This window comes from Citrus sinensis, chromosome 6 (genome assembly GCF_022201045.2).
Source record: "Citrus sinensis cultivar Valencia sweet orange chromosome 6, DVS_A1.0, whole genome shotgun sequence".
NCBI lineage: Eukaryota > Viridiplantae > Streptophyta > Magnoliopsida > Sapindales > Rutaceae > Citrus > Citrus sinensis.
Window position 1 is genome coordinate 8,635,651 of NC_068561.1, and position 72,089 is coordinate 8,707,739.

Below are 72,089 nucleotides of genomic sequence, written 5' to 3' on the forward strand. Positions count from 1 at the left end.
CTCTGGTTCTGTCGGAGATGCTTTATTTTCAGTATCAGAAGAACTATCTTCAACAATAGGTGTGGCAGTTGAAGTACTTGGATCTTCAGTTTTGGTGGCCATTAATATGCTTGTAATGACAGCATATTCACATTCAGAGTTAGTGGAGGTTCCGACTGAATTGGTGTAGGTGGAAGAGGATGGGTTGGACTCTGATGTGTTTGACTCATAGACTGTTTCTGACTCAGAGGAGTCAGAAGATGTGTTTTAGACAGTATGATAATGATACTGATCCATTGGGCCTTTGTCTTTTTTGGGAGGCTCAGGAGTGGGTTTTTGTGAATCTTCTAGTGGTACTGGAAAGGAAGTTGAAGAAGAAGTGGCCTTTGGCTTTGGTTCTCAAATCTTGACTTTAGATCTTGATTTTTTAGGTGAAGATGGTTTGGGTTAAGGAGTTGGTTAAAGGTGTGAGAATCCAAAGAACTGATTGTAAACAGGTTGTTGAGGTCTGGATGGTGTATAGAAAGGTGCATAAGTCTCGAAGATTGGAGGAGGTACTGTTGAGGTTTATGTTTGAGTAAAAAGGGAAGGTCGAGTCTTTTCAGTATCAATTCTTGTTAATTCAACTTTGAGCTTTCTGATCTCGGCTTCTTTTTTATTAAATTCTGGACCCCAAATGTGGTTGTTGATCATTCGTCTGAGATCGACATCTAGTTCAGAGATCCGGTCTTGTAGATGTATATACATCTGATCAAGACGATTGCTGATTGAATCAACTTTAGTTTCAGTCTGAGAGACTTGATTGGCAACACGATCAATTTTCTTACCGAGTCGTTGAAGAGTTTGATTCTGAGCACTAGCATTTTTGGTTTGCCAGTTTAAAATAGCTTCATACTGTTTTAGCTCTTCAGGTTGCCCAGAGGAAGTAACTGGGGATTGAACAAAAGGTTTTGAGATAACTCGGGTTTGTGTGCCTGTCTGTTTTTCAAGTGGAGGAAATGATTCCTCATAAGATTGACTTGAAAACATAAGGCATGATCTGATTAGATGGACAGAAGGTTTGGGATCTGGTGGAGGTTGTGGAGGGAAGGATTTGCAAGATGGTTTTGGATAAGAAGAATTTTTTCTTCTTCTTTTTCTTTCTCCGCATAACTTCCAATTCTTCATCAACATTCGTATTATCCAAGCAAGGAAAATCGGGATTGCACATATGGGCGTCAGGAACATCCCATAAAAAGTTTTATTTAGATATACTGGATACCCTTCTGATGAGAAATCATGAATGGGAAGTTTCTTTTCTTGACCAGTTTGAACTGCTGTAATCATAGTAGTGTAAGAAAGCTGAGGAGTGTCTGAAACAGGCTTGGTTTCAGGTGTTTGAAAAGATAGTTTGACTTGACAATTTTGCCGTCTTTCAAACGTAGCTTCTGTTGTTTGGACTAGTTCAGAATTTTGGTGGAAGTGCTCATAATTGGTTAACCATTCAAGAGGCATGAGTTTGAGCAATTCTTGTTTCTGGATTTGTTTGGGAATTTGGATGATGGTTGGAATTGTGTCTGTGTCAGTTAATATCATTAAGGCATTGGATGTAGTGTGTGGTGTGGGAAGGTCTAGTGCATGATTCTGTAATCGATACACTATTTGGTGATGGAGGGTTGCAATCTTTGATGTGGGTGTTTGTTGGAGCTGGATCTGGACTTTGAGGGTCGTTGGAAGATTGGGATCCTCTAGAGAGAGGTTGAAATTTCGGTAAAAGGTTAATAAGACACTGCCAGCATGAAATGTGGTCAGGACGGTTCCTACAACAGCATGTTGGTACTGTTTGAAACTGGTGTCTAGGAGAGCAATTCTGGCTGTAACAAGTAAACCTTTTCTGCTATGGAGGGTGAGAATCAATCTTACACCGCCAAGATGGAGGTGTGTGTACCCTTCTCGCTTCCAATTTGTGACGAGATCCGAGGGTATTTCCAAAGTGACATACTGTTCGCTCTGAAAAGCTTGTAAAGCACACTTATGCAGTCTAGAAGACTGAATATATTCTTTTGGTAATGGTCTTTTGGTGGAGGTCAAGGTCCGAATACTTCTGGTAAAAAAAGTTTTTTGTTTATAGAGATTGTAAGGACTCATGATGGGAAACTGAGATTCATTGATTTGGGCATACTCGGGGATATAGGAATATTCAACAAGATTTTCAATTTGAGAGGTCAGATGTTTAGAACATGATTTTGGAAGAGATAGAGTAGAGGAAAGAGAAATATGAGAAGAGGACGATGAAGGAGTTGAAGATGTTTCCATTTTTGAGTAATCTTCTTCTAAGAAATCAAATAAGATTATTTGCGACTACTAATGATACCACCTCTGCGAAAAACACATGGCTCTGGAATGGTTAACCAATTATGAGCACTTCAAACTCAACGAAGACATAAATCCCACAAAAGCATCCCATCCGGCTATGTCTCCTTCCGACCTCTTACTTGCTAAGCAAGAATGTTCTCAGTTGCTCCAGTAAGGTCTTATTGAACCTATTGATTCAGATTGGGCTTGTCAAGCCTTCTATGTTGAAAAACGATCTGAATTAGTTCGTGGTAAAAAGAGGTTAGTTATTGATTACCAGCCATTTAATTCTTTTCTTAAAGATGATGAGTTCCCCCTTCCAAAAATCCAGACCTTATTTGTCCATCTTCAAGGGGCTCGTATCTTCTCTAAGTTTGATCTTAAAGCTGGTTTTTGGCAACTTGCTATTTCACCAGTTGACCGTCCCAAAATGCCTTCTGCATCCTAGATGCCCATTATCAGTGGATTGTTATGCCTTTTGGTCTCAAGGTTGCTCCTTCATTATTTCAAAAGGCCATGACAAAAATCTTCAGTCCTATTCTCCATCATGCCTTAGTTTATATTGATGATATCCTATTATTTTCCTCTGACCATGAGAGCCACCAGAAGCTCCTTTTGGATTTCTTTCACATTGTGCAGGAACACGGAATCATGCTTTCTGAAAAGAAAAGCAGCATAGCAAAGGAATCAATTGACTTTCTCGACATGGTGATTAAAGATGGCCATTATCAACCTGGCCCACATATTGCAACTGAATTATTAAAGTTTTCGGACACACATCTCAACAAAAAGGAGATCCAACAGTTCCTTGGGATTGTTAATTATGTCCGTGATTTCATCCCTAAAGTTGCAGTCCACACAAGCCAGCTGTCCAGCATGCTCAGAAAACAGTGCCCTCTATGGGGACCAGCATAGACAACAACTATCCAACAACTAAAGATGATAGCCCAGCCACCTCCTCCTCTCCACATTCCCACAACTGGCCAACGAATCTTACAGACTGATGTCAATGATGATTACTGGAGTGCCATCATTCTTGAAGAGATAAATGGTGTACGTCACTTCTGTGCACCTACAAGCGGACAATTCAAAGACTCTGAAAAGAACTACTATGTGATCTATAAAGAGATTTTGGCGGTCAAGTATGGAATCAAAAAGTTTGAATTTCATTTAATCAGCCACAAATTCCTTATCAACATGGACAACTCCTCTTTTCCTCAAATCTTTGACTTCAAATATAAATGGCTCCCCGACAAACAACTGCTTAGCCTTAATAACTGGTTTGCTAAATATGATTTTACTATCCAACACATAAAAGGCAAACAGAACCTCATCCCAAACTTTCTTACTCGTCCGGCTATAAATAAACCCTCACTTATTTCCTCCATTCATACCACCCCAGTTATAGCCATGAACCATCAACTTCCTTTCAAAGCTCTTAACCAGAGAACCTTCCCCATGAACTTTACTTTTCATTCAGCCTACCAGCTCCAAGACTTTGCAAAGAAATTCTTTTAACGGTATTTCTTTAATGTTCAAACCAAAAAACCTTATTGTTTTCCTTCTCTCTGTATGGAAAACTTGTTTCTCACAGGTCTTACCCTCTCTTCCTTAACCATCTGCGAAGTTGAGTTATAGTACATGTGGTGTCTCACTACCCTGTATGCTACAAAACTGGTCTCCCCTATCCAACCAGTCCTCCGCCATCTCACTACTCCTGAATTCTCTCCAGACCTTCTGTGGACTCTCCTTGAATGGTATTTACCACTCACGTGGTGGCGTAAACAACTCAAAAATCTGTGTACTTTTCACGGATTAGACAAAATGCCAGAACAAGAAGCAGACATGTTCACTGCAGTCTACATCGTTCATAGACCTTACTTCCAGCACCTAGAAACAACAGACTTCTTGACACAAGATATGGCCTATGAATGGAGAACTTGTCCTCATCTTTACACCTTCATTCATGATCCATCTGTCACCTCTATTCTCAAGTCATACCTTCTGAAACTTAACAATGTTCAGCCATCCGCCACAAACATTCACCACACCTCTATTGGACCATCTCACACCTTGGAAATAATCTCAAAAGAACAAACCTGTACTCTAGGTTCCAGTTCAAGTCCTCGAGGAATCCTTGTTATGGAACAACGTCCTAATTACACTAACGTCTTATTCCAAGACGCTCAGGACCCATGGGAAGATTTTCAGTCCCTTCTCCATACTGAAAATTCCCACTACATTGTCACAGAACCAGACCCTCCTGCTCCATCAGCCCCAAAAGGAATGACTATCGCTGATGAAGAAGCCTATTTGCAGGCTGAAACTTATCTTGATCAACGATAGATCAGGCGTGCCAAACGCCATTATGAAAAAGCAACTGGTGATGTGTCTCCATCCCGTTACCCATCCACTCCATGATTGCAGACACACATGGGAATCTTTTGCTTTTGCTCCTAAAGCTTGTCTTTTACTTTTCCTTTTTAGTTTTGGCGTGGTGTGCTTTAATCATTATGGTTTTGTAAAAGATAAGGGTCCCACTTTATCTCTCCTCCCTCGAGATCTCTATATAAGGATCTCTCTTTCCTTTTGTAAGGCAGGAGTTAATCAGAAATAAAATTAAGTTTTTCTTCATGATGTCTCTCTAAACCTTTCTCTCTTCTAGGAATCGAAAAAATTATTTGAGTTAATAATGATACGCTCACCTCTAATTTTCTAAATTGAGTATGCTCTGCACTTGCCTTAAGCCTAAAGATCATGTGCATCAGAAAGGTCATGTTTTATCCTCCAAAATCGATTTTTTAAAATGAAATTGTTTTCTCACAACGTTCACCCTCTTTGAAGGCCAAGAGTGCCGTGTTTTTGGGTGGTATCGTGAAAAACTGTTTTCAAATATGATTTTCGATTTTTGGTATTTTGACGGATAAGTGTATATCGGCTGGAAACCAGAACTTGCGGGCTATTGGCCCTAAAGATAGACTTTGTTCTGTTATAGATCTGGTGTAACAACGCCACGTACAACTACCGACTAGTATCAAAGCCTTTGCCCGAGAGGGGGCAACAATGGCCCAAGGGTGTGTGGAGCGTAAGTGCACAAATGGTGCCAATCCCACATCATCTGCAAGCGAGGTCCTGGTATTGCTTATAAGCTCTGGGCAGTCCTCACCCTTTGAGAGCTCTTTTGGGGCTGAGTTAGGCCCAGGCCCAACGTGGGCGAGAGGTGCTAGTTAGTTTCAGCATACAGATTTTTGTTCTCTCTATTATGACTGTGGAGGATGGTGTAGGTTTATGTAGAGAGTCGAATATGGATGAGGTTAGGCATGTGGTCTTTTCTATTAATCATGATGGTGCTATTGGTCTGGATGGGTTTTTTAGAAGATTTAACCAGTCCTGGTTGGATATTATTTGCGGTGATTTATTGGATGTTGTTGTTCAGCCATGCCCAGGAATTATAAGAGTACATTACTGGTTCTTCTTCCTAAGAAGCCTTCACTGGCTTCTTGGGTTGATTTATGTCCGATTAACCTTTGTAATGTGACAAAGTGGCTTCTTTTCTGCCTCATATTATTTCTCCTACTTATAGTGGTTTTGTTCCTGACCGGAGTGATCCATGATAACATGCTTTTAGTTTAGGAGCTAGTACATGATCTTAATTGCCACAATCAAGGGAATAATGTAGTGTTGAAGGTTGATATGGCTAAGGCTTATGATCGTATATCTTGGTCTTTCATCATTCAGATGTTGTGATGTTTTGGGTTCTCTGAGCGGTGGGTATCTCTGATTTGACGTGCTATCTACGGCCCTTGGTTCTCAAATTTAGTGAATGGGATCAATTATGGGTATTTTCAATCCCAATGTGGTCTTCGGTAGGGTGACTCTCTTTCCCCATGTTTGTTTATTATTGCTACTGAGTTTTTATCTCGGGGTTGGATTATTTTTACTCCCAATATCCCGCTGTTCGATATTATTCAGCTGCACATGTTTCTATCTCCCATTTGAGTTTTGCAAATGATATTTTTATTTTTACAAATAGGATACGGTCAAGCCTTTAGTGGCTTATAGATTTATTACATCACTATGAGACGATCACGGGGCAACTGAATAATCAGGCCAAGAGCAGTTTCTATATTAGGAGTTTGGCTTCGGCTTCTCGCCAGGCTACTGTCCACTCTGTCACTGGTTTCCAACAGCGTTAACTTTCGATTACTTACCTTGGGTGCCCGGTCTTCACAAGGTTCCTCGAGCTCTCTTATTTTGACGATATGGTCCAGAAAGTCAAGGATAGAATCTCTGGTTGGGCTAATCGGTTGCTATCTTCTGATGGGAAATTGGTGCTTATATGCCATGTGTTGTCCTCTATGCCGTTCCATATATTTGCCCAAAGACCACATCCAAAAGAATATATCCAGTCATCCAGATTGGATCAGTGTTCCCTTCAGGCTACCACAGCTGAACACTATGTCACTCTGGAAATTCTCCCGGAGTTGATTTCCAACTGGCAAAGAGAAGGTTATACTCATCTCCATATTGGAAGAGTCAGATTAATCCTAACCTTACATGGAAGGAAAGGATTACCAGTCACAGCCAGAATTGCTATGCTGGATACTAGGTTCACATATTACCAAGAAGCCGTTATTGGTACTGTCTTAACCACTCTTCATGCTGGAAGTGTTTTACTCACTTTCTATCCCAATTTCAACCTATCTCTTCAAGACATGAATCTCTCCACTGCCTTGAAAGTCCAAGTGCAAACTCAAGGTGCCGAACAAATCTTTTCTGCAAAAATTACAACTCTTCACCATCAATTGGTCTATCAGCTCCAGAACATGCCCTAGACCTTCCATCACCGAGTGAATGATAAGCTCTTATCCCACATCGCTGGCAAGCCAAAGCTCCCGGTCGCTTATAAGCGCTGGGCAGTCCTCACCCTTTGAGAGCTCTTTTGGGGCAGAGTTAGGTCCGGTCCAAGTTGGTATCAGAGCCAAGGCCTGAGGGCGAGGGTAGAGTGAATGATAAGCTCTTATCCCACATCGCTGGCACGCCAAATCTCCTGGTCGCTTATAAGCGCTGGGCAGTCCCCACCCTTTGAGAGCTCTTTTGGGGTAGAGTTAGGCCCGGCCCAAGTTGGTATCAGAGCTAAGGCCCGAAGGCGAGGATAGAGTGAATGATAAGCTCTTATCCCACATCGCTGGCAAGCCAAAGCTCCCGGTCGCTTATAAGCGCTGGGTAGTCCTCACCCTTTGAGAGCTCTTTTGGGGCAGAGTTAGGCCCGGCCCAAGTTGGTATCAAAGCCAAGGCCCGAGGGCGAGGGTAGAGTGAATGATAAGCTCTTATCCCACATCGCTGGCAAGCCAAAGCTCCTGGTCTCTTATAAGCGTTGGGCAGTCCTCACCCTTTGAGAGCTATTTTTGAGTGAATGATAAGCTCTTATCCCACATTGCTAGCAAGCCAAAGCTCCTGGTCGCTTATAAGCACTGGGCAGTCCTCACCCTTTGAGAGCTCTTTTGGGGCTGAGTTAAGCCCGACCCAAGTTGGTATCAGAGCCAAGGCTCGAGAGCGAGGGTAGAGTGAATGATAAGCTCTTATCCCGCATCGCTGGCAAGCCAAAGCTCCTGGTCGCTTATAAGCGCTGGGCAGTCCTCACCCTTTGAGAGCTCTTTTGGGGCTGAGTTAGGCTCGGCCCAAGCTCTGATACCACAAATACAGCGAGAATACGTGGCGTTGTTACACCAGAACTATAACAGTTAAGACTGTTCTTTGGACCAGTAGTCCGCAAGTTCGGGTTTCCAGCCAATATACCTCTGAGATCAAAAAAATTTAAAACATTTTTATCTCAGGTTATATAACCCAAAACATACTTTCCTTTAGTCTAAAACAGGGTACCAAACCAGATAAGAAATTATCAAAAGTTTTCTGATGCACAGGATCCTTGCAAGAGGCAAATGCAGAGCATACTTCCTTAAGTTTCAAAATGAACAGATGTAAGTTTTCTTCTTATTTTAAATACTGTAGAACTTCATTGACAGAGAGAAAAGAGAAATTAGAAATTCATGAGTATAGAAGGCTAGAGATTTTATTAATGTTGTGCTCTACTTCCAACGAGGAGAAGATGAGCTTATATAGAAAAGGATAGGACAGGGCCCTTAAGTTTCAAAATGAACAGATCGTATGTCTTGGTCTTTCATCATTCAAATGTTGTGATATTTTGGGTTCTCTGAGTGGTGGGTATCTCTTATTTGACGTGCTATCTACGGCCCTTGGTTCTCTAATTTAGTGAATGGGATCAATTATGGGTATTTTCAATCCTAAGGGGGTCTTCGGTAGAGTGACTCTCTTTTCCCATGTTTGTTTATTTTTGCTACTGAGTTGTTATCTCGGGGTTTGGATTATTTTTACTCCAAATATCCCTCTGTTCGATATTATTCTGCTGCACATGTTTCTATCTCCCATTTGAGTTTTGCAAATGATATTTTTATTTTTGCAAATAGGATACGGTCAAGCCTTTAGTGGCTTATGGATTTATTACATCACTATGAGACGATCACGGGGCAACTGAATAATCAGGCCAAGAGCAGTTTCTATATTAGGAGTTTGGCTTCGGCTTCTCGCCAGGCTACTGTCCACTCTGTCACTAGTTTCCAACAGCGTCAACTTCCGATTACTTACCTTGGGTGCTCGGTCTTCACAAGGTGCCTCGAGCTCTCTCATTTTGACGATATGGTCCAGAAAGTCAGGGATAGAATCTCTGGTTGGGCTAATCGGTTGCTATCTTTTGATGGGAAACTAGTGCTTATATGCCATGTGCTGTCCTCTATGTCATTCCATATATTTGCCAAAAGACCACATCCAAAAGAATATATCCAGTCATTCAGATTGGATCAGTGTTCCCTTCAGGCTACCAACGCTGAACAATATGTCACTCTTGAAATTCTCCCGGAGTTGATTTCCAACTGGCAAAGAGAAGGTTATACTCATCTCCATATTGAAGGAGTCAGATTAATCCTAACCTTACATGGAAGGAAATGATTACCAGTCACAGCCAGAATTGCTATGCTGGATACTAGGTTCACACATTACCAAGATGTTGTTATTGGTACTGTCTTAACCACTCTTCATGCTGGAAGTGTTTTACTCACTTTCTATCCCAATTTCAACCTATCTCTTCAAGACACTAATCTCTCTATTGCCTTGAAAGTCCAAGTGCAAATTCAAGGCGCCGAACAAATCGTTTTTGCAAAAATTACAACTCTTCACCATCAATTGGTCTATCAGCTCCAGAACCATGCCCTAGACCTTCCATCACCAAGTGAATAATAAGCTCTTATCCCACATCACTGGCAAGCCAAAGCTCCTGGTCGCTTATAAGCGTTGGGCAGTCCTCACCCTTTAAGAGCTCTTTTAGGGCAGAGTTAGGTCCGGCCCAAGTTGGTATCAGAGCCAAGGCCCGAGGGCGAGGGTAGAGTGAATGATAAGCTCTTATCCCACATCGCTGGCAAGCCAAAGCTCCTGGTCGCTTATAAGCGCTGGGCAGTCCCCACCCTTTGAGAGCTCTTTTGGGGCAGAGTTAGGCCCAGCCCAAGTTGGTATCAGAGCCAAGGCCCGAGGGCGAGGATAAAGTGAATGATAAGCTCTTATCCCACATCGCTGGCAAGCCAAAGCTCCTGGTCGCTTATAAGCGCTGGGCAGTCCTCACCCTTTGAGAGCTATTTTTGAGTGAATGATAAGCTCTTATCCCACATTGCTAGCAAGCCAAAGCTCCTGGTCGCTTATAAGCACTGGGCAGTCCTCACCCTTTGAGAGCTCTTTTGGGGCTGAGTTAAGCCCGACCCAAGTTGGTATCAGAGCCAAGGCTCGAGAGCGAGGGTAGAGTGAATGATAAGCTCTTATCCCGCATCGCTGGCAAGCTAAAGCTCCTGGTCGCTTATAAGCGCTGGGCAGTCCTCACCCTTTGAGAGCTCTTTTGGGGCTGAGTTAGGCTCGGCCCAAGCTCTGATACCACAAATACAGCGAGAATACGTGGCGTTGTTACACCAGAACTATAACAGTTAAGACTGTTCTTTGGACCAGTAGTCCGCAAGTTCGGGTTTCCAGCCGATATACCTCTGAGATCAAAAAACTTTAAAATATTTTTATCTCAGGTTATATAACCCAAAACATACTTTCCTTTAGTCTAAAACAGGGTACCAAACCAGATAAGAAATTATCAAAAGTTTTCTGATGCACAGGATCCTTGCAAGAGGCAAGTGCAGAGCATACTTCCTTAAGTTTCAAAATGAACAAATGTAAGTTTTCTTCTTATTTTAAATACTGTAGAGCTTCATTGACAGAGAGAAAAGAGAAATGAGAAATTCATGAGTATAGAAGGCTAGAGATGTTATTAATATTGTGCTCTACTTCCAACGAGGAGAAGATGAGCTTATATAGAAAAGGATAGGACAGGGCCCCTATCACTTTACAAACGACAAGTTTTAAAAGCAAAGCAATAAAAATAAACTAAAGCATGACTCATGCTTTAATTATTACAAGCCAACTTTGAAAAAGCAAAAGTAATAAAGACAAATTAAAGCATGAAAAGCATGACAAGCATGACTCATGCTTTAATTATTACAAGCCAACTTTGAAAAAAGCAAAAGATGCCAAATTGCATGAATCACGGAGATGAGAGATTCATGTAATCTTCATCTGATGAGATGTCAATCGCATTGTTATCTTTTGAAAAGAAAACTTTGAGTGATAGACGTGGAGTTTCTGGTGGATGTTGATGATCTGGTCGACGTGGTGGCCAAGGGCAAAATATTTTGCGCCAAGAACAAGACGGGTGTTCCTTGGATCCAGTTGGTGCGCTAGAACTGGCTTTATTTGTTGGATCGTCTGGGGTAGGTGCTGGTGGTGTTTGTTGGAGGTTCTGAAGGTGTTGACTTAAGGGTAAAAATGCTTCCCATGGGTCTTGTGCATCCACTTTGGTATCAGAGCCTTCATTTCCTTTCTCAAAATGGTATGATCAAAGTTTGCTTCTTTTTTTCTTCGACCCTTCCACGACAGAGAGAATTTTCTACTAATGGCATCCACTTCCTCCAATGCTGCTTCTATTTCTTCTGTCATTACCTCCGTTTCCCTTTCTTCCACCCTCTCCTTACCCAAATCTTGTTCCAAACACACTGCTAGTAAGATCGAAAATTTAGTTGAATATTCTTATATCCCTGAATCTGCTCAGATCAATGAATATTCTTTTCCTCTTCTTAGTCCTTATCACCTCTATAAACGACCACACTTCTTTACTCGCAGTCTCCGAACCCTTATTTCCACCAAAAGACCACATCCAAAAGAATATATCCAATCATCCAAATTGGATCAGTGTTCCCTCCAGGCTACCACAGCTGAACAATATGTCACTTTGGAAATTCCCCCTGGAGTTTATTTCCAACTGGCAAAGAGAAGGTTATACTCATCTCCATATCGGAGGAGTCAGATTAATCCTAACCTTACCTGGAAGGAAAGGATTACCAGTCACAGCCAGAATTGTTATGCTGGATACTAGGTTCACACATTACCAAGATGTTGTTATTGGTACTGTCTTAACCACTCTTCATGCTGGAAGTGTTTTACTCACTTTCTATCCCAATTTCAACCTTTCTCTTTAAGACACTAATCTCTCTACTGCCTTGAAAGTCCAAGTGCAAATTCAAGGTGCCGAACAAATCTCTTCTGCAAAAATTGCAACTCTTCACCATCAATTGGTCTATCGGCTCCAGAACCATGCCTTAGACCTTCCATCACCTGAGCACCACTCTGACGCCCTCATGGTGTTAGCAGAATCAGATCAGATACCAACCATAATTCAAATTCCAAGACAGATCCCTAGACATGAACTCATAAAACTCATGCCCTTGGAATGGATTTCAAACTATGAGAAGTTCCACACCAATACTTCTCCTATCCAAACAACAGAAAGTATGTTTGAATAAAGATTTGATGGAACTGTCCGAATGACTTTTCGACCTCCACCAACAGCACCAGAGGAGCCTCCACGGCTCTTATTCACTTATTCAGCTATGGTTACAGCTGTTCAGACCGCTCAAGAAAAGCTGCTGACACGACTCAAAAGTGTATTGCTCTCAAGTATAAGAGTGTCTAGTTATAATATAACCCGGTGAGACCGGGTCGAACCACATGGAGTTTTAAATCTAGTAAAACTAAGAAAATTAATAACGGGGTAAAGAAATTATTTGAAATTGATTTAAAAATAAGCTAAGTTTTAGGATCCACTCTCTGTATTCAAATTATAATTTTATTACTCTCTCATTTATATTTTGCCTCACTTTTATCAATTAATTATTATATCATTTAATTCTATGTGTGTGGATAAATATAGAATAAAATACCTAATGTGCCACATTATATTAATGTGTCGACATTATGTCAAAATATCATAAAATTCAGTGAGATTTATAAATTAACATAATATAAAAATAATTAGAAAAGAATTAAATAACCTTAAAAACTCATTTGAGAAAATAATAATAATAAATAGTTTGAAACATTGAGCTTCACCCTTCATCTCAGCTTAATAAAATTAGCTACTCATATTTAAAGAAAACACAATACTCTTTTTATTTGATAAACTTTTTGAAATATATTACAAAGAAAATTGATACAAATGGAAACAAAAAAAGAAAAGAAAAGAAAAGAAACAAAGAAAGAAAGAAATTCTTCAGCTGCACTCTATTCTCTCTCGGCTTAAGCTCTCAAAATAGCTCTCAAAATTGGCTCTTTGAAAAAGGATCCCCCGCTTGGCGTGCCACCCTTTGCCTTTTATAGGCAAAGTAAATCATCTTCTTTTATTTTATTTTATTAATATTAATATTTTATTTATTTTTTATATTATATATATATATTGAATTGTGTGATGGCCAGGAGGCGTGATGGCCTCCTGACCATCACCAACATGTTTTTGTTCTTTTGTTCTTTTTTTATTTTATTTATTATTTATTATTACATCTCTTCAATTTTGTTCCAGTAGTTCGTCTTTGTTCCCGCTTTCAATTTCAATTCTATCTTTATTCCTGAAAAATATTTACAAGATAAAAATTAACAAATTACGAATTAATTTAACATAAAATATATTTGGGGAGTATTAAAATAATTTAGAAATAATGAACGCATTAATCGACACAATAAGTGAAAAACTAATAATTTTATCCTTATTAAATGTACACTTTTTAGTGTTAATCACACCCCCCAACCAGCTTATTGCTAGGCCCTAGCAATTTAAGCGATAAAAATTTAGAGAAATTTCAAAACCAAATTGAAAATATTTTTTTTTTTGAAAAATTGTGTTTACTTCTTCCATCAAATTAATGACTATAATCAAATAAAAGTATAAGCATTATCTTCAGACTACAGAAAATCACACCCGCACAAAATAATTTAGTAAAATCCTGTAAAATGATCAATTATCAGAGCAACATTAATCAAGCCACTTTTAAGAATGATACATCAAACCCCAAAATCTCACGATTAAGAGTGACTCTCTCAAAAGAATATATACCCCAAATTAATTCGTCACTCAAAAAAAAATGGTAAATCTGAAATAATAAAACAATATCACATGCTCTCACCAAGATGAAAAAAATAATGCCCACGGCTTAGAAATAAAATGATCTCAAGTCCAATGAATTACTAGCAAATTTTATTTTTATTTTTATGCATCACCACATCTTTTAGTCCATATTACCAGCTTTTACTTCAGACTATAGTTCCCAAAAATCGAGAAGGACTTTTAGTAGAACGTAACGTAGGCTAGAGTTATGACTAACAAAAAAGGTAATAGGAAAAACAAAAATATATGTTTGAAAAATAGGGGACTTTGTGGAGATTATAAGGTGCTTTTTTTTTTGCTTGGATTTTTTTTTTTATTAATTGATATATACATAACATTTTTTTTATAGCACCATTATTAGGAATACATAATCATCCTTATTTTCAAACATAATTGGGTGATGGAAAACATAAAATATAAGGTGATACTCCTCATTGGAGTAGGAAAAGATGATAGGTTACCAAAGAAAAAGTTTTTTTTTTTTTAAAGGCTCAAAGGGGTTAACTATGGATTCTTTATAATAGGGTTGGCTAGAAAGGCTTAAACGGATCAAAGATGGCCTTTTGTCGTCTTTTAGGGTTCCATATGATCTTTCATATCCACTAGTTCAATGGACTTTTAGATGCGGCTGCACAATTTTTTTTTTTTAAATATTGAGATCTTGTACAAAAAATTGTGACGTTGTATAGGCAAACAAGGTTACTCTCCAAGGATAATAGGCTCAAAAACTCGCTTGGTCTTTTCATAACATGTACATTCCTCCAAATGGCTTAATCAATTTCACTCATTCAATTTCTCAATTTACGTTTCAACATGCAAAGGGAAAAACATAGTATAACATAACTCAAGGCCAAAGATAATACGAATACCAAAATTTGAAAATCATCATGTTATCCAATGTTAAAATATCACACCGAAAAATAATTTTTTTTTTTTTAAGAAAACACTAAAAAATTGGAACTAATTGCAGAAACTTAAGTAGATGATTAAGAGAAAAAGAGAAAAAGACTGAAAACAAAAAGTTAGAAACATTTCTTTTTTGGAAGAAAACACAAAAGTTAAGAAGATGCGTTTCTAGAGACACTACATTCTATATTTTGCCATCTTCGACTCAAACTTTTATCCAAAGTTAGTCTTTACAACAAAAATTAGTAAAAACATCACTAGGACTAAGACATTCCACAATTATCAACTATTCCCTCCCCCCAACCTGAAGGAGACATTGTCTTCAATGTCTAAAGAAATGAGTAGAGTTTAGAAGATATCATCTGGCCACTGCTGGAAATATTTACAGACGGAGAGTTAAATCTAATTTACACTTTTTACGAGAGTTAGTGCCATCATCATCCGTTGCCCAATCCAACGCCAAAGTCATGGGATCTGACTCTGGTTTGTAAGCTTGCAAAAGATCAAGTAACTCATTAGCAGTAGGAGCCCAAATGAAGAGTTTTTTCACTGAGGATGTAATGAAATAATTTTTTATTGCATGATTAAGAAATGTTATTAATCCATCATAAAAGTTATTAACATTTAACAAACCGATGGGTTTTTTATGGACATTCAAATGGGCCCAAGAAGCAAATGTAATTAGCGACTCCAAAGTTACAAGGTCTCCTGGCAAGAAAATAAAAGCGTCAGCATGATTCAACATTTCAAATATTCTTTCTTGCATACCTGAGACAACTAACTCTTCTCTAGTTGGTGAGTCTGGTAGACATCCTAAAGGTTTTAAGGCTTTTGGAATGATGCCTAGCACTTGGCTACCTCGAACGAAAGCAACTTCAGAGACAAGCTTTGACAACCCTCGGTCACCTCCTCCACATACAAGATGTAGTTTCCTCTCTGCTATAACACGACCAAGATCTATGGCTGCCTGAACGAACTCCTTATACTTTCCATAACGAAATCCAAAAAGCACACAAATGTTTTTAAGTTGACTACTTGAAGTTGGTGCCATTAGAACAATTCTAAAAAGAAACAATTTGTGAGTGCTTGAAAAGAAGTTCCTATTTAAGGATCTTGGTGACGGACATAATGATATACATCTGTAAATAGGGTGATGTGTTTGTCAAATGACGCATGAAGCTTTTAGCTTAATAATTCAAAGACAACCAGTGAAAAGAAAAAGTAAACAGTGATTAGATAAAATAAAGAAAAAAAAACACAATAATAATAATAATGCAAAAGATAAAATAACAGTAAAATAAAAGGATATTTACTGGTAGTTGTGATTGTGGCTCACATCTTCCTCTGGTTTTACGTCCAGTAACGGCTTGAACGCCCTCTATGGGTCGAGGATAGGCTTCCCATCCAGTTTTCTTATAAACTGGCAAACAGGGTCTTTTAGAGTCAGATTCTTAAGACTAAACTGTGCACTTTCCTTTTGGAACAGCTTCCATAAATTTTGAATTTCACGTTCAACATATCCGCTCGGATGCGTCTCAAGAGATCGTAAGATATCATCCAACGATTCTTTACTCATGCCATCCTTAACGAATTTGATTTTATCTTCACGATTTATAGAAACCATTCCTAAAGCTTTACAACGTGGATTTTTGCAAGCGAGTCTTACACAGTGAGAACATTCAGAGCCAAGTCGCTTAGCTCTTTTTTTCTTAGCAAATCTACTTTTACAAAAACCAGGCATGTAGGAAATGAATGGATCAGAAAACTCACTTGACAATCGGACCTTTACTTCAATTAACCAGCAAATGTCAGCAGGAATCCCATTGATCATTAACAAACGCAGTCGTTCACAACAAGCTTTGTAAATCTTCTTAAAAGCATTTTGAGGGAGAGAGGGAAAATGTTGGTGCAAATTTTATTGTATTACTTTCATGCTTGACATTGAGGTTTCAGTTATTGTGGGAAACTGAGAATACCGACTTAAAAAGTCATGGAGTACCGTTATCCGCCATTTATACGGGAGAGTGAATCAAAACAAATCAAATCTGCAAAATCAAATCAAAAGTGAAAAAGAACAATAAAACAAAAACACACAAGGAATAAAACTCACCTTCGTCCTTTTATTGAATCCAGATCTAATTGTAGATTATAAATACCATCCTCTATTTCCTTGAGTTGTCTTTCTAGGTCTTTCACGTGAGATACTAACTCTGGTGGTTGCAGATCCCAAATGGGATGTAATTTACAAAATCGGAGCAATTTTCTCAGGTGAAATTTTACATGAAAAAGCGTTTTAAGATGATTGAAAAAGAAATTTCTCATGGAGGTACTCATGACAAGTATAAAAATTTAGTGAGCTAAATCACAATTGCCAAACAACACACAATTAAAACAATGCAATGCACTCCATTCAAGACATAGGGAAAAGGAAAAAGAAAGAAAAAAAATCAAATAATTCAAACGATAAAGTAACAGTAAATCAAATTCACAAAACGTTAAAATGAAAAGGCCTAATCAAAATTTTGGTGGGTCACTCAAATTGATTTCGGTATCTGTTTCACGTGGTTGGTATTCCAGATATTGTTTCAATCTTTGACCATTAACTTTAAATGCGATACATCTCTTGATAATCTAGAAAGGCTAATGACACATGCAATGCTAACAATGCATGCTAAAGAAATTAATGATGCATAAAACACTGAATGAAATTGCAGAAATAAAGCAAACTAAAAATTAAATAAGCAAAAATGCGAAATAAAAATAAACAAACTGAAAATAAATAAAATAAATAACTTAGGCGGTGAAACCAGCCATAAACAAAGAAATTAAAAGAAACAATTTAAGCGGTATTTTAAAACCAACCATATAATAAAACATAAAATTAAATAAATTAATGCACAAAAATAAATAAACTGAAATTAAAATGCTAGGTGGTAGAACCGACCATATAAATAAATTAGCAAAGTGAAATTAAAATGCTAGGCGGTAGAACCGACCATTTAAACAAAAAATACATAAATTAACAAAATTTAAATATCAGTTAGGCAGTAAAACCGACCATTTAAAATAAATGCGGAAAGTAAATTGCAAAAATTTAAAGAAATAAATTTGATTTGGGGACTGATTTGCAAAGGTTTCTGGGCTAAGATGAAGTTTCTCACAAATTTTATGGATAATGTTAAGGTTTGAAAAGAAGAGGGGTGCTAACTGAAGTTTTACAAAAAGAGAATAAAATAGAATCACGGAAAGATGGTAAAGACAAAACAAAAAAAATAAAAATAAAGTAAAGACAAACTAATACTAAATTTAGAAAACTCCCCGGCAACGGCGCCAAAAACTTGACACGACTCAAAAGTGTATTACTCTCAAGTATAAGAGTGTCTAGTTATAATATAACCCGGTGAGACCGGGGTCGAACCACAGGGAGTTTTAAATCTAGTAAAACTAAGAAAATTCAGCCATGGTTACAGCTGTTCAGACCGCTCAAGAAAAGCTGCCAATTACAGGATTCAATTCAGAAGGATATCATGTCTACCCTGCCAAACTTAAGGGCCACTTTCTTTGGGATTCACCAGGATCAGGAAATTGTGACCCAGATTGTCCCTGTTGGGATGATTGGGAAGACGATGATGTTGACCTGCAGTGAAGAAGAAAACCAAAAAAGAAAAAACCTAAAGCTCCGTGCTCACACAATCAACCTAAACCACCTCATCATCCTCCACCACCACCAGCTCCTTTACCCATCTACCAAAAAGAACTCAGATGGATTGCAAAAAATTGCAAGACTGAAGTTCTTCCACACATCTAGAATTCCAACCCACCCATACAGCCTATGGCTTGTATGATGTTTTCATCCACCTCCCAAGATTATTCCTCCAATTTCCCTGTCCTCGAAACCCAGACCGATCCACAACGAAAGGTCATAACCAAACCCTTTATTCCTTCAGCCATAACTTCTACAAATCATTTAGAAGACCCCAAACCTTTTGAGGTTGTTCTCAACTGGCAAACCCAAAATGCCAGAGCTCAAAATGAAACCTTGGTTGATATCCATAAGAAGGTTAACCATATCAGTTTACGAACTGATCATATCGAGTCTAAGATGGACTCTATCACTTCCCAGATGCAGCAAATTTACCAAAATCTTCAATCCAGAATCTTTCAACTGGATTCAGAATTACGAACCATGCTGAGTCATAGATACTATGGCCCAAAATTTTATCAAAGAGAAAAGGAAATCAGAAAATTGAAAGCAAAACTTGAACAGATTGAGGCAGAAAGGCAAAGGCCCACATTATTTACCACCTCTCCACCATTACCTCCCATCAGCCTAGTCTTCCATCCTTTTGCACCTATGCTTTCTCCCATAAAACCACAAGACCCATCTAAATTATTTGGCATGACACATACTTTATTTAGAAATCATCCTCTGCCAAAACCAACTAGATCTAAACCTCATCCTCGACCAAGACCAGAAAACCCACAGTTTCAATCACCTTTGTCAATCCCATAACAGCAACCACCTATTTATACCCCACTTCCTCCTCAACCAACACCAACTCAGGCCAAAGATAAATCCCCAATGCAACAATATAGTGCCCAAATGATCCCAGATCCATCCGATACAGACCAAACCTCTTATTCAAATCTAGCCGTTTCAGAAGATCCATCTGAATCTAAAATAGAATCTTCCATTTCATCTAGTGATACTGAAAAATCTTATGCTGATATCACTAGAATCCTTATGGCCCAACCTGAAGAAACCAAGCTTGCTCAATCCTCAAGAACTGACCCATTCTTTGAAATACCCTCAGATATTGAGGAAGATCCCCCAGAAACATCCTCAGCTCTGAATCGGCCTGCTCAACCCCAAAATGATCATAAACCTTCAAATGGTCCATGGTTCACTTTTGATGATATCCCTGCAGCTAAATGGAGAGACAAATTATCCGAAATGGCTGCTTGGACAGATCTCCAAATGTTAAGAGCAAATGCTACTCCAGCTTTAGTCCTTAGAGAACTTGCTACCCATTTTATGAGATCTTTAAGAGATTGGTTTGATACTTTAGGAGACTACAGACAATTACAGTTTGTGCAACTACCTAATGTCTCAACTGCTCTTTCTGTCATTCACGAACAATTCATTAGCAAATCAGCCGCAGTCTTGAAGCTGCAAGAAGAGACTACCTCAATATGAAATGCTGCTCCTTCAACTCTAAAGATCTTGATTTCCATTACAAACGGATGTCAATCCTGTTTTATAAGCTCAATGGGTTCAATGATCCGACTCTTAAACATGTATTTCTGGCATCATTACCTGAAGAATTGCAACCAGACATACAGAGGCAGCTTACGAGTCTCAATCTCACCATTGACAACATTTCCTTAGGAAGGATTTTCCAGATCGCCAAAGGATGTTTGGAAAAATTATGTGAACAGAAACAATTCTTCAAAGAACTGTTACAAGACAAAGAGCCTTTCCGGAGTGTTTGCAAAAAGCCTTACTTACAGATCAAATGTAAGAAAAAGAAAGATTGTGATTGCAACACCAAAAAGAAGAAGCATTTCCGAAAGTTCAATACTCCAGAATCGTTTTTGAGATCAAAATCCAGGCAAAAATCATACAAGTTTTTCAGGAAAAAAATCTAGTTCTTTCAGAGACCAAAAAAGGAGAAAGTCAAGCCGATGCTTCATTTGCAAAAATAAAGGCCATTATGCTAAGGATTGCCCCAACAAAAAAGAAAAAGCAATAAAGACAAACTAAAGCATGACTCATGCTTTAATTATTACTAGCCAACTTTGAAAAACCAAAAGTAATAAAGACAAACTCAATGATTTTGTACATCATTTACTGAAGAATGAAGCATTGAAGAAGACTTATAAGCATCAGTATTATCCGGTGCCTGATGAAAGTAGGTGGCCTCCTGAATTGCATTATAACATGCTTCCACCTATAATCATTAGAACTACTGGCAGGCCTCAAACAAAGAAGAGAAGAGAGGCGGATGAAAACAGGGCATTCAAGAGGAGTTCCAGTGTTAGGTGTAGTAATTTCGAAGAGTGGGGGCATAATGTGAGAACATGCAAAGTTGATAAGGGTTCAAAAAAATGAGAAAGATGAAAATTTTAAAGTCAACACATGTTACTTTGTGTAATTATAAGTTTTGAAGTTCTCTTTATATAAATTTCAGACTTATATATCTGCTTAATAATCTTATGATTTGTTTACACTACAGCTCAAGGGAAATGGATCAGGGATCAATAGTGAAAGCGGACAGAACTCAGGAGCCCAAAATCAACATGAGGCAGCAGTTGTCATTGAATTTAGAACATAAGAATTTGTCCATGATAATGGTTTGAATTTACTGATTCAGCAACTCACTTTTCTTAATTTATTTGTTTATAAACTATTTCATACTTGCTAATACAAATTTTTATTATTGAAGGACAATTGACCCAATCATAGAGAGCTTGTAGATGATAAATCCCACAGCAACAGCTTTGGTGGTAAGAAATATTTTTGTATAGTAATGACAGAGCCCAGACTAATCCCATACTACAAATTTTTTGGAGGGATGAGATGATACTTCACCTTACCTGTATAAGCTTTAAATTGTATAGATGTTGTATCATCTTTTACTCAACCATATAGATAAGTTTAAGTCTTTTTGTTCTTTTTTTGTGAACTGTGTGATAGTGAAAATCCTCACACCATTAACAAAGCATTTAAGTTAAGTCAAAACTTAACAAACTACTGAAAGTTGATTTTTGTAAATATGGGCTGTTGTTGATGTTGTATTGGCTGATTGTTTCACAACCATTAGTGACAGTTAGCACTTGTGTTGTTGCTGGATTTTATTAATTTTGAAATATCATATTACTATATTTGGTTGCTTGATGTTTTTAACTTCAATTTTATTTGTTGATGGATTGGTTACAGGTGATATTAAAATATCACATGATTGGATGTGTGAATGTTCTTTGACAGATGCTTAGAAACTGTTATTGTTTATTTTGTAGTTACAATTTATTTTTTGCTCGAACACATTTGGATGCTGATAATAGGTTAGCTCAGTTAGTTATGATTTTTTTTAAATATATGAGTGGCATGATTGACTTTGTGTTTCATTGCAAATTGGAGTTATAAATATATTTCACTTAGAAAACACTATTGCATTTGAGTTATAAAGCAGCAAAAAAAATTTTAATCATCATTGGAACATTTAGTTTAGAAAGCATTAGACTTGGTGACACACTACATAAGGTACATGACAACATTGAAAAGAAAGAATAACACATTGAATACAACCATAACCTTAGCAACAGTTGCAACCTTCGTAGGTTTCCGTGATTTCTCCACTCTGATCTTCACTGTCTTCACGTCATTTTCAATTCTAGATAGTACCGCATAGCATACATCTGTTGACACGCATCCTTCAAATAAAGCTCCACTGCCCACCACTTAAAATATCCACAACTATTTTTTTTGGCACAACGATAGTAAAGCATATGTGGATTGTCATCGGATTCCGAAATCTTCAAATCGGCTCTCATATAACATTTGCATATCTTATTTGAGAACCTAATGAGCTTGCCATTGATTGTATTCCTCCAAGCTGGCTCATAAAATGTGTTTGATCGAACAGAATTGTTTGAACTTTGTGACTCCATTGATGTGCAAGAATGTTCCAGCTTTGAATAATGCTTGGGAAATGTTGAGTTTTTTAATTGATTGTTGAATATATCAGAGATAGTTGATAAGGAGATGAAGTGATATTGGTAGTTTTGGGTTGGTGCCTTTAAAGTGAAATGAAAGCTAATTTTTCTCTTCAGTTTGAGTTGAAAGTGTATGCTGCTTATTTAGCTTGTTTATGGCAAGTTATATAGCCACTGATATTGGCAATATAACCGTTAAAAGGCAACGGTAATAATGTCAGTAACATTGCAGTTCAATTTCAAGTATTAACTTCAATATTTATCCTTTCCAATAGTTAAAAAAAAATTGAAAATGTTTGTTTTATTCATCCAAGTCATTTTAGAAAGTCAAAAGGGTGATTTGGTATTTTTATTGACCATTTTGGCGCCAAAACATACATGCTATTATTGACGCACAATTCCTTAATTTGTGTACATAAATATTTTTTCCCACGATAGAGGTATTTTCGTCATTTTATCAATCAATAAACGGTCAAACAAACAGGTTACTAACGTCAAGGGAGGTGGCTGATAATATGCGAATACAATCTCTCAAATTGAGAATACGCTAAATCTCAGGGGAGGTTCTGATAATTACCCTTATCAACAGTTGGATAAAATCTAACGGTCAATTGGGTAAAAGACAAAAAATGAGACTGTGAAATGATGGCTGCAACGTAATCCTTACTACATATACATCACATACCCAAATCTACGTAAAATCCAGATATTGGTATGGTCAACTTTAATCCAAGACCTACAAAAATTAAAATATAAATTCCATTAACGAATAGATAGTAATAGTGGCCAATTCCGCAGCAATTCAAATGATAATTTATAATTTCTATATTTACTTGCTTTGTCGTCCTTTTCTCATTAATTTCCCTTGGAGTCATAATAGGAAACTGTTGTTCTACTGTTCTAGTGCAAGAGTATATGATTAAATGATATTAAAACTACATAGATAGATTTAAATTAATATTTCATAATCTCAAATATCCCCAATAATACGTTTTTCACTAAGAATACATTTTTCATTTTCATGTATACTCAAATGCACAATACATTTTCCATAATACAACTTCTATTGTAAAACTAATTTAGGATCATTTCTCCATTAATTTCCATCGCCCCATACGTCTCTGAAAAAACAAATTAAAAATAGTAGCAAACTAAAACCCAAAATAGCAATAAATTAACATAAATAATAGCAAATTAACACAGAAACAGCCAAAAATTGCAAGATATCAAAACCCAAAAATAGCAAATAAATAACTAAATAAATAAACCCAAAATATCATAAAATTAACCCAAAATAGAAGGGAATTAACCCAGAAACAGCAGAAAAAAAACTCAAAACCAACAGGAAATCAAGCCCAAAAATGGCGAAAATTAACCCAGAAACAACAGGAAAAAAAGACAAAAAATAGCAACTGAACAGAAACACAGCAAAAAATTATCCTAGAAGCAACAGCAAAACAGCAAAACAGCAAAAAATAGCAACGAAAGTAGCAGCAAATCAATCTCGAAAAAGAAGCAAATCAACATAAAGAATTGCAGCAAACCCAAAAATAGCAAGAAACAAAGCCAAAGAACAGAATGTAGTAAAAAATATAAACAAAAAAAATTGCCCAAAAATAACAACAAATCAAGCCCCAAAATAGAATTGCAGCAAACACAAAAATAGCAGGAAACAAAGCCAAAAAAGCATAATGTAGTAAAAAAATATGAACAAAAAATTTGCCCAAAAACAGCATAAAATTTAGGCAGAAACAGATGTAAATTTAATCCGCAGCAAAATAACCCAGAAACTGCTGAAAATCAAGCCAAAAAGCAACAAAAAAATTATGGAGAAACAACAACAAATCAAAAACAAAACTGCACGTATGACTTAGAATTTTTCTAAAAAACGTGTCTGTGGCTTGGCTTGTACAAAAGATATTTTACATAAACTACGTGTGATGAATCTCAAAATTTTCAACTCCATATAACACAATATAAGAGCAAACAAATTTATTATAGATCCCGTAAGCTTAAATTATAATTCATAAAATTGCAACAAGGCATTGTAACACCAACACAAAACTAGATATCAGGAGTGAATTTTAATGATCTCCAACTAAACTTGACTCTAGTTCAAATAGTTCAAAGAACATTCTGATTGAATAGATATGCAAGAATGAATATTAATTTTACCAGCAGGGCATTTACAAGACCACAAGTATACAGTTTGAAGAATTGAGACTTAGACTTCCACACAACCTAAATATTGTTGGATAAAAATGACAGAGAAAATAAAATTATCATACTAAAATAACAAATGTAATTTTTTTGTCTGAGAACCCAATTACGCTAAGTTACACCCATCACGCATATCCAGATAAGGCTCCACCATTAGAAAAGTAGTTGTGAACAATGCTCTTTGGGAAACTACAGGATCTTACACATTTAATTTCTGTAAAGGATTCCCTAAACATTACCAACTAGGCATTTACACTACCACAACAGGCATGCAGTTTGAAGAAATGAGAGTTAGACTTCCACAATGTAAATATTGTTGGACAACGGTAGAACCATCTCCAAGATTTACGAAGGACAACATATAATTAACAATAGCAAGAGTGTTTGGATGAATCTAAACCTTACAATTAGAAATGACATGTTAACGTTAGAATAAAAGGAATTTATAAATTATTTTAGTAGTGCATTAAACTCAAGATGCAATACCTCTCTGACTTCATCTTCTGTGCTTCTACCATATGCATCTTCACCACTCGGTTGATTAAATGAGTGACACACCGGCTGAACTGGTTGTTTCGAACGATGGGCTACCTGTCCTTGCCTTTCTCTTACGAATTTAAGTAGAATCTAACCAACGAAGAACTTAACTTTGAAATCGACGAGGAAGGACCGGTCATCGGAGATGAAATAGAGGTGGCGACCTCCCAAGCAGTATCGATTTGTTGAAACTCAACGAGACACTGATTCACTGCCATACAGTTACATAGTCCATCCGCATCAAAAGACCCTTGGTTTGTAGAAAATTCGGTGGCGGATTTTGCAGAGGATGGTCTTGGAGGAGATGAAACTCCTCTTGCTTACCGTTTTGGGTCTTCTTTTTTATTTTTTTTTTCAGACAATTGCAAATATTTGTAATTCATTTACTAAGATCCACTACAAAGTCCTCAGATCTCCAATACCCACTTCTTTAGGGAGATCTTTCACTTAACCAATCACAGTAAAATGTCTCTATTTAAAGTTTAGGAAAGGCACAACCGCACAAGGGAACATTAAACATAACCAACCACAGGAAAACCCAGTTTTCAATTAAATGTTTAAAATTCAACAAAGATAATAAAACATGTTTCACTCCTTCAGGGATTGCATCCCTTTTCAATCAATCTTTTCTCCATGCATATTTCAACCTGAATATGTTATTCAACACATAAAAGCTTCCTTAAAGTGTTGGCATCATATGGAATATCTGGCTGAAGTTGAGAGGGTGTTGCTCATCGGTGAGTTGGAGATTTCAGGAGACAAAACAAGCATGCCGCCAGCGGTACCAGAGGGCTAGTAATTGACGGTGGTGATGGAGTGCTGGGACTGTTGGAATTTAAAAGGGAATGCTAGTGAGCTTAGCGACGAGCCTGCCTCTCTTTTCAAATTTTGCATTTGGTCGAGACTCGCATGAACACGAGAGAGAGAGAGAGAGAGAGGCGTCCTCTTCATTTAGGATTTCTCTATAATGCTCTAATTTTTTTTACAGCATCAATAATGTTTTAATTGTATATTATTAGATTAAATTTAATGGTATATAATATTTGTGTTAAAGAAAAAAAAAGAAAAATAATATTAAACAGATTATTAACCGTTGAAGGATGGAAAAATTTTGTAAAATAACTGTGACCACCCTTAGAGTTTGAAGCAACTTCACTTAAATAACATATTTTATTTAAAATTACTTTTCAACTCTCCTTTAAATTTGTATTGTGATAATATTTTTAAATAAATTTTCCAAAATCTATTACCATTAAGTATAAAATATAATATGAAGTAGGTTATTTAAAACAAATCAAATAAATAAATTACAATTGCAAAATTTATATATGATATAACACTAATAAATAACACTACTAAGTACGTATAATTAAATAAACATCATACTTACATCAGTAAACACATTGGTAAGATTGCTTGTAACCTAAAAACTACTTGATCACTCATGTTTTAATAAAATTTAAAATCGCATATTAACATGCTCATTATTTTATATAATACTAATTACCATTGTGATCATGAAGTATATGTTATTTTTAACACTCATCTAATGTACCTATTTTCTGAATTTTTTGGTTACCTTATAATTAATATTCTTACATGATAGGAATTTTAAGTTTTACAAGCCTATATATTTTCATTTTATTTTCAAATATCACTTTGTTAATTTCATAAAAGTTAAATATAATATATATTCTTCATGAGCTTTAGGTATGAATCATAAAAGATTATTTTATTGACATCCTTTGATTGTAATAATAAAATTTATATAGCTATATATTTTTTTTTCATTGGTGAATAAAATATTTCTCATTTGTTGTGACTCATAGTATTACTAATAAAACATATATAAAATATTTTATTACAATGCCTTCTATTATCATTATTGTTTAGGTATTAATGGTTTGTAATTAAATTCATACGATACAAATTATTATAATACTTTATGTAATATCTTTATATAAAGTATTATTGAAATAACATTACTTGATAATTACATTTATTTTAATGCTATTAAATATATTTCTAATACTAAATGTAAAAATTAATACATAATAGTTTTAATTCCAAAATTATTTGTATTTCTTTCATTTTTTGATGATTTAAAATATTTATCAATTGATTAGATAAAATAATTTAAAATACGAAGAAATATCACAACTTGCAGATTACTTGTTAGATAATTACTTATGCATTAAAATTAATTAAGAGTGAAGATTTTAATATTAAATCCAATAATCCCATTATAGATTGAGGGATTTTTATCCATTATAATATAAATTTTCTTTTATCAATTAATTAAAAAATAAAAAATATATTGACACGACCCGTCCCGCACCCCCAGGGCGAATTTATCTAAACTCGTATAATCGAATCGATAATAATTATGATCCCCAAACCTACAATTTACAAAACATACTCCCAAAATAATTCAATATTCATCCATCCTTCGTAACCAACTTCTCAAGTCAACATACCAAATATCACCCAAATCATTCTAATATTAAAATATAATGGTTATCCTTAATTACAAAATACAACAAATAAATACAATTCGCAATATCCCAAATATCAAAATATTAAATCTATGACTCCTAGTACCATCACGTGGCCACAATTTCAAATCTAAGTATCGTTGTTGGGTCGACTGATGTACCTGCAAATCTCCTGTGGGAGGGAAAAATATAATAAAAACGGGGTAAGTATAAAACTCAGTGAGCTCAGTGAGTGGATAGTAGTTTTTGAAAAATAAATTTATTTAAAATGATTTAATCTTTCTCAAATCAATTTCATCAAAATATCATAAGAACTTATATAAACATATTCAATTCAAATCATGCACTGAAATAACTATATTGCATAAATCTACATAAAATCAATAAAATCATAATACTTATAATATCAAATACTGAATACCAAAAACTATCACCAAACAACTACCCAGGGGAATGATCTCATCATATCTGGACCTCGACGGACGGGCAATCACGAAACCATCATGCCCCGGAGCTACAATGGATAGATGGGGAAATCTCATCTCATATCTCATGTATCTCAACATTTGTATCTCTGTAATCATCATACTGCATGCATAAGCCCCCAAAAGGCAAAAGCGTCCAAACACAAGGCCCAAAGCCTCTATGTGTGTTCAAACGAGCCCCAAAGGCCTCTATTTCATCTCATCTGTATCTCTATATTCATCTCGTATTATCTATATCTCTGTATCTGGAGGGGAATGGTACTGTCCAATGATTTTCCAAACAACTTTTTTATACACATGTTCATAAACATATAATCACATATGAAATCTCATTTTCTTTTTATTTAACATATCTCAAATCCATTGAATTCTAATATCATGCATTTACTCAAAAACGACAATAAAATCATTAATCAAACTCATTCTTGATAACAATAAATATCAGCACGTAAATAAAAATCAATTTTCTAGAAAATCATTAAATCAAAGCATCAAAAACTTATTATCAAACCATGTTGTACTATATGGTAAAATCAGAATATACTATGAAAATAGGTTTTGTTTATTTCACTCACAGTGACCAAGTTCAGACTCGGTATCAACAACGTTCATGGGTTGATTCTCGTTCGCAGATCCTCCTAATTAAAGAAACGACACAATCATTCTCCGTAGATTTGAAATACAACTAATTTTACATAATAATTCTCAAACAATATCTATCCACAATAAACTATTCCCGCATGCACAAAATTACCAAAATACTCCTACATGTCAAAATTACCAAAATGCCCCCAACATCATTATTTTACCAAATTATCCTCAGAATCTTCCATTACTAAATTGTCCTCAATTCAGATCACAAAATTACCACAATGTCAGAAATTATGAAATTACCCTCGGAATCTCAAATTACCTCATTGCCCTAACCTAAAATTACCAAATTATCCACTGATTCCACAAATTACAAATTCACCCTAAAGTTTTATGAATTTATCGAATTGCCCATGTCAGTCAACGGTGACCGGCCTTTAGTCAACGACGACGGGAAGCTTAGGTCTGATAGTTCAGACCTCCGTGAGTCCAACGGTGCTGGCGGTGACCTCCCACGTGCGGCGATGGCGGCGGATCGTGCTCCCAAAGCCGCGAGCTTTCCAAGTGGCTGATCGTCGACAATCCGGCCGTTTCAGGTGACAAGGTTGGTCAGAAAATAATGCTGGTGATGTGAGGAGTAGAACCCAGCTAGAGGCGTGCCCAAACACCGGCGAAATAGACGGCGATGATGATGGGCTTTTGCCGCGTCTTTTCGAGCTTCGATCGTCGACGTTCTTGCCGTTTTCTTGCGATGATGACAACGGGAATATAACCGGCGTCGCTCAAGCTTTATATCGGTACTAAGCTCGGCCGGTGAGGTGGCTGAAATCACGAGATCCGTCCAGGTCAAGGTCGCAGGTCGGGTCGGATTCGCGGGTCAAACCGAATCAATCTTTCTCTCTCCTTCTCTCTCACATGTCCCTCTTTCTTTCCTCTTTTGGAAATCTGCTTCCCCCTTTCCATTTATAGAAACCAACTTCTTTTTTTTTTTTTTTGCACTTAGTCTTAATACAAATTAAGCTAATACCGGACTCGTGACGAAAATAAAATCTGACTACCCAAGCTTTTAATTGCGCTCAATTTATCTTGATTTAATGTTGTGACAATTTTAAAATTAATATCAAAGAGGAAAAATTAAATCATACATTTAATTAGGAAAAATCAAAGTGCATATGTTACAATCCTCCCCCCTTATAAAAATTTCTTTCTCGAAATTTACACATCTGATGAGAACAGGTGAAGGTATTGGGCTCGCATTAAGTCTTCGCGTTCCCAAGTAGCTTCTTCCTTGTTGTGATTCCTCCATAACACTTTTACTAACGGAATAGTTTTTTAACGCAAAACTTGGTGCTTCTGTTGTAGTATTTCCACGGGCTCCTCTTCATAAGTCAAGTCTTCTTTCAGCTCAATTGGTTGTCTCGATAACACGTGACTAGGATCATACACGTACTTCGGGAGCATCGAGACATGAAATACATCGTGGATTCTGGATAACTCAGGTGGTAGAGCTAATCGGTATGCCAACCGACCAATACACTCCACGATCTCATATGGTCCAATATAACGTGGACTTAGCTTCCCACGCTTCCCAAATTGAAGTACCCCTTTCCAAGGAGATATACGTATGAAAACCTTATCACCCACTTCAAATTCAAGTTCCCGCCTACGCTTATTTGCGTAGCTCTTTTGTCTGTTTTAGGTTGCCTTTAATCTTTCCTGAATAAGTTGTATCTTCTCATTAGTATTCTGAACCAATTCGGGACCAAAAAGCTTCCGCTCTCCAACCTCATCCCAACATACGGGAGTTCTACATTTCCTGCCATATAAAGCCTCATAAGGTGCCATCTCGATGCTAGCTTGATAACTATTATTATAAGCAAACTCCATCAAAGGTAAATAAATGTCCCAACTACCCTTAAACTCTAAAACACAAGCTCGTAACATATCCTCCAGAGTTTGATTAGTACACTCTGACTGACCATCAGTATGTGGATGAAAAGTTGTACTAAAATTCAACTTGGTGCCTAAAGCCTTTTGCAAGCTTGTCTAGAAATTAGAAGTGAATCGGGAATCTCTATATGAAATAATAGACACAGGTGCTCCGTGAAGTCGAACTACCTCGGCCACAAAAATATTCCCTACCTTCTCCATCGAATAAGTGGTCTTGAATGGTAAAAAGTGAGCAGATTTTGTAAGTCGATCAACAACTACCCAAACAATATCATGACCACTCTAGGTACGTGGAAGTCCTACTACAAAATCCATGGTGATGTGCTCCCATTTCCACTCAGGGATAGGAAGCGGCTGTGAAAACTCTATAGGTCTCTGATGTTCAGCCTTAATCTACTGACAAACTAAACATCGAGATACAAATTTTGCTATCTCTCTCTTCATACCTTGCCACCAGTAATGATCTCTCAAGGTACGGTACATCTTCGTACTACCAGGATGCATAGCATAAGCTAAATCATGAGTTGGGTAGTTTTGTTCATGCTTTTTAAGTTGTCTAGAAGCATAAACCACTACTTTCCCATGTTGCATTATCACACAACCCAATCCTTGCCTAGATGCATCACTGTATACTACAAACCCTTCATTACCCGATGGAAGTGTAAGAACTGGTGCTGAAGTAAGACGTGCCTTGAGTTCTTGAAAGCTCTTTTCACAATCATCATCCCACTGGAACTTAGCATTCTTTCTAGTTAACCGTGTCAGAGAAGTAGCAATCTTGGAGAATCCCTCCACAAATCTACAATAATAGCCAGCTAATCCAAGGAAACTTCGAACCTCGGTCACATTTGTAGGCCGTTCCCAATTTACAACTGCTTCGATCTTTTGAGGATCGACATAAATTCCTTTAGATGATATCACATAGCCTAGAAATACTAATTTATCCAACCAGAACTCACACTTGTTGAACTTGGCGTACAATTGATTTTGCCTTAAAGTCTGCAAAACAGTTCGCAAGTGCTCTGCATGTTTCTCTTGACTCCAAGAATACACTAAAATATCGTCAATAAACACAATCACAAATCGATCCAGATAAGGGCAAAATACCATATTCATAAGATCCATAAAAGCTGCTGGAGCATTAGTCAACCCAAATGGCATCACCAAGAACTCATAATATCCATAACGAGTTCTAAATGTTGTTTTAGGAATATCTGCCTCTTTAATTCTAAGTTGATGATATCCCAAACGCAAATCAATCTTAGAAAACACATTCGCTCCCTGAAGTTGATCAAACAAGTCATCAATACATGGAAGTGGATATTTATTACGTACTATAACTTTATTCAACTGCCTATAGTTAATGCAGAGTCTAAAAGTACCATCCTTTTTCTTAGCAAACAAAACCGGAGCTCCCCACGGAGATACACTAGGTCTAATAAACCCTTTATCCACTAATTCTTGCACTTGAATCTTAAGTTCCTTTAGTTCAGCTGGAGCCATCCTATACGGTGCTATAGATACAAGAGCCGTCCCAGGGACTAAATCAATAGAAAACTCAATCTCTTTGTTAGGTGGCATCCCTGGAAGTTCATCTGGAAATACATCTGGAAATTCTTGGACTACTGGAATATCTTCCAATCTCAACTCCCGAACTTCAGTGTCTATTACGCATGCAAGATAAGCCTAGCAACCCTTTCTTAGTAAGCGTCTTGCATCAATGGCCCATATGACACATGAGGGTAAAACTCTACGCTCACCACAAAATTTCACCTCAGTTTCTCCTGGCTTATTGAACACAACTTCTTTTTTGAAACAATCCACAGTAGCATGGTGAGATGCAAGCCAATCCATGCCCAAAATGGCATCGAAATCTTGAATGTCTAAAATAATCAAATTCGCCCTAAATTCATGCTCACCCAATCGAATCATGCAATCTCGATACACCCTCTCGGCAAGCAGTGACCCTCCGGTAGGTGTAATAACAACTAAACCATAATCCAGCAATTCAGGCTCTCTCTCTATATGCATAACAAATGTACGAGAAACAAAAGAATGCGTGGATCCATGATCAATAAGAATATGAGCATCATGGCCAAAGATAGATAATGTACCCATAATAACTTCTGGTGTAGCATGAGCCTCCTGCTGTGTCAAGGCAAAGACTCGAGCCTGAGTACGAGGTCGACCAGGTTGACCTCTCTGACTTGGAATAGTGCCCTGACTCCTAGATATAGAACCCCCTGTCTGCATACCCCTTTGACCATGAGCTGGTCCAGAGTGAGATTGATATTGTGGGGCTGTCCCTCGAGCAGAACTGTCACCCTGAGATAAAGTGGGGCAGAATCTCTTAATATGTCCAGGTTGTCCACATAAATAACACATATTGTCTTCAATACGGCATTGGCCCTGATGGTTCCTACCACACGTAGGACAAGAGGTCTGTTGTATACTACTACGGTGTCCTCCGTTATTCCTATCATATTGCCCCTGAGTCCTAACATTACTCCCCACTGATGGCTGTGCCGAACTGTAACTGATGGTCTGTCTCTGATCTCCCCTGCTGCTTATACTCTGATTCTTTTGCACGGCAGCAAAATAATTTGTATGTGAGCCTCTCTTCGGCGGCCTACTACTCGAGAAACCCTATGTCCAACTCTGGCTAAGTCATTGTTTCAGAGCCTGAACTCTACATCCCTCAGAGATACTATGCTCTAATCTCTTGGCTGCCTCAACTACCTCAGCAAACTCAGTGTATCGTGATGCCGTCACAGTTGTACGAATCTCAAATCGGAGACCCTCCTCAAAACGCTTGCATCTCTCTCTCTCATCACCAACTGCTGAAGTGGCAAATCTAGAAAGATCCAAAAATTTCTTCTCATACTCTTCTACTGACATAGATCCTTGAACCAGCCGAAGGTATTCACTCTGCTTAATATCCTAATACACAGCTGGAAAATAATGATCGTAGAATTCCTTACGTAAAATAGCCCATGTAAGCACAGCATGCCCCTGGCATTTACGCTCCACTGTCTGCCACCAATGATAAGCCCTATCCTCGAGTAGAAAAGTGGCAAATGAAAGTCTATCCTCCTCTGAGCATCTCATCACATCAAAAATACGTTCTAATTTAAAAAGCCACGACTTTGCCTCAGGTGGATCTCTAGAACCATTAAAACTCTTGGCCCCTAAACTTCATACACGCTCGATAGTATTTACATGACCGACATATGGATGAGTCTAATTCTGTACCACTATAGTCACAATCTGAGCTGATCTATCAATTTACTGCTCAATGTTCGGAGCATTTCCTGGTGCCTGTTGCACAACCTTGTGCGTTGAAGACTCAACTATTCCCTCATTTACGGGATCATTTTCCGCCGCAGGTACATCTCCTGGAGTCAACCCAGCTACTAGCCTAGTACGGCCACAACCACAACCACGTTCGCTGCCACGTCTACTACTACAACGAATCATGATGCTGCCTATAAAATATCAATTCCGACTTTCATAACAATAAAACTTATTCTATTTACGACAGTAAAGTCTACAGAATCTAAAACAATGCTCTGATACCAACTTGAAACAACTCGTCCCGCACCCCCAGGGCGAGTCTATCTAAACTCGTATAATCGAATCGATAATAATTATAATATCTAAGAATTCTATCAAAAATTCGACAGAATCTCCCCTATAAATAATACATCCCCAAACCTACAATTTACAAAACAATACTCCCAAAATAATTCAATATTAATCCATCCTTCATAACCAACTTCTCAAGTCAACATACCAAATATCACCCAAATCATTCTAATATTAAAATATAACGGTTATCCTTAATTACAAAATATAACAAATAAATACAATTCGCAATATCCCAAATATCAAAATATTAAATCTACGACTCCTAGCACCATCACGTGGCCACAATTTCAAATCTAACTATCATTGCTGGGTCGATTGATGTACCTGCAAATCTCCTGTGGGAGGGAAAAATATAATAAAAACGGGGTAAGTATAAAACTCAGTGAGCTCAGTGAGTGGATAGTAGTTTTTGAAAAATAAATTTATTTAAAATGATTTAATCTTTCTCGAATCAATTTCATCAAAATATCATAAGAACTTATATAAACATATTCAATTCAAATCATGCACTGAAATAACTATATTACATAAATATGCATAAAATCAATAAAATCATAATACTTATAATATCAAATACTGAATACCAAAAACTATCACCAAACAAGTACCTAGGGGAATGATCTCATCATATCCGGACCTCGACGGATGGACAATCAGGGAACCATCGTGCCCTGGAGCTACAACGGATAGATGGGGAAATCTGATCTCATATCTCATGTATCTCAACATATGTATCTCTGTAATCATCATACTGCATGCATAAGCCCCCAAAAGGAAAAAGCGCCCAAACACACGGCCCAAAGCCTCTATGTGTGTTCAGACGGGCCCCAAAGGCCTCTATCTCATCTCATCTGTATCTCTATATTAATCTCGTATTATCTGTATCTCTGTATCTTGAGGGGAATGGTACTGTCCAATGATTTTCCAAACAACTTTTTTTATACACATGTTCATAAACATATAATCACATATGAAATCTCATTTTCTTTTTATTTAACATATCTCAAATCCATTGAATTCTAATATCATGCATTTACTCAAAAACGACAATAAAATCATTAATCAAACTCATTCTTGATAACAATAAATATCAGCACGTAAATAAAAATCAATTTTCTAGAAAATCATTAAATCGAAGCATCAAAAACTTATTATCAAAACATGTTGTACTATATGGTAAAATCAGAATATACTATAAAAATAGGTTTTGTATATTCCACTCACAGTGACGAAGTCAAGACTCGGCATCAACAACGTCCATGGGTTGATTCTCGTTCGCGGATCCTCTTAATTAAGGAAACGACACAATCATTCTCCATAGATTTGAAATAAAACTAATTTTACATAATAATTCTCAAACGAATATCTATCCACAATAAACTATTCCCGCATGCACAAAATTACCAAAATACCCCTACATGTCAAAATTACCAAAATGCCCCCAACATCATTATTTTACCAAATTATCCTCAGAATCTTCAATTACTAAATTGTCCTCAATTCAGATCATGAAATTACCACAATGTCAAAAATTATGAAATTACTCTCGGAATCTCAAATTACCTCATTGTCCTAACCTAAAATTACCAAATTATCCACTAATTCCACAAATTACAAATTCACCCTAAAGTTTTATGAATTTACCGAATTGCCCATGTCAGTCAACGGTGACCGGCCTTCTCTCTCCTTCTCTCTCACGTGCCCCTCTTTCTTTCCTCTTTTGGAAATCTGCTTCCCCTTTTCCATTTATAGAAACCAGCTTCGTTTTTTTTTTTTTTTTGCACTTAGTCTTAATACAAATTAAGCTAATACCGGACCCGTGACGAAAATAAAATCCGACTACCCGAGCTTTTAATTGCGCTCAATTTATCTTGATTTAATGTTGTGACAATTTTAAAATTAATATTGAAGAGGAAAAATTAAATCATACACTTAATTAGGAAAAATCAAAGTGCATATGTTACATCTATATTTACTTGCAACATGAAGATTACTTGTTATGATTTAAATAGCTAATTTTTTATCCACTATGTCAAATGAATGGTAAACGTGAAAACTCTAACATCCAAGAGTTCACAACAATCCTATTATCAATGCTGTAAAAAACCATATAATATTATAGAGAAATCCTAAACAAAAAGCTCAGAGAATATGTATGTTAAATGAGTGTTAAAAATAATATATATTTCATGATCAATTATACAACGGTCCTTAATATTATATAAAAATAATGAGAATTTTGATATAAGATATTAAATTTTATTAAAATATGTGTGATTAAGTATTTTTTAGGTTACAAGCAATCTCACCAATAAATTTATTGATGTACCTATGACATTTACCTAAGTATATGTATTTAGTTGTGTTATTTACTAGTGTTATATTATATATAATTAATTTTACAATTGTAACTTATTTATTTGATTTGTGTTAAATAACCTACTTCATATTATATTTTATACTTAATGGTAATAGATTTTGAAAGATTTATTTAAAAAAGATTATCACAATACAAATTTAAAGGAGAGTTGAAAAGTAATTTTAAATAAAATATGCTATTTAAGTGAAATTGCTTCAAACTCTAAGGGTGGTCACAATTATTTTACAAAAATTTCTCCACCTCTTGAACGGTTAACAATCTGTTTACCATTATTTTTAATTTATTTTAGCAAAAATATTGTATACCATTAGATTTAATCCAATGGTACACAATTACAACATTATTGATGTTGTAAAAAAATTATAGTATCATAGAGGAACCCCTTAATTTATTATTTTGAATTTAATTACGAAACGACAACGTTTTTTGTTTTGCAATCGGCTATAGAAAGTAGCTTTTTGGTTGACTCTTTTGGCGATCGATCTCCAACCATTTTAGTCAGTTACAATTTATTCAGTGTTACATACACGTGGCGTATTTTTACTGGTTGACTAGTTAAATCACGGGCTGTATCTTACCGAAAACGTAACTTAGAAGATCCTTAAATAAAATGTCATCTCATAACATTTAATAAAGTCATCCTTACACAATTTCAGCATGGAAATCTTTACACAATAACTCAAGATAATCTTTCACTTGCTCCAAGCACTCAAGCCATTTTCCAAAAGGTCCAAGACGCCACCCTTTCAACACGACATACCATGTATGATCCTCCATCAAATCTTGTATAGACAAATAATTTTAAATTTAATACATGCTTAAATAACATTAAAGCATAAATTAATGCAAAACAAAAATGAATACAAAGAATTGAGTCACTTGCATTGCATATAAATTTGAAATAAGGAGTCATGTAATGGCATTGACATCATGCATTTGAGTCAATTTTGTCCATGACCACCACACCGATTACATTTACCAGGCAACTTTTCCTCACCCTTAGATAGTATTCTCTTATTCTTTGGACGCCCATATGATTGCTTTTCAAGAGGAAAATATACTTCACGAGCACATACATTATCATAAACATCCCGCCCCTCTTAAGGACCAACATGGTAATGGTCTCAGAATATGCTGACACACATGCATCATCACTTGAATAGTAATGGAAGGAGTAATCATTAAAAAATTTTAGCAAAAAAATTATTGAAATAGCTGAATAAAATTATACTGCAAAACTTACTCGACTTATTTAATTAATTTACTCAACTCGTTCATATCACTTACTCGACCTTATCATTCGACTTCTACTCAACGTGATCAAAAAACTTACTTGATTACTTCAAATGACTTAAAGTAATTAATTCTTGACTTGTTCAGAAGACTTAACCTATTGAAAAGACTTAGTTAATTTGTTCAAACAACTTAAAATAGTTAATATTCAACTTGTTGGAAAGACTTATTCGACTTTTACTCGACTTGTTCAAAAAACTTACTCGACTTATTCATAAACTTACTTGACTTCTTCAAACAATTTAAAATAATTAATACTCGACTTGTTCAAAATACTTACTCGACTTGTTCAAAATACTTACTCAACTCAATACTCGACTTATTCAATAAACTTAATCGACCCCTACTAGACTTATTCATAGACTTACTTGATTTCCACCCAACTTGTTCAGAAATTTTTTTTTACTAGTTACAAACTACCTAATTTATACTTTACTGCTAGACTTACTCTTACTTGACATATTTTTCGACTTAATACTCGACTTACATCATAATTGACTCAACTTACTTCACTTCTTCACTTGACTTCTTGCTCAACAAGATACTCGACCTTTCTTCACTTCTCACTTGAGTAAATACTCGACTTCTTCCTGAAATGATTTTTCAATCACTCATAACTTAAATTAAAGTCTTAAATCCCTACATTTTATGCAATCGTGTGTACGTACAAGCACAAAAATGAATAATGTACTATTAAAACTCATAAATCATCAGCAAATATATTGTAATGATTAAATCAAACCCTAGCATACAAAATGTTTACATCTTAAACATACATTATCCACCTTTTGAAAGGTTAAAATTTATCAAAAACCTCTGTATTGGAGGTAAGAGATGAAATGATGAGAGAGGAAGAAATGGTGAGAAGAGAAAATCGTGAGAAATGAATGGTGAGAGGAAGAAACTGTGAGAGAGGAAGAAAAAGTAGATAGATGACTTTTTAAAGGGTATTTTTTACTTTTTTCACCTGCATGAGACATATGTGTGTAACAGGGTATATCTTTGATATTTAAGGGCAAATAAGGCATATTCAAATAGAAAACATTTTCCGGTCAATTCCTCTCTCTCTCTTTCTTTTAATTTTCACCTAATATTTTCTTAATTTTAATGAATGTTGAATCTCACTCATTGGATTAAGTAAAATCCAATGGCCTCCGATAGCATGGAGGGACTTTTGGTCCGTGCATTTAGTTGTGGCTTTTTTTTTTTTTAAAGACATTGTAGTTGTGGCTTATGGCTGCAAGCACACAAAACTATGTGACTGCATATGGTTTTAATCCCATCAGCTCTATTTCTCTAAAAATAGTTATAGAAGTCTTACCTAGACTGTGTTGAGCAAGACCGACAATCATGGAGTTGGAAAGAAAAACTGTCTTCAAATTCTTTGGTATTTTGTAAAAAATAGCTAGGGCCGTATTTATTCTACCACATTTTTGCATACATTTCTATGATGGCAGTAGTTAGAAAAATATTGCTACCAAACACCACATTTTCTATGTATTGTTAATGAAACCTTTTGCCAAAATCCAAAGCACCAGGACCAGAAGAGGCTGCAAGTACGACAACCATTGTAACTTCATCTGTATGTACGCCTAGTGATTCCAACTTTCCAAAAGGTTCAAGTGCTTCATTAAAGCGCCCGGCCTGAGAGTAACCACTAATCATGGCTTTACAAGAAACTGGATCCCTCTACTCCATTTGAGCAAAGAGCTGTCTAGCTCTATCAATTTCTCCCTCTCGAGCATATCCTAATATCATGGAACTCCTACCTGCAGTACTCTTACTCATTCCCATTGTATTAAATACCCGTTAAGCCAAATTCATTAACCCATATTTTACGTACGTATCATTCAACAACAATAGTCTTAAGCAACATATTAGAATCAATAACAGTCAGTCATAATCAGCTAGACTCTTTAATTTCACTCAATGTGAAATGATAAAGCTCATCATTGTGATATTCTTGGAATAAATCATGACAAATCCCGCTGTAGGATCACCAAGTTACATACCGGGGAAAATAGCTCTGATTTGTTTAGTATTTAGTAAAGCTTCTAAACCAAATTTGAAATCTGACCATGTAATATCCCAACTACAAAACATATCTGCACAGACAATTCAATCTGATTGGGAACAAAGTTCTTTTCCAAATCATAGGCTTCAAAGTCAAAAAACCATATAATGATGCCTAGATCTTTTTTTTCTCTTATCATTATTTTATTTTGTTTTGTTTTTGGTGGGGTGAGAATGGAAAATGAAGTAAAGCTGGGGAAAAAAGAGGAAGAATACTTCAATACTTCTCTTACTTTGAGGCTAAATTATAGGTAAATGAGTTGATTTCAGGAAAAGCTCAATTGCTTTCAAAATATATCGTCCGTATTAAAATGTTAGTTAGACTCCCATTAGAATAACTCTGTTCTCCTTTATGCAGAAAATAGCCAGCTCTAAGTAGGTATTGCAAAACCTAAACTTCAAAACCATAGACAAAATCAGTGAGATAAAAGAAACTTACTGTTATGACAAAAAAGAAAAAAGAAAAAATAAAGAATGCACATGTATACTTACAGTTGAATCTTCTCCTCCATTGAAACTAAAGGTAACTTCTTCAATGCTGAGATATTAAATAGAGTACTTTCAAGCATCAGTGTCCTTATTACCAATGGATAAATAACAATTTAGAGCGCTTAATATTCACACTCATTTCCTTGAGGTGTGATGCAATACCAACATAATTTGATCAATATATGCTTTTAAAGAATAATTAAACCAGCGAGCAACCCAAACTCTTTAGAATTTTTTTTTTTTTTAAAGAAGTTTTTTTATAATCTATTTATGTAACAATTGTGTTTGGAAGTGACACTCGAATGGAGCTTAAAGACTAGAAGAATACGAACCTTATTGCACTAGCTTTTGTCTTTTAGGGTGTGGTTGGAAATTTGTATTACATTATATTGTATTGCATTAAAACACAGCTCTTATACAATTCCATGTTTGACTGTAATTTTTATTAGCATTACACTATATTAAAAAGTTGGGTAATATATAGGGATGGCAAAATCCTCTACGGGTTTGGGGCCCCATGGAGCCCCACCCTAAATGGGGAAAATTTTGAATAATTTTTGGGTAATAGGGTGGGGAGTGGGAGAAAAATAATCCCCAAATTCTTAATGGGGTGGGGTTTGATTTTGCACTCCCCACCCCACCCCCACCCCAATCCCCATTATATATAAATATATTTTTAATTCTTATTTAATAATTTTTATTTTATGAATTATAATGTCAATTAATATTTTTTTAATTTTTATGCAATATAAACAGGATATGAATGAAAGAAAACCCTATAATATTTTTCAACTATGAAACATTGTTATATTTTCTTTTCTCTTTTAAAGTGCTACGCTCTTTAAATATTTTTTACTTTTAATATCATTTTAAGATATTGTTTTAAACTTTTAAATATTTTTTTAAAAGAATTTAAATACTTTATAATATGGTGATGATTTTATTTTAAGTTTCTAATTTTTAACTTACTGAAATCATGTATTTATACCTAATATAAAATAGATAAATGGGGAATGGGGTGGGGATGGGGAAAACATTCCCCACATAGGGATTCCCCATCCCCACCCCACTAAATTTATTGGGGAATGGGGTGGGGAATGGAGGCAAAAACTTCTAACGGAGTGGGGAATGAGGTAGGCCTCCCCACCCCCACCCCACCCCATTGCCATCCCTAGTAATACAATAAAAAGAGAATAAAATCATCTCATGGGAGAGAGGGTTTAGCCTGTATTGCATTAAAAATACTTTCATTTTTTAAATTTCATCATTTTACTTTTATTATTCAATAATTTATAATAAAATTAAGTTTATTAAATATTAATTTATATTTATCTTATAGAAAATTTAATTTTAAATAATAGTATAAAATATACAATATGAATAAACCTAAGTATTTAATAAATAAATGATAATACATTATTTACTTTTATTATATAAAATCATTTTAATTATTTTTCTTTAAATATGTAAAAAAATATTATAATTATTTAATCATTTATTATTTACTAAAATACCAAATTTGAAAATAAATTTAAATTAAATAATTATATTCAACATTAATAAATAAGAATTAATTTTTAATTAAATTGAAATTTTAATATCATATTGTATTGCATTGTATTATCTATTATATTTATAACATTATATTTTTATATTATTTGATAATAGTACATTATTAAATTATTACAATAAATAATTTCAATATTTTATGTTATAAAAATTAATATATGAAAATAATTAATTAACAATTAAATTTCAAAAATTAATATTATATCACTAAAATATTAATATATTTAAATAATGCTAAATAATTTTAATATCAGTATAAAATAATATTAGTAAATAGTATTATATATAATATAGTCCATAGTGCACAAACATTATGTTGCATTAAATTTACAGGAATAAACCCTAATGCATTACACCATAGTGCAGTACAACTTACAATGTAAAAGAACACAGTGTGCTAAACACACTGTTAAATCAGAGTGCTTTTTGTCTATTAACTTTGTACGTCCACGATTGAGGACAATTGTATCTAACAAACAAAGATCTATCTTAAACCTTCGAGTTGAAGTTTATATATTTATGGCATTGCAAATCTAGATCTAGCAAGCATTGCACACTATTCTACGGTCTTTTTAGGAAATATTGAACTTAGAAATTTCAACATTTAAAACCCATTTTTTGAATCACAAGTGATATAACAACTTATATGTAATTGTTACATTCTCATTGTATGATTAACAACTAACCTATGATGAAAATTATAAATAAGGTGCTAGAGATGGCCAACGGCCCGGGTAACACATGGTTTGGTGTCCGTACAATATGGCATAATACAACTATGTTTTGAAAGGGTAGGTAACACAATAGGGCATGCACACGCGTTGAGTTGAAAGCATAGCACAATTGGAGATATGCTAAAGTACGAACGTGAAAAAAATTGCAATAAACACGCTTCACTAGTGGGATAGGATGCAACCAAAGTATATTAAAGAATTTTTTTTTAGTGAAAAGTAAACTTATATTTTAATGATTGTACGAATAATTTAAAATTGAATCTTTTAATATAAATTAGTGTAGCTTTTATAAATTCATTTAAGTGTTAGTTAAAAAAAAGGCTAATTGCTTTATGTTTATAATTTATTAAATGAATAAATGATCTTATGATTTTATAAATGATAAATATAAACTTTTATGGTCTTAATATTTCATTTGTAAAATCATAATTAGTCAAACGAAAATATGTTTCATTTATATAAGAAATACTTTTGACCATTTTACACAAAAAATAAAATTGTTAACAAATATATTTTATTATAAATCAATAGTTAATTATATTTTAATTTGAAACTTAAAAATATTAATGTTATTATGAATGATGATCTATGACTCGATGTAAATTTAAGTTAGCAATTAAGTGTTAACCCTTAAGAAAAATTTATTATTCTTATTATTATTATTAAAAAAGATTCTAATACAATAGGTTTTAACTTAGTAGTCATTAACCTAGTAGTTAGTATTACATCTTATTATTAATAATTTCTTATTATTGAATATTGATGAATTTTTAATTTATATCAAATTTAACTAAAGTCATGTGGCCCAACAGCTTGACATGCCATCTTAAAAAAATTTAAATAATAAAAATGCTAACCAGACTTTTTTTTGGTTCTTAGGCACAACCTAGTACAGCACGCGTCAACTAATGCCGTACTAATGCCTTACCAGGCCTAAGTAAAAAATTAGGTACGAGATATCATTGCCCAATCACATGGTAGCCATGCCATGCTAGCACATGGGCCTTACCTTGATGGGCCGTATTCCGTTGGCTATCTCTATTAGGTGCCACACCAATCCGAGCTTAAATTAAAACTCAAGCGCCGAGATCATAAGTGCCCAGGAATCCGCACACAAGGATTTAGATAATATGCGCTTTTAAGAGTATCCTTGCGTAGGTAGCCAGACTGCTTGAACAAAAATCGTCCTCGTGATTTATTTCAAGCAACTCAAAAGTCAAAGCTAAAGAGAAGCAAATGCTCCCGTAAATCTAGTCTTGTGTTAGTAAACAGAAATTTAATGTTTTGCATAAGCTGAGGGATTTGTTGACTGCCCAAGAATCAACAGTCAATACATATCAGAGTCCTTATCTCTTAATCTGTTAGTTAATGAAAGCTGCTGTATCACCATTTTTTCTTATTAATAGCAAGGGATATGACAGTTATCGTTTATCTTCATTGCAATCCTGTCTTCAGATCTTTTCTTTCTCCTCTCCTGATATCTCTTAAGTCTTTCTCTTTCCATCCAAATTCAGACTCGTGCTCCGCACACCATAGGCAGGAAATTTTTTGTGCGGGGCCATGCAGCAGTCCAAATAAGCACCCTAGGTATCTGAAGCTTCACAAGAACTGCTTCAAGATATCGTTCACAATTTAAACCACTTCAGAGAATGCTCCCCGATGGAACTTCTTGAACAATGACTCTATTGCTGCTTCAATTCTTGCCTGGTCCTGCAACAGGTTTATTGATAATTTTATTGTTTGCCATAAAAATTAATGATGTTAACGAAAGCTAGATATCCAAGTGGCACTATCTTTTACCTTGCCTTCAAAACTAATTATGAGTGGCCCTTGTCTTGATTTACGATAACACCCTTAACATTGTGCAGGAAACCACAATCAATTAGAAAAAGGAAGAAGGCAGAAGTATATCCTATTTCCAGACAACCTGAACAAGTTAGAAAAAGTCGTACCTATATGAAGGTCCGGGAATTCAAGACAAAGTTTTGATAGAGGTTGGGCAGCTTCTAACTGAATTCACAGAGAATATTACAAGCAAAAGGAGTGTCAATATCAAAGGCAATCAAAGAGATGGTGCAAGCATTACTTCAACAAATCAATCCTAATGAAAAGCAGCAGAATTCTAACAGATGAATCCTTGGGACTTCCCGAACATATTCTTCTCTTGAAAATATTACAAAGTTCAATCAAAGCAGATAATCTCAATAGCAATTTGTCTCGCTGCATATAAGAGACAATACCTAACCGAACCAATATGTTAATACTTAAAACAAGATTCTAAAGTCATAACGTCTACAGGTTCATCCTGCAAATATTGCACAGCAACAACAATCCAAAGCTAATGACAAATAAATAAATTAATCCTAAAATTCTTAGCTACATAACATAGCAAACTGTCAATTGCTGTAAAGAGCAAGGAAACGGAACTGCTCCAAATATATTACAGTACAAAAGGTAGAAATCATACAGGCAGCAAGCAGGCATCAGTAATATCCAGTCTTTCTAGACAATAAGGTTTTCAGCATTACTTATCTTAGAAAATGTAGGTGAAATAGCAGGAATTGTACAAAAGCACACCAAAAGTCTAATAATGACAGCAACATGCAAGGGATCTTTTAACACATACATCTGATAGATTTGTGGTCAAGCTCTTTGATGTGTATGGTTCCATCAATGACAAGCCACCAGATCTTAGAAGTTCAATCAAACAGTTCCACTCTTTATCCAGCTCAGTAACATTTGTTGCTGTGAGAATGATTACATTTTGACACTTGATCTACAAGAACGATCATTAAATTATTAGAAATTCAAACTAGCAGTTGATATTAAATGTATCTGCCTATGTTTATGCACGAGTGATAGTCAAGAAGAAAGAATGAATATCTTGTCATTATTGGTTAGTTAATGCTTCATTGTGGTGTGGAAGCGTTAATTGAAAATTCAGAAACATGTTCATCATATGTATGCCTCCAAAACACATACCAAAGGTAAGAGCAGCTTGTCGTGATGCAACAGTTCGGTGGTACCTTCCGGCAACAAAGCCATCTGAAAAGGAAATCCAAGAATGAGATCAAATTGAAGACACAAACTCAAATACCTCCATTTCCCCCCCCCCCGCCCCAAAAAAAAAAAAAATCAACGTTGATGGACTTGCATTCATAGGTATATGCTGAAGAAAACAAAAGATAGATGAAAACGAAAAGCAACTAAAAGCAGTGGAAAGAATGTACTCCCTACTAATGACCATATAGTATGTCCAAACAAAAAACTATCCCAAAACAAAACCAAGGAATTAACATCATCATCAAATGTATTAAGCACAAAGGAAGGCATCAGTTTACACGCGAACCTAATCATTTCATTCAACAAACTACAGATATAAGGTGTGGGCAAGACTCAGATGTTGAAGTCGAGGAGTTTGACAGTTTGAACCATCATTGTGTGAGAGTAGTAGTAGTAGTAATAATAATAATAATAATAAAAGATGAACCAAAAGAAAAGAAAGGAAGGCAGGGGTGGGTGAAGAGAGGGAGCATGCCAAGTTTCCAAATCATACAAGAGGAATGGTTCAAAACCCCTTAAAGCCACCTACCTGGGATATTTGTATCCCAAAAGTCTCCTGACTACCAAGGTTGTAGGGCTGCTGGTAGTTTCCATTACAGAACTCAATGAACATAGAATGATCAAGGGATTTTTGAGTATGAAAAAAGAGACAAAGAGATGCACTAAACTAGAAAATATACCAGTTTGGAATTATCAATTCTTGACATCAGATTCAGATTACCTCATTTCGGTCACCAGTGCAGCGATCACCAATAAGTTGCCTCAGATATTCTTCAAATTCTTCATCCGGAGCCTTCAATTAAAGATGATTAACCAAGCAAAATACAGTTAGTCAGCACATAGCAAACGTCTTTTAGCTCCTCACTCCAAACCAGAAAATCAGTTAAGAAGGTTTGGGTAGTTTGAAATTTCTTCATCAAGAACACCAGAATATCAAGGAATACAGTAAGATTTGTGCAACAAACCCAGAAAACTAGAAACATTTGACAAAACATCAAAATGAGCATAATAATCATAATAAAAAAATGCACTGCAAACAAGCATAACTCACCAGGCGAACCCCAAAAGCCTTTGCAACACCAGCTAATGTAACATCTGAGTGCAGCGGGCCTACCCCTCCATACACAAATACCTAGAAGTATCAGGCATAATATGTACCAACTTAAGATATCAAAACAATAAGAAAATCATCAAATGGTCACTAATAGAAATGCCAAAATTTACCATATCATGGGATGCTTTTTGTCGTTCAACCTCTTCAGCCACAGAATCTATCTGCTCCAAAACAAAGTCATAAAAGATAAAATTATAAGAGGTTAAAAATTGCAAATGTGGAGCTTCAGATGTAACTCAACATGCATAACACCAACAATGTTGGTTTTAATATCTATGTGCAGATCATTACTAAAGTTAATAATTTAGGGTCTTGCCTTGATGTTTCTGTATGAAATACCATCAAAAAATTTGACTATGAACTACTATATCATTTACCAAGATAATTTTCACAGATAGTAACTCACATCATTCTGAAGAACAGCAATTTGTGATACAGACCAACCGATAGAATGCAACTTTTTACACAATGAAGGTCCCAGTTGATCCTCAATGGTGCCAAACCTGAGCTATGGAACAGATAAAAGATACTACAGACTTCAGCTACTAGCAACCAATAGGTGAAAATAGGGAAACGACAGATAGGTACAGCACGCAGGCATGCATGCCAGAGATATGACACCACAGATATAAAGAAAAGGAATGTATATCTGTGAATATAACAAAACATGAATTCGAGCTTTCATATAAAGCACACATCGCAAATAACAGTTTAGGAAGGTATTGAAATATTATATATGGAATGTTTTCATAAAAATGCTATTTATTCATCCCTTATATAAGAGGAAAAATTATAAAAGCGGTTCAAAACACACACAATAATGAATGAGCACATCTATGTACCAACAGATTATATTTCTTTACCTTTTTTTTCCTAGAGAAAAGACAACTGAAATCAAGAGAAAGACTTCAAGGTTAAAAGCAGCTGATTATGTTGGAAGTCCATTCAGAGCATGAAGACAATTAAAATTTTGAATTATGGCTATACGAGTGAAATTCATGACCATTGACAAAATAACCACAAAAAGTCCAAGCCAGCCAAGAGATGCTCTTAACAAACCATGTAATTCCAACAAGGGACTTACAGAATCTCATCGCCAACAGCAATGGCTGAGGCTTTCAGTAAGCTGCTTTTATGTGAATCTACATTGTCCATGACATTAGCAACGGCTGTCCCACAAATTGAAGGAGAAACTTTTTTAACTCTCCCTGCTCTCTCCAATCTTCCATCAGAAAGCATGTATGCAGGTTTAAATTTCTCTTGGTTATTGGAGGAATCACTGACGCACAATAATGCATTTGGAACAGTGTCATGTATGCTTCCAATTGAAGTATAGCTGCAAATGATGATAGTAATCAAATAAAATTTTTCAGAAAGAGTAGAAGTATAACCTTAGTTAAAATTTATGAATTATACAAACTAGTATAATCTGCATCAGGGAACATGTAAGCCTCAAGGAAATGACCTAATCCTATAAAACTTAACAATAAATTTTAATAATTGAAGACAGAAAAACATTACCCCTGATCATAAAGACTGCAGTACTGGACCTTGCAAGTTAAGATGAAGGCCCACACATCTCTGACAAAGAAACATCAAAAAGTCAAATCCCTGAAATTCACCCTATGTAAAACAGATGAAATAGGCATCTATGGACAGAATTAAAAGTGATGGCCATATAGCCTAACCAACCAGTGAGATTTCAATCCTGCCTTTTCCAAAATAGCGTTTGTAAATCATCAAAAAATTGCCTATGTAATGAAATGTTTCCTCAATACAGTTACAAACTTGCAATACATAGTACAATGAAGCTTTTTTGTGGCAGGTGGTGCATTTGGTAATGCTTTCACAGTACTTTTTCTTTTTTCTTTTATATTTTTCCTGCAACTATATTCAAATTAAAAAGTGTATCGAAAATAATGTTTTCAAAAACAAAAAAAATGGTTCGTAGCAGTAGCTGAAGATTGGAGGAGGATTTTTCATATTTCTGAAAATGCTGAAAAACTATGTCTGAACATTCAAGTAACAAATTTTGAAAATAATTTTTGGTTTTCAAAAAATATCTTTTATGCATTTATTCTGTAAAAAAAAAACCTGTTTATAAGAATCAACCACTTAGTAACTTATTACACGAGATCATGACAAGTGTATTTTCAGTTTATCATGACTATATCCCATCAAACAAAAGCATTCATTTAGAAAACAAAAGCAAACACAAGGTAGTGACGTATTTCTCGGGTTTCCTCAAAGGCTGTTCGTGAAGCTCAAATGCAAGGAATATCAATTTTGAAGGATTAAAGAATGAAATAATCAACCATCCGATAGCTGTTATCAACTTGATTCAGAAGCCAATGAAACCAAAGAGCTTATTGTTTATCAACAACCTGTACGACCAATCCAATATGGGATTCACTCTCATGAAAGGAGGCCATCCCGGTGAACTTGGGGAGAACTGTTCTTGACCAACCTGCAAGTTAAAAGATGATCTATTTAACGTGAAACGTTAACGCAAAGTCATCATTGTGTTATTCTTGGAATAAAGCATGACAAATACCGCTGTAGGATCACCAATTCGCACACCAAGGAAAATAGCTCTGATTGGTTTAGCATTTAATAAAGCTTCCAAACCAGATTTGAAATCTGAGCGAATGATATCCAATTGCAAAACATATCTGCACAAACAAGTCTACTGATTAGCAAAAATATTCTTTTCCAAATCATAGGCTTCAAAGTCAAAAAACCTTATAATATTGCCTAAATCTTTTTTTTTTTTTAATCATTATTTTATTTTATTTTATTTTTGTTGGGGGGAGAATGGAAAATGAAATAAAGCTAGGGGGAAAAGAGGAAGAATACTTCAGTGCTTCGCTTACTTAGAGGCTGTATCATAGGTGAATGAGTTGATTTCAGGGAAAGCTGAATTGCTCTCAAAATATATTGTCCGAATTGGAAAAGTCAGACTCCCATTAGAACAACTCTGTTCCCCTTTATGCAAAAAATAGCCAGCCCTAAGTAGGTGCAGCAAAACCTAAACATCAAAGCCAAGGACAAAATCAGTGAGAAAAAAGAAACTTACAATTCTGACCCAAAAAAAAAGGGCACATATATATACTTACAGTTGAATCTTTTCCTCCATTGAAACTAAAGGCAACCTCTTCAATGCTGTTGAGATATCAAATTCAGTACTTTCAAGCATCAGCATCCTTGTTACCAGTGGATAAATAACAGTTTAGAGCGCTTAAGATTCACATTCATTTCCTTGAGGTGTAATGCGAGACCGATATAATTGATCAATTTATGCTTGCAGAAGGAAAAGATAGTCATTGTGAAGCAAGCTCAGACTTAAATATTTCATTGTGATCAATGCAAGGACCATGAAGGCTTCCACCCAAGTCTATTCTAAAACCAACAGCAACCTCCTAAAGCAACTAGGAAAAACACAAGTTTGTTTCCCTTAACCTGTGAGTGATACCTACTGTGTAGATCAACGAAATCCAAACTTCAAAATGAACAACCCAAGTTTGTACAAAGATGACCAAATAACGTATTGTTCAATCAATTTCCAAGTGATACGCAGGTGCAAAAATGAAATGACACCATTATAACAGGTTCTCTATTATCCAATCAATGCACAGAGAAGATCAAGATAGCAAATACCAAAAAGCTACACAAACTGACAAAAACTTGAATCCAGATGAGAATCATCAAAGGTAACCCCAGCAAAGACATGATCAATTTACAAAGAAACACAGATGTGTGCAAGCTACAATTAATTTTCATAAAATGAAAACAAGTAAAACACAATATTCAGAATTTGATACTCTTTACGCAAACTTACAAGTAACTGAATGTGTTATCAAATCTACTTTGACCAAAATACTCAGAACCCATTTCACAATGAAAACATAAAACTGCAAAATTCACAATAAAAGAAAGAAACAAGCAAGAAAATACTCACGAGTATAAAGCAAGAGTTCTTTGTATAACATTTATGGCATTATTGTACTTCGTCTTAAGCCTCCTGTCATCACTTTCTCTAATTGCTTTATCAATCTCCATCTAACTTGACACACAAAAAATCTCACAAGTCAAGATTCAACAGAAGATAGAGGCAAATGGGGTATTATAAATTCAATCAAATATGCAAATTCTGTTTAAAAATATGCACAAATATTCCTATGGATAAGATATTTGGCAAATTCCAGCAAATGGGTTCTCTTAAATTGATTTGATTTTCTATTTTTAGGCAAGAAAATTTTTTTCAACAGTAAAATTTTACCCTTTTTTTAACAGTAAAATTTTACCTTTGAATGGACTAACTATCGTTGACTTCCGGTTCAGAATAAAAAGCAATGAATTGAATGAACACACTGCTCAAAAAAAAAAAAAAAAATCTCTATAACTTTCTGCAAATATTAGTTTCAATATGAGAAAGCAAAACAAAAATGGCAGAGAATGAGAGACAATTTGCTGTGCTTCGTCAAATGTAAATAGCAAATGATGTGTCTTGATGCCACAAGTTGTTTATTTTGGTTCATTTTGGTTCGGTTACAGCAATTTTACAATTTTCACCTGCTTTTACTGGATTTTACAGTTTTGACATGTATGAACTACTAACTACACAAAAAACTTGCACATAATTTTAAAATCTATCACAAATTACAAATCCATCAAAACAAAAAAAAAAAAACCACAAGTTTGCAATATTGCATTGACAATTGACAAACTCCACCATAACACACAAGCAATCTTCTCAATTAAATTAAGCAAATACATCAGCTGATCTGATTCTGTTCAGTATATTCATTACGAGACATGTAATTTTTGATGAAGCGTGCTTTTCTTTTGTTAAAAAAGGTAACAATGTTGCTTATGAGTAGGTCTCATTTTGAAACAGTACCTATAAGTGTTAAAGAAAGACAAGCCAGAGTTGGTGCATTAAATGATCAAATAAACATTCCTGACGGTCTTGTTGCATCTCTAATGAAAATTGCATTACTAGTAGAGAACCTCAAATGAGCCCAAAAAAAACTTGTGTCATGCAAACTCCACTTTTGCTAACCGAAAATGAAGAGACCAATACCACAAATTCGGGACAAGCAGATATCAAATTAATAATTCAAAGTCACTTGAAGTTCCAACCAACGGTAGTCCTCCGTCTTCTCACAATAATAGTGACGACGTATCATCAAATTCTGTTTTTGTTAAATCAATGAGTGCAGAAAATTTGGCTAAATCCAATCAAGAAGCGTGTATTTTGCTATTAAAAAATACAAAATACAAAACACAAAAATTGAACTCAACTCAGTTCTCACCTTCACCGGCGCAACAGCAACGACGGGGAGAGGCTGCAACGGCTGGCGAAGATGAGGTAGACGAGCGGCGGCTGCAATTGTGGATGCTTGAATCGTGAACGATGAGTCCGCGACCGTGAGAGGCTGACGGTGAGAGTGAACCGTTACGGCGTGACCTTGAGACTGAAAGGCTGAGAGAGACAAATAGGGTGCTGCTGCTGTCGATCTAGATTCTAGGGTTAGAAATTTAGGGCCTGTTTGTTATTGTTTTTGAATTTGTATTTTCTGAGAATAAAAACGAAAATGAAAATGATGTTTTGCAATTGCTGTATTTTGAATTTAAATATGTGTTTGGTATCATTTTCTATATCCTATATTTTAAAATTAAAAACAGTAATATGCGTTTGGTAGACACAATTAAAAATGATAAAAATAGATAATATGCGTTTGGAAATGTTTTTTTCAAAAATAGTTTTTACTAATCATTTACATTATATTTATAGTCATAAAATAATTATTTAGCTAATACACACAAATACAAAAAAATAATTTAATTAAATTTTTAACATCGTTTAAAAATGCCTTCGAATTCCCAATATTAATTTTTAATTATATTATGTTTTTAGTTATATTATGTTTGGTATTTCACTACATAACACTGTATTAAATAGTTTTGATGATTAATTTAAATTATATATTTAGAAAACAATATTTATTAGTACTTAAAACAAGAAAATATAAAAGAATTTAAGAATTTTTACATCAATTTATTTACTAAAAATGTGAAAAAAATTATCATTATTCTTCATTGAATACACGTAAATTAAGCAAAGTTTAAAATTTTTGGCAACATAACATTTATTTTTTGTAGCAATTTTCCCTTCTAAAATAAAAATCCAAGCTAATAATTTATCCAAATAACCTCTTAAAAAATATCACGACATAAAGAAATAGTTCAAACGTACAAAACTCATTGAAAGTCATCTTCGGATAATAGCATAAAAGTGTACACATTTCTATTTGCTAAAACATAGTCACAAAATAATAAAGTGATATAATAGTTGCAATATAATCACATAAAATGTGGATTGTGTGAAATAACCTAAGTATATACATCCACGTTCCCAAATACTATTGCAAAATATCATTGTTAAGTTATAAATGCATGCTCCCCAATCAAAAGGCTAGCTAAATAACAGACAGTAAATTCTTAACACCATTTACATCCTTCAATGCAGCAAATTTCTCAAGTTGATTTCTTGGAGACGAAGGAACTAACAAAATGTCAATTCCTTGATCAATGCCACCAGCTTTTACTTTCCATGAAACCAATGTCATAGGCTTTGGATCATCAGCTTTTACAAATGTCACGTCTGGCTCCTTGCAGCAAGTTTCATCTAACTTCAGTTTCCCAAGCAAATTTCACAAGTATCGGCTTTTACAAATCTTCGGTTTGAATAGTTCAGTCTCTTCAATTTGCTTCAATACTTGTTTCTGAAATACCAAACACGAAGCCTAAATATTAGAAAATAAAGATTTAATTATATAAATCTTGATAATTAAAAAGCTTTAATTACTTTCTCTATTTTACTTAAGAAACCACTGACATATTCTTGTCTCCAAAACTTAGCAACACACTTGACCAAGTCTTTAAATCAAATGACACTGATTTAAGTATAACAAAGTGGAAAGTTTCAGCACCCTTTACATCCTTCAATTTCACAGCAGGACATTATAAATGCAAAGAAAACATGAAGTTTAGACAATCTGTGTACAGCCAAAAGGCTAGCTAACATTTCAAAATCAACCAAGAATGCCACCAAAATTCAATAACATATTTGCATAGCTTTCTCTTCTGATAGAATAATTGAAAAATTCCAACGTATATAATGATGATATATGTCCACCGAGATTAAAGCTATCATGTAAATTAGGTAAACCCAACCCAAATGAGATATAAAATAATCCAAAACCCAAATCACCATGACTAAAATAATTCAAAATCTAATTAAAAAAAATTAATAATTTACCTTGATACTCTGCTACAATTGTGTGATGAAGCTCCAATGAAGGATTCGTCAATGGAGTCCGGAGGCTGCAGCCTAAATTTATACGGCAAAGCTGAACAGGTTTAGCGTGCAGGCAGCAAAGACGAAGTACGGCGACGGTGTTTTGCGAGCATTTACTCAAATAAAATAAAAAAATCAGCAACTCACAATAGTAGAGACGGAGCTGACAGAGCAGTAGCAGTCGAGGCAGTCGAGACGGAGCAGTGACGGTGGCGGAGATGGAGCAATAACAGTGGCCCAATGAAGCAGCGGCGGCGGCCAGTACAGCAGCCGTTTTGGACACAACGAGAGAGAGTAACCACTGTGAGTAGATCGCGAGAGAGAGTCGAAGAGATAAAGCACACCGAGAGAGTAAACGCTGTGAGTAGATCAGGAGAGAGAGTTGAAGAGACAAGCCCGAAGAGACAAGGATGAAGTGAGAGTCGCTGGAGTTTGTTTTTTAATCTATTTTTTAGTTTAGTTTTGGAATATGGCGAGAACATGTTAAACACGTTCTCACTTTCACAGTTATAAAAGTGAATCTCAAATTATTTGTTTTATCATTTGATTTTTGAAATCGAGCCACCAAACGCGTACTAACTTAAATTTAGAAAAGGAAAATGAAAACAGGGCCTCTAAAACGATACCAAACGGGCCCTTTGTCATGACCCAACCCAGACCTGGTAAGATATTGTCCGCTTTGGGCCTTAAGAAGGCCCGCACGGATTTGTTCTTGGGGCGCCCATACACCCCAAAACGCGTCTTGCCAATTAAGGTGTGGATCACCCCTTATAAAGCCAGCATCTCTCCCGTGCTTTGCCGATGTGGGATTCGCCTAGGGTCAATGTCATGACCCAACCCAGACCTGGCAAGATATTGTCCGCTTTGGGCCTTAACAAGTCCCGCACGGATTTGTTCTTGGGGCGCCCATACACCCCAAAACGCGTCTTGCCAATTAAGGTGTGAATCACCCCTTATAAACCCAGCATCTCTCCCGTGCTTTGCCGATGTGGGATTCGCCTAGGGTGTTACATACACCCCCCTTGGGGACTCAGCGTCCTCGCTGAGGTTTGCCCCACCATCGCTCAAGAGGACATGCGGAGCCGCTCTGATACCACAATGTCATGACCCAACCCAGACCTGGCAAGATATTGTCCGCTTTGGGCCTTAACAAGGCCCGCACGGATTTGTTCTTGGGGCGCCCATACACCTCAAAACGCGTCTTGCCAATTAAGGTGTGGATCACCCCTTATAAACCCAGCATCTCTCCCGTGCTTTGCCGATGTGGGATTCGCCTAGGGTGTTACACCCTTAGCATTTGGGAAATGAGAAATTGATTGATTTCCATTTTTATATTTTAAATTAAATAATATGTTTTAATTAAATTGACTGAACCGATTGGTTTGTCGGTTCTGGTTTTGAGTCAAATTGAACGCAAATCAATTGATTCTCAATATTCTTCCATCATTCTCAGCAGGGATGATATTTTTTCTTAACGGGATGGAATCCTGCGGAATCCCATTATATTTAGGATGAAATTAAAATATATTTTTGTCTTATAAAAAAATAAATAAAAGTGAAATATTTTTTTATTCTATTTGTATATACGGGATGAGATTGGAATTAGTAAATTCCGTCTCATCCCATCTCATTACCGATTAAGAATTAAAATTTTTTCAATTGGGATGAGATCTTACAAGATTCTATCTTTTTTGGAACGAGATTAGAATATATTTTTTTCCAAAAAATATAAAGACATAGGCCCATCATATATGGATGTAAGTGGGATGAAAAAATGTCTTACTGGAAAATGATGTTCTCACAAAGCTTTACACAAAACGGTTCATTTTGTGCAAAGTATAAAAGCCATTTACACTTGCAAGCAGCAACACCACACACGCACGGAACAAAGAGTGCAGCAACGTTTCTCTTGTCTCTCTCTCTCTCTCATTCTCCCTATTTTATCCCCCACCACACCGTAGTGCAGCAACCATGCTAATACTCATGATGTTACGAATGGTACAAAGCTTCCCATTCAGAGAAACAATTGCTGCAGTCCTTGGCAATCATAAGCAATTTTGAAGAACCCAATCAAACCAAACTGAGAAGGTCCCTCATGTAAGAACAAAATTCAAGCAACCATAAGCAGAGCAATCAACATTAATCACCAAATTAATATGTGCTTTGTAAAATAATTTGAAGACCACGATATCCTTAACAAGAACAATAACCAGTCAAAATTATGAGGCCTCAAAAACATATTATTAATTAATCTTTAACAATTAAGCAGCCTGCATTTTTAATTACAAATTAATCTTTAATCAATTAAGCCGATTGTGTTGGGGGTCAGAGAGCAATGCAGCTGAGATCGACAGAATGAAGACAACATATCCGAGAGAGTGAGGAAGATCGAAGCAGAAAGAGTGAGGGAGACCGGAGCTGAGAGAGTGAGGGAGATCGGAGCCCAGGGAGCCATCTAGATGCTTCAAGTGAGAGACGAGAGAGCTGTCACTGTTGCTGCGTCGTAAGGGAGAACGGAGTTGATATCGAGCTTGTGTGCACACAAGAGAGAGAGAAAAATGTTGCTGTGTGTTGGGGGAGAAAAGAGGGAGACTGGAGAGAGAAATGAGAAGAACGTTGCTGCAGGATTTGTTGCGTGCGTGTGTGGTGTTGTTGCTTGCACGTGTGAATGGCTTTTATACTTTGCACAAAATGAATCGTTTTGTGCAAAGCTTTGTGTTGAGCTTTATGAGAACATCATTTTCCAGTAAGACATTTTTTCATCCCACTTGCATCCATTACCAACGCTAGTTCATAAAGTTGGCAAAAAAGAGATAAGAGCTCGTGGGATGAAAACATAAATAAGGGCTCACCAAATGCAAAGCCCATATATGATGGGCCTAGTTAAAGGCTTTTAACAGAAGTTCGAGTTTTATAACATATATTATTCGTTTTTTCTTTACAAAAAAACTTTATAATATGGGTCCACCTAAGTTATAATTAATGTAACTTACGGCTACTCTATAAAATTTCGTTCAACCCATTATACTCTAACTATTTATAATTTATTCATAAGTATTATAAAATTATTTGGATTGTAAAATTTTGTTTAGCCCCATACACTCTATTTTATTTCATTGAAACCCCTAGAGTTCCAATTCTCCCCCTATAATTTTAAATTCACAAAACCACCTCCGTTTAATTAAAAATATATAATAATTATTAAATGAATTATAATAATAATTATTATTTTATTATAATTATAAATATAATAATATTTTTTGTTAAATTGTTAATGATAATAATTAACGATAATTATTATTAATAATTATTTTTTAATAATAATAACAATAACAATAATTAAAATACAAAATATTAATTATGATAAAAATTAATTAAGGATTTTATAGTAATTTGTTATAATTTAACTCACTTTGATTTTTATTCTAAGACAAAGTAAACACATAAATTGTAATACAGTTCATTCTAATTACGATTCCTGCAGTTAAAGTAAATAAATTATTATGATTCCAATTACTCATTTCGATTCTAACTCATGATGTTTCCAGCTAATTTCGATTCCTATTTAGTGAACGCACCCAAGCCCACAATTTGCCAATTACAAACTTACAAAACATACTACAACCACAAATGGAATCTTATTGCATAAATGTGGTGCATCTTATTTCCAGTACTACTTGAGTATGAGGCAAATTGGAAGTGCAAAAGATGTATCCAAGGTTTTATTTCAGCTGAATAATCTCTGGACAGTTAATTATGTCACTAGATATTGCATTAAAAGGTTTGCAAAAGAAGTTTGTAAAGAATATGTCTAAACAAAAAAAGGTTATTGGTAACATTAGATTCCAAATTATTATAATTATTTTGTTTGACATTGAATTCGTGGCATTAAAAGATTTGATAATAGCAAATTAAAAATGACAATATTGTAATTAAGAAATGATTTAATCTAGTAATACAAGCATTTATTAATTAAAACTCAGTCCTTCATTGTCTAAGGCACTCGAAAGCTAAAACAAGATCGATGGTCCCAATGACAAACAAAACTAAATCGGGGTTTTATTCAAGTTATCTTGAGTCTTTATCATTGTACCAAAAAACTTGTGGATTGTTTGTCGTTCCTCTATGATTGTGATGATTGTGAAGAGACTTGTTGTGAGTACCTTGTTGGAAGATGTGAGTTGTTAGATTCATCGATTACCAGTATCCTAGCAGACATTAGATCTGAGTTAGCTGATGTGCTAAATTGATTTGTAATTGTTGATTCTATGCATGTTCTGATCATATGTCCAGCCCTGCTACATCGACTACATTTTCTTGGTTTTATTGTTGCCGTTTTAATCTTGTTTACTAATCCTTTTGTTAGTATAATGACTAGGTCATGAATTTGATCTAGGTTGAAATGTTTAAGTTGTTGTTTTGCATTTCTAAAGGGCAAAGAAAATGCCTGCAACTACAAGTTCAATTGGATAATTTCCTTAATTGATGCAAGTTCCTATAAGCAACATTCATTAATGCCATCATTGTTTGTTTGCTTATATAATGTTAGGCGGAATGACTAGTATCGTGAAGTGACATGTTAATTTTTACCTATTTTATCCAACATGATAACTGCTTACACTGGTGAATAGATGACATATCTTTTACATTTAACAGTGTAAAAGAATAAGAACAAGGTATTCACACACAAGATGTTAGCTGACTAGGCAGGTAGAAAACTACTTTTCACTCTTAATCTGGCCTACAATACTCTCTCATGATGTAAGTCATGGTGCTAATATCTTACACGTATCTTTTTACAAAAAGCTTGCCCTCTTTACACATTTTATTTTGGATTTTCTTAAATAATGCCAATGTGTAAATTTCTCGTGCTTGCTCCTCTAGTTTGATAAGTGCATGGTTAATGTAGGCTTCTTGTCATAACTACCTTGATCATCCTTTCTCTTTATTTTTTGCTATTGGTCCATCAACCTAGCTGTTTACTTAATAAAATCTATATACGAAGTTTAGTACTCATGTATTGGTTTATATAAGAATGCAAGACTTCAAATATTTAGGTGCTCCTCATCTCTCTAAAAAAGCTTCCTAATAAGTTTGCCTCAGCCTACAAATGTCTATTGAGGTACATCTTTTAAACTTATTCATTATTCACAACTTTATATTTACGAACCATTATTTTCCATTTTGCATGAAAATCTTCTTTATTATAACAATGCAACATACATGCCTTGAATTCAATTGTGAACTTTGTGTTTCGTGTGTTTGCTTGTGTGTTTCACTTAATGTGCTAGCAATAAACCTTGTGTGTTGAGTCAAGAAAGGTTGTTGCCATAGCTTTGCTCATTATTTGGTCCCCATTGATGATGACTCTTAAAGAATTCTTCCTATTCATTGCTCTTAAAAATGTCTCCAACAAATAAGTATTGGTGTATTTGGTTTCTGATGTTAGAAGGCCAAATAAAAAACTGATTGTCTCTATATGTTGGTTAATGCCTACAATAACAACAAAAGGTTTACTGTAAGCATTAGTTTGGTAAGTTGTATCAAAGGTTGGAATATCTCCAAAAACTTCATCGTTTACCAATGAGCCCCTGTCATACAAAAAATATGTCTCCCAATCTATTCTCTTCATCAATTGGATAATCACAATAAAAGGAGTTGTTGACCATTGTCATCCCCCAAAGATATGTAATATATGACTTCGCATCAGTATCTTCAAGCTTTTTCCCTTACGCCTTTCAATGGCATTTTGCATTTCTTTTTTTAGTGTCCTGCTTCATTATAATTACCTAATTATTGAACCATCAATTAAGGTATTTAAGATGGCTTCATACCTGCATTATAGTTGTTGCTGCCATATCAAGTTTAGAAACCTACTGATTTCACTAAATATAAGGAACATGATGTAAAAGTGTGTGGTTTTGGCATTTTCGGAGAAGAAGAATGTTGAGTACCAACAATTTTTTTGGGGATTATATGATATTCTAAATTTAGCCTTCCAACTAGTGCAAGTTAATGGCCTTTGAACTCTTTGTATTTTTTTTATTCTCAGTGAATTTCATTGGTCTAATTCCTTCATTGTTGCAAATTAATCTCCGGTACTTAACCTTCCCATCTTTAGATTGTATTTTATAATATTTTCTGAACCCAAACATTATTGCCTTTGCATATGTGAAGTAAAATTATTCTATATCATTACCAGTGGAAAACTCCCTTCCACGAATGAAGTATGTCTCAATTTCATTCTCACTCACACCATTATCAACATCAGTATTTTCTTTTCTAGCCATTGATCCTATTATATTTTCATGTGCAATGTGGTTATTTCCACCCACTTGTAGTAGACTGAAAAAGTTGGTAGAGAACAATCGATTGTCTGTGGGCTATAAATTGTTTGACAAAACTTCATTTGAGTTATCTTGTATAAGTTTTGGAGATTGTTCCAAGTTTTCTTCAATATTGGCTTGTTGAAAGAATTATACATTATTATCTTTGCAATCAACTACAAAATATTAGTTTTAAATAACAAATAGAAAATAAAATATTGTATAATTTTTTTCCTATTTTGTTTACAGTGCAATTTACATACGCAAGAATTAAATACAAAATAGTGATTGTGAGTAACCTAGGGCTGGTATTAAAGACTGGACTAAAGTTATTTGTGGACTTGTAACAATTATATACATTTTGTTCACCCGCTGTGTTAATACTTGCACTGTTAGCCATTCTAGAAGAAAATTCAAATTGTCCTCTAGCAAATTTGTCTGGCTTTCAACTACAGTAATAGATTTTATTTGACTTGAGATCTCTTTATTTCAAGATAAAAGCTTTGAATTAATTCTATTCGTCTTCTAAAGTTATATATTTTATCATCAAGTACGACTATGTTGATGCAATTAAATGTAAATGTAATCTTTTGTCTTGATTATTTATAAAACTTTAAAACAACTTATGTTGCTAAGAGAATTTATATATGAAAGAAGAATTTGAAATTTATTTTATAAGCTTCAATTTATGTATTTTGTTCCCAAAATCATAAAAGAAAAAAGTTAAAAATTTTGATCATTGATATTAGTAATGAACTTTCAATCGTAAAAAAATCCAAAATATTTTAACTTAATTTGACAACTGATGATCTTCTTTCTTTTTCCCTTTATTTTTTTACTTGAGATATAATTGTGTTTTTTGTTTTCATAGAGTAAATGTACATAAATGAATGCAAAAAGGCATTAGAAATCGACTATAAAGGAAAGGATGTTATATATTGCCAAAGAAATAGTAAATATAAGTTCGAGTGAGTGGCGAATCACTAGCACTCTAGTCTGATGTATTTATTAATTTCTCAGGTTATAAATTTTGAGTTTTTTTTTATGGTCTTATGCAAAGTGCCGAAGCAAGCATTTGGTAACACCCATACTTTGTTCTCTAATCATATTTTATTTTGATGTAACTAAGGAATTGCCTTATTGAAAAAAAAAAAGAAACAATGATTCCAATTAAATAAGCAATGGGCTTGGGCTTTCATTTTCGTCAAATTTAACTCATCACAGATAAGAAACGATCATTCTCATGTTATATATTGTTTATTCAGCATAGCTGAACCTATTTGTCAGTAGCCAAGGGCTCTCTTTTTGGTGATTATCATATGTCAGAAGAGTTGACGATAGTGGGAATCAAAGAAACTTCTTATTTATTGTTGTTTACTAAAATTGTTTGGTTAATGCAAATAGTGACTGTTACTAACATTCTATTTTGTTATTCATGTTTTGACAGTGCTCAGAAACAGGGCTTACTGAAGAGGAAGTGGACAAGAGTGTTCTTTGGAAGAGAGCTCAGCAAATGAAAAACGGAGAATACCACCTCGATGTGAACCAATTATTAAAAAGATCGTAAGAAACTTTTACTTACTACTCTAATTCTAGTTGTTTTGATTACTTATACTTTTATAACATTAGCTTAATTCATTTATATGGTAGGATGGGTTGGAGATGGAAGCTAAGAAAGGAAAGATGCAATCATCTAGAAAAAAATTATGCACTCGTACAATCTTTTGGAAAAACTCTAAGATTCAATTATATGCAAGGAGTCGGCAAGTTTGTAACCCCATCTTTGTATTTTCAAACCTTCCAAAGGCCTGCTGATAGAGAGAGGGAAAAATAGGATCATCTATGGAGGAAATCAATTAACCATCAATTGGAAGAAATATGAAATGAATTGAGAAAAAACACCTCACTATTCAGATATAGTAGGTTCCAGCTATTCATGTGTACTTGTTGAAAACAATAATATTGTTGAAGATGATGGCATGGACTCTATTGAAGCTGAAGCAGCTGCTGAAACACCAAAGGTCAGTTTGTTTACTATTTTTACTAACTATTTCTGAATTTAGTATGCTACAATTTTACTTTTTTTACTTAATTATTTTTGGATTTAATTTGTTTAATTTTTACTGTATATAATTGTTGTTGCTAGATTTACTTTGCTACAATTTTATTGTTTATACTTGTAGTTTAACTGTTTTTGCCTATTGTTTTTGGAATTAATTTGCTGCAATTTTACTATTTCTACATATGTTTCAGTCTATATTTTGTTTGCCGCTATTCATTATTTTTACTTGTTATTCCTAACTTTTTTTTTATTGCTATTCACTGTTTTAACTTGTTGCTGTTGGAATTTGTTTGATGCTAGTTACTATTTATACTTGTTGTTGCTGGATTTACTTTGCTGTAATTTAACTATTTTTACTTGCTGTTTTTGGATTTAGTTTGCTACAATTTTACTATTTATACATATGTCGTTTCTAGATTTTATTTTCTACTATTCACTACTTGTTGTTGTTGGAATTTGTTTAATGCTATTTTGTGTTCTTACATATGTTGTTTATAAGAGACTTCTAATAATATATTGTGCAAATAATTTAGAAAGGATTCCATATCTAATGGATGATGGTGTTTTCCAAATGGAAGAGTTTAGAGCTCATATTAGGCGGTGTAACTGCAGTGCAATTCTGTCAATGGATGTTATAGGATTAAACATCATCGAAATCTATATTACGTATATGATTTATAATCATTCTAGTTTTATGTGTACATTTTATGGGAATTCAAATTAATAGACTTTGACATTGTTTGTCTATTGTTTAGCAAGATGATGTATGATTCCATTCTCCCTAGGAAAAGAAGAGTAAAACAATTTGGATTCGTTCGTCTAAGTCTGGTTTTGCTAGGCGAAGAACGTAATTGTAACACCCAAAATCTAACATGTACGGAGCACGTGAAGAATGAGGTTACTTATAAATCGTAATCATTACTCATAAATACCAAACTAAAACACCTCAAATTTTTATTCAAATAAATCCACAAATTCATACATTTAACACTAAATAATCTCTCCCGAAACATAAAAATAACAAAAGTCTCAAAACTCTAAATCACAAGTTCATAACAGAAATAAACTAAAAAGAAACATGAGTCTATTCCTCATTTTATTCAAATAGCAAACGAAAATGGAATCTCTAACTCCAAAGCTAAGCACATCTCTCAAAAGGAACTTAATATGCAAAAAGTAATGACAAGGGGTGAGCCATCAACTCGGTAAGTAAAACCATTCCAAACACACTAAGCTTCAGTATCGAAAATATTGCAAGCCTTCCTTTTTGTAAAACATATATCATAATTCATAAATTTTATAAAACAACATATTTCAATAAGATGACATAAATTCATGGTAACTTAGAATATCAAAAGCATAATCAATTATAAAAGCAAATGGTATAACGCCATGCACAAAAAACAGACAGTTAGCTCATGTCACGTAATATCACCTATAGCCCTAATGACCCGACCAGAAATAGAATCAGAATCAGATTACCATCTGCACATTCAGAATAGATACCCAGTACTAGTCCAGAACATAAATATCGTATAATACGATCAGAATCAGAATCAGAATAACTACTAACAATGAGCCAAAACATTCAAATTAACTTTTCATATGTAATGACTTATACATGGTACTTTGCACTATATGTGGCACTTTACGGCATTTTGGCCCTTAAAAGGTGGCCCCCGTATAGTCTAAACAGGTGGCCTCTTTACAATCATAAATAATTGAGATCATACATAGGCACAAACATTCGTATCAGATTCATGAAAGTCCAGAGCAACAATCTAGGCTTGCAAAATATTTCATAGACAAAATTATAAAAGGTAGTCATGTCATAAAATAATTTACATATTGAAAAGTATTTATAAAATATTTTGTTAAAAGAACTTAGATTTGAAAACATTTTCATCAACTGATTTTGTTATGAAAATCTATTAATCTTCTAAGTAGTATAAAAACTTTATAATAATATCAAAATATTTATATATATCTAGTATATTAGGAATGAAGTTACTTATCTCGATCAAAGGATTTGAACTAACACATCTCTAAGCCTCTAAAAGCCTCAATCACCTCCAACACCTTAACAAATATAAGATATAACTATCAATAACTTATCTTAAGAATCAGATTTTCTAATTCATACTCGTACTAGTCTGATTCTCAGAATTTTAACTCTTAATCTAAAAATCAAAATGACATAATATTCTATGGAACCATTCTGGACATCCATCTGTACCTCATATAAAATTTTCAAGAGGATCTGATATCAAAAACATTTTCAAGACTATTTATTACTTGACAAATTTGAAACTGTTTCACAATATCATAACCGAACAGAATGTGTTTTGAGATTTTTATAAAATCATATACTAGACACATGTATCAACTCCTATATAAAATTCCAGAATGTTTCGAGTTCATTGCATCGTACAAATAAGTTTGTGAATCTGATCGCCTTGGTGGAATCACAAATTTTCAGTGTATTAGTGCCAATTTCAAAAATCCATATAAAATTGAAAACAAAGTCAAATCTTATGAAACAAAATTTAATCAATAAGCCCTACATATCTATTTTTCATAAATATAAAGTTCTTAAGAAAAATCGTTCAGAAAATATATGTTTGAATTCAAGATACTCATATTGTCCAGAATTTGTCTAGTATGCTTAATTCACCAAGGGTTGATTAATAAAACCCACAATAAATCAGAACCCTAAACAAAAACTAAACACATCTTAAATCATGCATAATGATTTGTAACAATTTAAAATAATGCTAATATAAACCCTAGATAGAGTGATTGGAAATCTTGTGGAGAATAAGGAGAGTAAACTTACCAATCGTTTTGATTCTCTTCTAAAAAAATGTTTTAATTCCTAGGTTGGATTGAAAATGAGAGGGGCTAAGGGGTATTTATAGGATTTCTTAAGGCTAATGGATGGCTAGGATTTTGCCACCATAACTCTTTATCAATGGTTGAGATTATCATTCATAAATACCTTACTAAATTCTAGAATTTTTATCTATCTCTACAAACATCTCTTACATCATCACTTATGTCATTGCTTATGTCATTATTACTTAGTCATTGCATCATCACTTATGTTATTACTTCTCTTAGAATTAAATACTAAATATTATTATTATTATTTTAATACTTAAAGGGACTTGTTAACTCAAAATAAATTCTATTATATTTAAGTGAGAGAATTGAACCTTATAATAATCCTAATGCATCATTTGACCTCAAGGCACGTGGAGTTTGTGATCGATTAAAAAAAGCGAAAAAGGGACAATTCATCTTTATGCCTTATAATCCCTAGTATGCTCCTTTAATACTTTTCAACTCATTTTAATTTCCTTTCTTGCCTTAATTTACTGAAATTGCTACCTTAATGTTCTTTCTTTTATTATAGTTACCATTGGGTGCTGGTCATCTTTAATGTGTTGAAAAAGGAAGTTTATTATCTCGATTCTCATGATGATTTAAAAAGCTCATAAAGTGTATATTCATTTTCTTTGATTAAAATTGTCAATATAAAATTACTTTTACATAGTTTATAGTTACTTTTTTACAGTTTATTTTTTTTATATAGCTCTATGACAATGTTATAGAACAAGAGTGTAAAGATAAATGGAATTATAATAAGAAGGTCAGATCTATAAAGGTATGAACTATTACCTCAACTACAATTATATATTACCATGCTTAATTGTTAGTATAATGAATTGTACAATTGTTGATTGTGAATATGTCCCACAACAACTAGTAAGTTCAATTGTGTGTGGATTTTATATTATGAGATTCATGAAAGACTTGATTAATGACTTCTCTTTACTAATAAACAACATGAGTTACTTGATTATAATTTACTTTATAAAAAAAAGAACATGTCCAGTGTCAAAGTTTCACTACATAATTTTAATTTTTCATAAATAGTCCAATAGAAAGACCACATATTCTGATGCTGAATTAGATGAAGTCTGTATTGAGTGGGCAAACCATGTTTCTGGAATACTTGCTATTATGTGAGGTAAGCCTTGCTTATTATGTTGTTATTGTGAGTTCATAGATGCAATGAATTAATTTACTAGCTATTATTCTATTGCCTAATATTCTAATCTATATGTGGTCATGGACTTTGAATTTGATGAAAGTATATTTTATTTGTACAGTTACCTAGCCTATTACACTTGTTATGATGGAATATGATGAAGATGGTGGGTATTGCTGGAGTTGGCTAGCTTTTTCTTTGTTTGGAAAATAAGTCCTGGATATTGATGCAATTTACACATTTAGGTTCTTTTTAGATTGGATTTTCTTAGTCTGATTAGTGCTATTGGCTTCCTCTTGTGTTGCTGGAAATGAACTATGTTGTTGGCTTCCTTATACTATTGGAAATGAACCGATCATGGTTCATTAATGTTGTACATGTTGCTGGAATTTAGTTTTTATGTTGTTACTATGAGGTACAATTTTCTCACTTAAATATGGTAGAATTTATTTTAAACTAACAAGCTCCCTTAAATATTATAATAATAATATTATAAAATATTTAATTAATGATGACATAAATAATGACATAATAAATGATGACATAAGTGATGATGTAAAAGAAGTTTGTAGAGATCATTAAGAATTCTAGAATTTAGTAAGATATTTATGAAGGATAATCTCATCTTTACTTAGATATTTAATTTTAAGTGAAGATGACATAAGCAATGACATACGTGATGATGTAAGAGAAGGTTGTAGACAAAAATAAGAATTCTAGAATTTAGTAAGATATTTATAAAAGATAATATCAACCATTGATTAAGAGTTATGGTGGCAAAATCCTAACCATCTATTAGCCTTAAGAAATCCTATAAATACCCCCACCCATTCATTTTCAATCCAACCTAGAAATCTTATTCTCTTCTATTCTAAGTCATAATATCAAGAGTAGAGAAATCCTTAATTTAGAAAAGTCTAGAGAAGTCAAGGTCAAGAGGTAAGTAACACTTCAACTACAATGTAAGGACAAAATTATTTCCATATTTAACGTCAGTTTTAACCATTCTTTTATGTTGTGACAGCTATTATGATGTGATTAGTTATGATCTAAATTCTTATATGGTCGGCTATGCCACCTAATCTATGATATTTAATTACGTTATGGTCGGTTCTATGGCCTAAACTATGATACTTAGTTACGTTATGGTCGACTCTACCGCCTAAGTTACAATACTTAGTTATGTTACGGTCAGCTCTGCAGCCTAATCTATGATACTTATACTTAATTATGCTATGATCAGTTATGCCGCATGTATTAAAGAATCTTGTTCTTAAATAATGTTGTGTGTTGATTCTGTTATGCATCTAGGAACTTCAAATGTTATGACATAAGTTGCTTTGGATACATGCCTATCATGGATTACATTATGAAGAAGATGTTTCAGAAAATGAATTTATGAAAATAGGTGGTTGTACTACCAGGTGGCAAAGTTTCTAAGGAAGGCAAGCCCTCAAAGCTAAGTAAAAAGAAATCTTTTGGAGACGGCGATACGTAACGCCCAAAAGATCAACTAATGAGGCCCCAGGACATATTGTTTAAAAGAGTAAAAGTGCCAACCTTGTAGTGCAACATACCTGGGGCCCTAATGAAGTTGTTTTGTATTTTTTAAGTTTCTTTTAAAAACTTAATATGATCATCCATATGCATCATAATTTATACATACATAAAAGTGTTATCTTACTGGGCATTAGCTCATAAAGTCCTTACATTGCAGGTAACGATGAAATAGGGCAAGCTGGCGCCAAGTCCTAACCAAGACGAAGTGCATATGGGCATAATAGACCTTGGGATTTTATGATGGGCTCAGCTTTGTTTCAATAAAAAAAATAAGCATCTTAGTTTATGTAATAATAAAGTTTTTACACTAAGAAGTTTCTGTATAACTCTTACTTTTTGTAAGAAATCTTTGTTTGTTGTGTAAATTTTTTTTAATCTGTATTTTTAAAAGCACAATATTTTTAAACATCTTTAAAATGAATATTTAAGTGGAGTGTTACAGTTACAATACCCTTTTATTTATGTTGTACTTGTTAGTTGCATTTGGATAAATTATGTTTGTTGACAATTATCAGTAATTAGTCAATGTTATTCATTTAATTTTCTTTGTTAGTGAATTTTTAATTGCAATATTAATTTTAATAATCTAATTAATTAGCTAATTCATGAAATATTAATTTCTAATAATCAATTGTAGGATTTTTATTAAAATGATAAATAATTTCATGGTACAAACAAAATAGTCATTTTTTACTAATTATAATTTCAATTTTCGAATTAATTGAAAAAATTATTTAATTATAATTTTCATTTTCGAGCCAAATTTAAGATTTCTTGCCAAAAATTCAAAATATAGCGCAAAAATTTCAAAAAAAGGATCTAAATAAAGTTATGACAATTATGTGACTGGTTATATCTATCATAGGCTATGATTGTTATTGTTTTGTCATCAATTCTTGAAGCTAGCTACAATGACGGTATGAACAACCGTCATCCACCCCATACTGTGACAATTTTTGCCTGTCATAATAGGCACTTTTTCTTGTAGTGAAATATTTTATTTAGATAAAAAGAAACTTACATGCTTAAGGTTTGGGGAAATGTCCATATCGCCCCTAATGATTTCAGTAAGGAACAATAAAAAGTCTAAAATCCCCTTTAAACTAAAACATGCTTTTGCTCTATTAATACCCAAAAAATTTGACGTCAAAATTTTATAATATAAAATAAATGTAACATATATATATTTAGAGAACGAGAGAGAGAGAGAGAATAGTTTACAAGGTTATATTATATTAAATAAATTGCATATTAAGTAGCAATATAATATTAAAAAAGATATAAAAATAACCTATTTTCATTATTATATTAAATAATTTTAATATTTTTAAAACAAGATATATTCTAGTAATTGTAAATTCTATTAACCAAAAGACGTATTTAGAATTTCTTTAATAAATATAAAGATCATAATTAAATTGGTTTAATAATTTACATTATAAACTTTTATATTACATTTATATTAATTAAAAAGTATAAAGTCAAAATTTCTCGTTATTATCTACTAAGGATAATTTACTAAAAGGGGAGTATTTGGTGTCTGTAATTGAAAACTTTGAGGGTATAAACTACCATCATCTGTAATTTTTATCTTACAAATTACTCTATAATATAAAATATTTTCTTGACAAACCCACTTCATTCTTCACTGCCGTTAGAAAATAAAGATTTCATTTATGTTTTAAAATCATAAACTATAGAAATTGTTAGGAATTTAGATCTATTAGAAATAGATATAGGTAATTAAAAACCAAAAATTAAGAACTTAATTTTTTTCCAAAAGTATTGTTCACGGTTACTATTTACCACAACTATTCACGACTATTGTTCACCGCGACTATTCATTATTACTATTCATCCGCATAAAAAAATATTAATTTTCAAAAACATAATAAAATGCAGAAAATAAATGACACCGAGATTTTTACGTGGTTCGGATTAACCAATCCTACATCCGCGAGGCCACGCCCAAATGAAAAACAATTCACTAAGTTGAGATGTTACAACCTATGAATTTACCAAACTTAAGACTCTCACTTACAGTTTATCACCATATAGTTTACTCAACCTTAGACTGAATCTGCTTCTCTTGAATAATCGCTACCCCTCTTGATCCACGATCCTCAAGGCACTTCGCAAAGTGATCAATAGCAATTCTTCAATTCTTCAATGTCTAGTGATCCAAGATCCACATAGGCTCTCTGCAGAGATGAACAGAAGATAAGAAAACAAATAAACACAACATGATGTGCCAAATCTGGATTCTCTAGGGAGGAGGCCAAATTTTGCTTCTCTATTTTATGCTCTGTGTTGTGAGATCACACTTTAATTGTGAAATACCTCTCTTTATATAGGCACTAGAGTTTCACTAAAAATAGCAAGTCTTAAAAGACTTGGATTCTTTCCAACTAAGAGTTTCTTTCCTCTTATAATTCCCATGAATCTGAATAGGACTAAATCTGATCTTCTTGCCTTGCTTGTCTCCTAAGAAATATCTAGAGCATTTAATGAACTTCCTCTTTGAACCAACTTCTTACTCTAAATAGATCTCATGCGCCAAATATAAAATCCCACCATTAATTGACTTACTAAATTAGACATCTAATTAAATTAGGAAACAAATATTCCTAATAAATTGGAATCTACTAAATTAGAGAATTAATAAATTAATCCCTATTACAAGATATGCAATAAATAAACTTCCAATTTAATTAAACTTGCCATAAAATGCCAACTCTGGTAAAAGCTTTACAGCGGGCTGCTTAGTTCTTATTAGGGCTGTTGGGTGTGACGACCTTATTCTCTATATATTAATACACACGAGGGTGGTGGAAACATCAAGCATTGCACGAGGAAATGTAGTATAACAGGCTGAAGTGGAAGAGGGCATGCATGGCTGCCGAATCCATGAGAACTTCAGTCTTCCTCGGCCATAACGCAACAAGGATGAAACTTTATTGTGGCATCTGCAGAATGGACAAGCGAGGGCTTGCAGAGCGAGAGGGAACAACCGGTAAGGACAATTGCAATCTCAGGGAGAATGGCTAGTGGGAATATCGCCAACACGGAGTCATTTCATGGTGGTGTATGATTCCATATGGGCAGAACATCTGAGGGACCAAGGGGTGGCACAATGGATGCCTGATGAGCCCAACGTTGACACATGGGTATGTGTCAAGAAGAAAGAACTATAGGCTTTAATATGGCTTTGCATGGGGAGGTTATGGCAGATGTGGTTACCCCGCCAACGAGGACATCGTGAAATACTAGGTGGGGGAGGTTTCTTACCACTGTGAGTTATAATGGCCAACCACCTTAGCTTGGCTTGAGGCATTGTGCCAAGTCTTAACAGTAACATTGGCATGCTTGTGGCAAGCACGAAAGCAAAACAAGGCTGACACGTGAGCTGGAGCACGACAACAAGCATACGCTACAGCATAGGTGCAGGGAATGCATGACAGTGCGCGCAAGATTATGCATTGTGGTGCACATAGCATCTCGCAAGTGCATAGGCAAAATGGGCAGGCAGGCGCGAGGCACAATGAAAGC

At 34.5% G+C, this 72,089-nt stretch overlaps 3 protein-coding genes and 2 long non-coding RNA genes across 12 annotated transcripts; 1 reads left to right on the top strand and 4 right to left on the bottom strand.

Annotated features, from left to right (window-relative positions):
* Positions 1 to 11,967: 11,967 nt before the first annotated feature.
* LOC107178782 (cytokinin riboside 5'-monophosphate phosphoribohydrolase LOG7-like) lies at positions 11,968 to 15,869 on the bottom strand. Its single transcript, XM_052443749.1, has 4 exons — positions 15,587 to 15,869; positions 15,452 to 15,526; positions 15,230 to 15,367; positions 11,968 to 12,110 (listed from the first exon to the last, which is right to left on the bottom strand). Exons 1-4 carry the CDS (start codon positions 15,867 to 15,869, stop codon positions 11,968 to 11,970), a joined length of 639 nt encoding a protein of 212 aa, XP_052299709.1.
* Positions 15,870 to 23,478: 7,609 nt separating this feature from the next.
* On the bottom strand, positions 23,479 to 26,195 carry LOC127903035 (uncharacterized). The gene is made up of 2 exons (XR_008055792.1): positions 25,241 to 26,195; positions 23,479 to 23,655 (listed from the first exon to the last, which is right to left on the bottom strand). It is a non-coding gene; the product is annotated as an uncharacterized LOC127903035 (long non-coding RNA).
* Positions 26,196 to 30,557: 4,362 nt separating this feature from the next.
* LOC107178783 (uncharacterized) lies at positions 30,558 to 35,177 on the bottom strand. Its single transcript, XM_052443750.1, has 8 exons — positions 35,069 to 35,177; positions 34,102 to 34,297; positions 33,816 to 34,005; positions 33,552 to 33,752; positions 32,573 to 33,458; positions 31,259 to 32,476; positions 31,005 to 31,069; positions 30,558 to 30,908 (listed from the first exon to the last, which is right to left on the bottom strand). Exons 1-8 carry the CDS (start codon positions 35,175 to 35,177, stop codon positions 30,558 to 30,560), a joined length of 3,216 nt encoding a protein of 1,071 aa, XP_052299710.1.
* Positions 35,178 to 44,169: 8,992 nt separating this feature from the next.
* LOC102612726 (uncharacterized) lies at positions 44,170 to 52,741 on the bottom strand. 8 transcript variants are annotated; one of them, XM_052443314.1, is made up of 20 exons: positions 52,491 to 52,741; positions 52,259 to 52,370; positions 51,480 to 51,545; positions 51,134 to 51,234; positions 50,292 to 50,337; positions 50,049 to 50,203; positions 49,730 to 49,847; positions 49,560 to 49,642; positions 48,697 to 48,756; positions 48,260 to 48,511; positions 47,582 to 47,678; positions 47,286 to 47,336; positions 47,113 to 47,193; positions 46,783 to 46,854; positions 46,591 to 46,641; positions 45,981 to 46,043; positions 45,625 to 45,774; positions 44,951 to 45,008; positions 44,799 to 44,851; positions 44,170 to 44,708 (listed from the first exon to the last, which is right to left on the bottom strand). In XM_052443314.1, the coding sequence occupies exons 4-20, from the start codon at positions 51,232 to 51,234 to the stop codon at positions 44,631 to 44,633; spliced, it is 1,569 nt and encodes a 522-aa protein (XP_052299274.1). In that variant the 5' UTR covers positions 51,480 to 51,545; positions 52,259 to 52,370; positions 52,491 to 52,741; the 3' UTR covers positions 44,170 to 44,630. The 8 variants fall into 8 exon arrangements, with proteins under 8 accessions (XP_052299274.1, XP_052299275.1, XP_052299272.1 ...); XM_052443315.1 differs by having other exon boundaries at positions 51,134 to 51,238; XM_052443312.1 differs by lacking the exon at positions 52,259 to 52,370.
* Positions 52,742 to 67,769: 15,028 nt separating this feature from the next.
* On the top strand, positions 67,770 to 68,916 carry LOC127902953 (uncharacterized). The gene is made up of 2 exons (XR_008055620.1): positions 67,770 to 67,919; positions 68,698 to 68,916. It is a non-coding gene; the product is annotated as an uncharacterized LOC127902953 (long non-coding RNA).
* The last annotated feature ends 3,173 nt before the right edge of the window (positions 68,917 to 72,089 follow it).

Excerpts from the sequence above, each read along its gene's own strand:
- LOC107178782 (XM_052443749.1), bottom strand. The coding sequence starts at position 15,869 with ATGGCACCAACTTCAAGTAGTCAACTTAAAAACATTTGTGTGCTTTTT. Across the intron at positions 15,527-15,586 it reads AGAAGAGTTAGTTGTCTCAG|GAGACCTTGTAACTTTGGAG; the intron begins GTATGCAAGAAA and ends TTTTCTTGCCAG. Across the intron at positions 15,368-15,451 it reads TGTCCATAAAAAACCCATCG|TGAAAAAACTCTTCATTTGG; the intron begins GTTTGTTAAATG and ends TTACATCCTCAG.
- LOC107178783 (XM_052443750.1), bottom strand. The coding sequence starts at position 35,177 with ATGAGATATGAGATCAGATTTCCCCATCTATCCGTTGTAGCTCCAGGG. Across the intron at positions 33,753-33,815 it reads GTAAATGCCAGGGGCATGCT|GATATTAAGCAGAGTGAATA; the intron begins GTGCTTACATGG and ends GCTGTGTATTAG. Across the intron at positions 32,477-32,572 it reads AACTGAGGTGAAATTTTGTG|ACACTGAAGTTCGGGAGTTG; the intron begins GTGAGCGTAGAG and ends CATGCGTAATAG.
- LOC102612726 (XM_052443311.1), bottom strand. The coding sequence starts at position 51,234 with ATGGAGATTGATAAAGCAATTAGAGAAAGTGATGACAGGAGGCTTAAG. Across the intron at positions 49,848-50,048 it reads ACCTATGATACAGCCTCTAA|ATATGTTTTGCAATTGGATA; the intron begins GTAAGCGAAGCA and ends TTGTTTGTGCAG. Across the intron at positions 48,512-48,696 it reads TGCAGTCTTTATGATCAGGG|CTATACTTCAATTGGAAGCA; the intron begins GTAATGTTTTTC and ends CATCATTTGCAG.